Source organism: Pelmatolapia mariae, linkage group LG14 (genome assembly GCF_036321145.2).
Source record: "Pelmatolapia mariae isolate MD_Pm_ZW linkage group LG14, Pm_UMD_F_2, whole genome shotgun sequence".
Classification (NCBI taxonomy): domain Eukaryota; kingdom Metazoa; phylum Chordata; class Actinopteri; order Cichliformes; family Cichlidae; genus Pelmatolapia; species Pelmatolapia mariae.
Genome location: NC_086239.1, coordinates 26,061,975 through 26,133,440, shown reverse-complemented (window position 1 = coordinate 26,133,440; position 71,466 = coordinate 26,061,975). Strand labels below are relative to the sequence as shown.

The 71,466-nt window shown below is 40.2% G+C and overlaps 5 protein-coding genes across 5 annotated transcripts; 1 reads left to right on the top strand and 4 right to left on the bottom strand.

Annotated features, from left to right (window-relative positions):
- Positions 1-966: 966 nt before the first annotated feature.
- Positions 967-4,922, bottom strand: LOC134641330 (extracellular calcium-sensing receptor-like). The gene is made up of 9 exons (XM_063493712.1): positions 4,717-4,922; positions 4,106-4,400; positions 3,914-4,000; positions 3,563-3,832; positions 3,151-3,360; positions 2,777-3,052; positions 2,191-2,418; positions 1,981-2,104; positions 967-1,877 (listed from the first exon to the last, which is right to left on the bottom strand). Exons 1-9 carry the CDS (start codon positions 4,884-4,886, stop codon positions 967-969), a joined length of 2,571 nt encoding a protein of 856 aa, XP_063349782.1. The 5' UTR covers positions 4,887-4,922.
- An 8,101-nt stretch (positions 4,923-13,023) lies between these two features.
- LOC134641335 (extracellular calcium-sensing receptor-like) lies at positions 13,024-17,032 on the bottom strand. The gene is made up of 9 exons (XM_063493718.1): positions 16,809-17,032; positions 16,270-16,564; positions 16,097-16,183; positions 15,645-15,914; positions 15,246-15,452; positions 14,889-15,164; positions 14,226-14,453; positions 14,017-14,140; positions 13,024-13,934 (listed from the first exon to the last, which is right to left on the bottom strand). The coding sequence occupies exons 2-9, from the start codon at positions 16,528-16,530 to the stop codon at positions 13,024-13,026; spliced, it is 2,364 nt and encodes a 787-aa protein (XP_063349788.1). The 5' UTR covers positions 16,531-16,564; positions 16,809-17,032.
- Positions 17,033-30,295: 13,263 nt separating this feature from the next.
- LOC134641398 (extracellular calcium-sensing receptor-like) lies at positions 30,296-37,874 on the bottom strand. Its single transcript, XM_063493806.1, has 9 exons — positions 37,642-37,874; positions 37,047-37,341; positions 36,797-36,883; positions 36,345-36,614; positions 35,923-36,141; positions 35,566-35,841; positions 31,500-31,727; positions 31,290-31,413; positions 30,296-31,206 (listed from the first exon to the last, which is right to left on the bottom strand). Exons 1-9 carry the CDS (start codon positions 37,872-37,874, stop codon positions 30,296-30,298), a joined length of 2,643 nt encoding a protein of 880 aa, XP_063349876.1.
- A 3,785-nt stretch (positions 37,875-41,659) lies between these two features.
- Positions 41,660-45,340, top strand: LOC134640625 (extracellular calcium-sensing receptor-like). Its single transcript, XM_063492532.2, has 9 exons — positions 41,660-41,769; positions 41,904-42,198; positions 42,304-42,390; positions 42,571-42,840; positions 43,045-43,251; positions 43,339-43,614; positions 43,895-44,122; positions 44,210-44,333; positions 44,421-45,340. Exons 1-9 carry the CDS (start codon positions 41,660-41,662, stop codon positions 45,338-45,340), a joined length of 2,517 nt encoding a protein of 838 aa, XP_063348602.1.
- An 11,950-nt stretch (positions 45,341-57,290) lies between these two features.
- LOC134640624 (extracellular calcium-sensing receptor-like) lies at positions 57,291-67,441 on the bottom strand. Its single transcript, XM_063492531.2, has 10 exons — positions 67,206-67,441; positions 66,731-67,025; positions 66,539-66,625; positions 66,188-66,457; positions 65,790-65,999; positions 65,393-65,668; positions 64,804-65,031; positions 64,587-64,710; positions 63,592-64,482; positions 57,291-57,364 (listed from the first exon to the last, which is right to left on the bottom strand). Exons 1-10 carry the CDS (start codon positions 67,439-67,441, stop codon positions 57,291-57,293), a joined length of 2,691 nt encoding a protein of 896 aa, XP_063348601.2.
- Positions 67,442-71,466: the final 4,025 nt, after the last annotated feature.

The following is a 71,466-nucleotide window of genomic DNA, read 5'->3' as shown; positions in this document are numbered from 1 at the left end:
ATCGGATCCCTCTCTCACTGACTTGGAATCTTCGGACTAAACTCTAGCCTGAAGCCCTGGGGAAACCAACTTAAAACCTATTGTCTCACTGTGTGTTCTTTCAGCACTGTCTGTTTCCTTGTTTGTTTGGAGGGTTTTTGTATGTGTGTTTTTTTAATGATATAAGGCCGTATTTCCATGAGTGAGTGTATGTATCAGTATGTGTGTATACACAAGCTGGCTATACTTGGTAAGTGCACACTTATTATCTACTTAATTTTCTATTTATTTTTACATATTTTATTTATTGATTTTATTTTGTTCTCTGTCTACCATGTTTAAATCGTTTGCTTTAATCATGCTTTAACTTCAAACGCCACTAAATTCTGCACTGAGGCTCTTCCAAATAACTGTTGTTAGAAACCTCTAAACATCTTGTCACCTGGTGAAAAAACCCCTCCTCTATCTTCACAGTACCATCAATCAGAATGTGCAATTCAAATCAGGTGAGATTCAATCAGGTCAAGCAAGAAAGCAAGAAAGAAAATAGCTGCTAAGATGTGTATGAATGCGTAATAGTGAAAGCTAAATGTCTCAATTGCTTGTAATCCAAAATTTGCGCTCAAAAACAAAAAATCCTTGTATTTAAAAGTCACTAAAACCATATACTCACTGCAGATCACTGAAGGTGACCTGCAGTTTTTGTATCAGTTATACAGTTTAAAATTCTAACAACCTTGCATAAAATTCATTTATTTGAAAAATGTATTAAAGCTTCTTTGTTTCAACTATTTCTGTTGTTGATACTTTCAAATTCATATAAGAGTATTATAAACCATGGTAAATATACATCAGAATGAGAAAGGCAAGATATACAAGTATAAACAATATGAGTCTTGCATGAATCTAATTATTTATATATTCATGATTTATTAATTTATATGTATTTATTTTCATGCATGTATTTTAATTTATGTGGAAACATTTTTACGATTCAGCACCACGACCCATTACGGCCTTTTTTGTATTGATCTCCGGTCTCATCAGGATTATGTAACATTTGGGTCCAAACAGTGTGATCAAGAGTCCAAAACTTGAGGCCAGGATGGCAAATACCTCCACTGCATCTGCATAATTTCCCGGTGAGCTGATATAGACAGGAACAAAGGCCACCCACACAGCACAGAAGATCAGCATGCTGAATGTGATGAGCTTGGCCTCATTAAAACTATCAGGGAGATTCCTCACTAGGAATGCAATTAGAAAACTGAGGAGAGCCAACATGCCAATATAACCCAATAACACTGCAAATCCAACAGTGGACCCAACTGTACACTCATAAACAATCTTATCATTGTGGTATTGGGTGTTTTTATGTGGAGTTGGAGAAGCAGAAACAAGCCAAGCAGTGCAAATGGCTGCTTGAACAGATGTAAGACACAGAACTGTTCCTCTCTGCTGCGTAACACCAAACCACTTCAGACTGGCTCCCCCTCCTGGCTTGGAGGCTTTGAACACAGCCAGAACAACCATGGTTTTTACCAGGATGCATGAGACACACAGCACAAAGCTGATCCCAAATGCTGCATGCCTGAGTTGGCATGTCCACATCCTGGGTCGTCCAATAAACAGTAGTGAACACAGGAAACATAACTTGAGTGACAGTAATACCTGGAAACTTAGTTCTGAATTGTTGGCACGTACTATGGGTGTTCTGCGATGGTAGATAAATATCCCTAGAGCAACAGCACATATAAATGTGCCCAGTAATGAGGCTGCTGTCAAACAAATACCCAGAGGCTCAAGGTAAGAGAGGAACTCTGTCTTCTTTGGCACACACTGGTCACTTTGGGGGTTTGACCAAAAATCCTCTGGACATCTGGTGCACTCCAAGGAGTCTGATAAATAGGAAAAAGATGAAGAAAGGGGAGGATGGTAAAATGCATATTATAGTTAATATGAATTAAGTTAAATATGGCATGTTGAAAGATAAACACTTACTGCTCTTATTAGTGACTTTTCCCTCAGAACAAGGGATGCAGTCAAAACAACATTTGGGTTCCCCCTTCTTTCTCACCATGTGGGTACCAGGTGGACAGCTCTCACTGCATACTGATCGAACTGGCTGTTGGACAAACTTAAATATTACCTACTAGAATGAAATTCACTGTACATGTGACAAAAGGTAAAGTCTGAAAAAACATATATAACCTTTTTGGATTCAAAGTTCCAGAAGATTTTGTCTTCATCAAGTATGATTTCTTCACCTTTGAAAGCTGAACTCTTAACCTCACCCACATTCTGAACTTTGGTGCTTCCATCTGGGAGCCACAACCAGTTCATCACATCATATATTGGCACCACATCACCATTCTCATCAAATGACACTTGATCACCAAATGGAGTGGAGAAATTTACCCTTTCCAAGTAATAAAGAAGCTGTTAAAAATTATAAATTAATAAATTATAAAAGTAATATATAAGAAATAGATTTCAAAGTACAGGCAAATTAAATCTAGCACTTGTTATAACTGTACATATAAATGCATTAAAATCCAATTCTAAATTAAACACGGGACATCTCTAATCGCCATATATATGCATATAAGTTAATGTGCTCTAATATAAATAACATAAATACTACTTTCACTCAATATGAAACATCCATTTAGTTCACTTCAGCTTTTTTATACTTGATCTCATTGCATTTTTTTAATCCTGCAGGGTGCATCTTGTTCTTAAAGTAGTTATAGAACAAATGATTTACTCATAGATGAAGTATAAACTAATATCACACCTGCCATGGCTCCAGTGATTGGAAAGTGCCACAGCTATGCCCACTAAAAGGCCCTCTTCCTGGCTTGCACTGCAGCATGTCATCAAGGGCATATGCCAGAGCATAAACAGCTTTGTACACATTGTACTCAGGCCGGAGGTTGGAAACGTCCAAGAACTTAGTATTCACATTTTCTAGATCTTCCTGTCCAGTGCATAATGCACCTCCACCTTCCATCCAGCCTACTGGAGCTGGTGCAAATCTGCACTGAAATGTGAATTCCCAGAACTGATTCACCTGAAATATGTTATTGGCGAATTTTTATTTTGTGCTATGTTTTAATATTGACAATAAAAAATTCTTACAACTACCACAGTAAATTTTTAAACTCTCACCATGCTATTTCCATAGTTATTATTGTGATGTAGGTCAGGACGTATTTTTAATAGGAATTCCCTAAGCCCTGGTATTTCTCCTCGTCGAATAGCAATGCCCAGCGTACCACCCAGGTATGGCATGAACTTAGGTGTTTGGAGCACAGCACCTGTTGCTGTCCAGCCTTCACTGGCCAACCACTGTAGGCCTGTTACATTCTGCTTTGCTACCTGTGTATTATATTTTACCAAATGTAAAAAGTGATCATTTTGGTGACATTAACATGTGACTGAAGTATTTCCTGATGTTAAAACTTATTTTATATTGTTTGTGTTCTGTATTCATTCAAATAAAAATGTAATACATCTTTTACACAGAGTAGAGATGCAGATTTTTATACCAAGAAACAATCAGATTCTTTTAAAACTGCACCTCTTCCATAAGGTTTATCATGTGACTCAAATGTACAAAGGCAATGACCACATGAGCTGTTGATTTTTTCATCACATTCACAATCCTCCTGAGTTCATCAGTGTCTTTGTCCCAGGGTAAAACTTCAACGTAGGAAAGGCAACCTTCTCCAGACAAACTGAGCTCGGATTGTAAGGATCTGGCTGCATGAAGTCCATAATCATCGTCAGTGATGAGCAGACCTACCCAAGTCCAGCCAAAATGTTTTAGGATCTGAATGATAGCACGTACCTAAGTGAATACAGATTAAAACATGAGTGCTGCTGATCAGCTGCTGTTGACTTTTTGTATTTGTCCTGATTGATTTTTAACCTGGAAAGCATCACTTGGGATCGTTCTAAAGAAGGATGGATACTTTTGACGGTCACTCAAACAGGAACATGTGGCAAAATAACTTACCTGTGAAAACCACAGACAATATATTGTACATTATTTTTGACATTAAATTTACAGTTAAATCAATATAACCATAAATAATATTCTATGGTTAAACTGAAAACTTACCATGGGTACTCTGTACAAACCTAAGACGCTAGAGATAGCAATAGAACGTGTAGAGGAAGTTTCACCCACGATCGCTAGGACTGGAGGCTTTCCAACACATGTATTATGTAATATAATTTGTTCCTCTTGACCACTGGCTAATGACAATGCTCCACGGAATCCAATTCCAAGTTCAGCACAGTTGTCATAAAGAGTGTATCCTACAGTCACATTTGGCAGCAAGTTGGAGTTGTTGTTGATCTCATCAATAGCAAAAGCCATGGTTTGTGCTTGCCTAAACCCCTGAACATAGAAACTAATAAAAAAAAACATTTTGATTTGAAAAATACATCAGGATAATTAGAAAACATGTTACAAAGATACTCATACAAACAATTAAGGAAACTGAATAACAACAATTAAAGGGATATTTTAATGAAAAAATAATCAAGAACAAGCTTCATTCAATATGCGTTATTCTGAGCTTCATCAAAGAAAACAAAGTATAGTTACTTTAGACATAACATTTATATTTAAATTAGCATTATCTTTGTCCCTGTTCTCTCTCTTTTTGTTGTTTCCCTGACATATTTACCTTGTTTTACTTCCCTGTTTCACCCTGTCATACTTACCCATGGCAAGAAGACTGTTGTGGCTCTGAGGCAAAAGACAGGTCAGGAACACTTGAGAAAAGGTGGACTGGAAACAATCCTCCCAGGATGACATCTCCACTCTTGTGCATTATGTTTAGATGAAATTGGCCCTGTAGCTGACATGAGGAGGTAAACACAGAAGAGGACATAGCATAAGAAAAGTAGGAATACAGCAAAATGAACAAGAGCAAATTGCTTCGTAAAAATGAGCTCATGACAGCTTTCAGATTTTCTGACCTTAGTCATTCCATTTTATTGCATTGCTATTGCCTTTTATTGACATGAATCTTGCACACCGCCCTTGAGTGAAAACCAAGAAGAAAGGGCAGGGCCTAAACACTGATCAGATATTACTTTTGTATCCAGGCAGATTTAGGTAAGATTAGGCAGATTTGAGTGTATTACTTATCAAGATGACCTCAAGCTCACAAAAAGTAAAATTTTGTGTCTGTTTTTTAATTTTTGTTAAATATTATTCTGTTTTTCAATGGTTATAACAGAATAATGAATGTTGTGTTGGTTCAACCAACACACCAGGTGCACATGGAGCAATATGTATTGTGGTGAGCTGGGAATCTTACAACAAAAGACCCACACAGAGGTTCAGCCTGCAGTCCTACCCCAAGTCACGAGATTACACTAGCCGCTCCCAATATGCCATAATATCAAACTGTAATTCATGTTTAGCAAAGTTCATGGTGAATATCTCAACAGGCAATGTTTTTTTAAAAAACCCAGTCCAAAATTCAATAATTTTTGACTGTAAAATTGTCATCATCAGAATATTTTTTTTGTTTTTTTTACTACTACTATTACTACTACTACTACTAATAAAAATAATAATAATAATACATTTTATTTATAGGCCCCATTATAGACCTTCAAGATCACCTAACAATAGTACAAAAATAAATAAATACAGAAAAACATAAGGTAAATGAAAAAAACAAGCATGTGTAAAGGCAAGTATAAAAGCTAAACGAGGTAAATATAGGTTAAGACAGAATCATAATGAAGGGTATGTAATTTTGAATAGATGGGTTGTAAGACACGATTTAAAAGTGGTGAGAGAGTTTGTAGTCCGAAGATCTGGTGGAAGTGCATTCCAAAGTCTTGGGGAAGAACAACCAAAGGCTTTGCATCCCATGGAAGTCAAGCGAGCAGGTGGAACAGACAGAAGGGAAGTTGAAGAAGAGCGGAGTGTACGAGGGGTTAAGTATGTATGGAGAAGATCAGATATATGTGGGGGAGCAAGGTCACGAAGAGCTTTGAAGGTAAGAAGCAGGATCATGAAATTGAAACGGAGGTGAACTGGAAGCCAATGGAGCTGTTTCAGAACAGGTGTTGTATGTTCAATTTATGGAGAGATTTATGAAGTAGACCACAGAGAATAGAATTACAGTAATCGAAACAACATATGACAAGAGCATTGACAAGAATGGTGGTACTGTTTGGAGAGAGCAAAGGACAAAGGCAGTTAATATTACAAAAATGAAAATGATATTATTTATATGTGCTGTGAAGGAAAGAGTGCTGTCGAGGATGACACCAAGACTCTTAACTTGAGGGGAAGGTGTGACAACAGAGTGGTCAATGGATAATGATTTTATCCATGATTTTTTGCCATTAAGTTTAAGAAAGTTGTGGGTAAACCAGACCTTGGTTTCACTTAAACAATCAGAAATAGATGTGGGTGGGATAGTAGCTATAGGTTTGGAAGATAAGTAGAGCTGGGTGTCATCTGCATAGCAGGGAAATTGGATGTTATATTTCTTGAATATATTACCTAAGGGTAGGAGATAGATAATAAAAAGTAAAGGACCCAGGACAGAGCCTTGGGGTGCACCGGAATTATCTGTAGCAGATAGTGATCTGTGAGTGCATAATTGAACAAACTGAATGGACAGAGAGCTACGAGGTAAACCAGGCGAGTGCTGTACCATCAATGCCAATAGATGTGTCACAGCCGTGCAGCCAACTCAAGGATTAGGATGCACACACTACACAGAGGCTCGGAGGAACAGTGTAAAACAAGATTTTTGGCATGCGAAGATAACACACAAGGAAAAAAAAATGTAAAATGCAAATTCACAAAACATGAACTAAAGGAGTTGCTCAAACTCATACACTAAGGCAATGCTACAAATTCAGGGGCTGAGAATTAACCTACACACTGTGGCAAGAAAGAAACTCAGAGTAACTAGATTCAATACTAGAACTTGCTGTTGGACACTATGAACAAGAGCTAAACTATGAAGCACTAAACATCTTAGGGCAATCTCAGTAACTCACTCGATAGTCACAAAACATGAAATCATGAGACAAGAGTCACACTATGTGTGTCGTATTGGAGTCCAAAAACAGAGAGTCACTTCAGAAGGCTCGGGAATTTTACAGTGTAGTACTTATCCTGTACTGTTCAGCCAGTACAGGATAAGTACTACACTGGGAATTTTCCAGAGCTTGCTCCATAAGCTGAGGGGTAGGAGGAGGGTTACAGAGCTTCGCTCACAGAGTCACTGAAACAAGGGAGAGCAGAGTCAGAGCGAGCCCCAAGCAGCAGTCCTGGGAGAAAAAACTATTTGCATTAATCTTACTTTTGCAGGTGGAGGCGAGGCTATCAGCCTCGTGTGGGCCAAGGGCGGGAGCCCAATCTGAGCTCCGCCCAGGCAGAGAGACAGGAGAGAGAGAGAGCAAAGCGAGAGAAAAGACAGAACAAAAATAAAAACATTTGTAGCCACACTGGGCTGGCCGGTCAGACACTTGGACCATGACAGTACCCCCCCTCAATGGGAGCCTCCCGGCGACCCACCAGGCTTACCTGGGTGCTGGCGGTGGAACTCCGGGAGCATTCCCTCATTCATGATAGCCGACCGGGGCACCCAGGAACGTTGCCCTAGCCCGTAGCCCTCTCAATCAACCAGGTACTGAAATCCCCTACCCCGGCATCGGGAGTCCATGATGCGGGTGATGTTGTAAACCAGCTGACCATCCACGAGCCGGGAGGGGGTGGTGGGGGCCTGGAAAGAGGGCACAATGGGCTGGAGAGCACTGGCTTGACCTGAGAGACATGGAACACATCATGAATACACATATTGTGTGGCAGTTTCAGTCGGATGGATGGAGGGTTGATTATAGCACTGATTTCAAACGGGCCAATAAAGTTGGGGGAGAGTTTCTTAGATTTGGCCCGTAAGGGCACCAATCGAGTGGAGAGCAATACCTTCTGCCCCACCACATACTCAGGGGCAGCTGTCTGATGGCAATCCGTGAGTGCTTTATTACGTTCCTTGGTCCAGAGTAACGTCACCCGAGTAGCTCGCCAGGCTCGACGACACCTGTGGAGATGATGTTGGACAGTATGCTCACCTTCAACCATGGGAAACAGAGGTGGTTGGTATCCTAAAGATGCTTCAAAGGGCAATACACCAGTAGCGGAGGACGTTTGACTGTTGTGAGCATACTCGATCCTTGGCAGGTGTTTGCTCCAGATGGCCTGATTATGAGAGGCAACGCAGCAGAGGGCAGCCTCCAACTCTTGGTTAATGTGCTCCGTTTGGCGGTTGCTTTGTGGGTGGAAGCCGGAGAAGAGGCTGACCTTGGCACCTCTGGCAGAGCAAAACTCCTTCCACACCCGCGACGTGAACTGAGGACCCCGGTCCAAGACAATGTCCACAGGAATGCCCTGAAGCCGAAAAACATGTGGTGAGTAGTTGAGCCATCTCCAGGGCCGTAGGGAGCTTCAGGAGCGCTACGAAATGGGCAGCTTTGGAGAAGCAGTCAACAATGGTTAATATTGTGGTATTACCTGCAGATGGCGGCAGTCCAGTGATGAAATCCAGAGAAATGTGAGACCCAGGTCGGCCAGGCGTGGGAAGCAGCTGTAGACAACCAGACGGGGGGTTATGTGAGTACTTATTTTGGGCACAAGTAGTGCAGGCGGTTACATACTCCCTTGAGTCCTTGATGAAGGTGGGCCACCAGAATTACGCTTGCAGGAATGATATGGTGCGGTTAACTCCAGAATGACAGGAAAAACAGACAGTGTGGACCCACTGGTCCCAGCCGCCGGGACAAAGAGGTGATCAGGGGGGCCTGTTTCTGGATCGGGATCGGTCTCTTGAGCCTCCCGGATAAGCTCTTCGATCTCCCACATAAGGGATCCAATCACGCAGGAAGCAGGTATTTTCTTCTGCCTATCCGGGGCTGCAGCTTGTCGTGGGGGCGGCAGCCCAAGCAGAGAAGCCCAGAACTCCCTCTCCCCAGCCACCTCCTCCAGCTTGTCTGGGGGAACACCCAGGCATTCCCAGGCCAGCCGAGAGATATAATCTCTCCAGCGTGTCCTGGTTCTGTCCCGGGGCCTCCTCCCGGTGGGACATGCCCGGAGCACTTCACCCAAGAGGCGCCCAGGAGGCATCCTTGTCAGATGCCCGAACCACCTCAAATGGCTCCTTTCGATGTGGAGGAGCAGCGGCTCTACTTTGAGCCCCTCCCGAATGGTCGAACTTCTCACATCATCTCTAAGGGAGAGGCCAGCCACCCTTCGGAGGAAGCCCATTTCTGCCGCGTGTATTTGCGATCTCGTTCTTTCAGTCACTACCCACAGCTCGTGACCATAGGTGAGGGTAGGGACATAGATTGACTGGTAAATTGAGAGCTTCGCTTTTACACTCAGCTCTCTCTTCACCGCAACAGACCGGTACAGCGTCCGCATCACTGTGGCCGTTGCACCAATCCGTCTGTTGATCTCCCACTCCCTTCTCCCATCACTCTAGTTCCTCCCCCAAGATACTTGAACTCTTCCACTTGGGGGAGGAACTAGACCCCTATGACTAGACCATCAAGGGAACAGTTCACCCTGCCTGGGATAGGGTTACCGGAGCCCTGCCCTGGAGCTAGGCCCGGGCAGGGTGCCCGAAGGCGAACGTCCGGTGGTCGGGCCTTAGTCCATGGGGCCTGGCCAGGCACAGCCCGAAAAACGGACATGGGCACATCTTCCTGCAGGCCTACTACCTGCAGGAGGCACTGTAGGGGTCGGGTGCATTGTGAGCCGGGTGGCGGCCAGGAGCAGAGGTCCTGGCGGACCAATCCCTGGCTATCAAGACTGGCAATTAGGACATGGAATGTCACGCCGGGACAGAGCGACTGGTTTAACATTACGGGAGCATTGCCTGTAGGTGATAGAGAAATTGAACCGAGTAAAAAACAGAGCCCACCTGGCCTGTTGTGAGTTGAGTCGTTGCGCCGAACAGATGTACTCCAGGTTTTTATGATCAGTCTATACGATAAACTGCTGCGCGGCCCCCTCCAGCCAGTGCCTCCACTCCTCTAGAGCAAGTTTAATCGCCAGCAGTTCACGATCTCCGATGCCATAATTCTTCTCAGCTGGGGAGAGATGACGAAAGAAAAAGGCACAGGGATGGAGCTTACCCTCGAACCATTGAGAAAGTACTGCTCCGACTCCTGATTCTGACGCATCCACCTCCACCACGAACTATTGAGTGAGGTCTGACTGGCGAAGGATGGGTGCAGTGGCAAACCGCTCCTTGAGATGGGTGAAGGCTTCCTGAGCCAACTGGTCCCACTGAAACGACACCTTGGGTGATGTTAAGCTGGTGAGAGGCAAAGTGATTTTACTGAAATCTCTGATGAACCATCTGTAAAAGTTAGCAAACCCAAGAAAGCGCTGAAGCTGCCGATGGTCGGGTGGTTTGGGCCAGTCCAGCACTGCTTGAACCTTTGCTGGGTCAGGCGTAACCGGGTGTCATTACTGCCGACGTGAATTATAATTTTACTGAATTTACATTTACCCTTAGCCAGCAGTTTTGAATTTCCCTCAATGTCGCCTGCTCGGGCCCCTGGAAGACAACTGACTATGGTTGGTGGTGTCTCTAGCTCCACATGTCTCAGAACAGAATCGCCAGTTACCAGAGTTTGATCCCTGGTGGGTGTGTCACTGAGTAGGGAAAAACAGTTAGACACATGAACAGGTTGGTGGTGTACCTGAGGCTTCTGTTTAAGACTATGCTTCCTCCTTACCGTCACCCAGCCGTCCTCTTTCCCCTGCTGCTCGGGGCCTGCCCGGGGGCAACTAGCGGGGTCTACGCTACCTTCAGCTGTACCGCCTATAGGGGCCTGGCTAGCTACAGGTGTATCAAGGGTGTGAAGCCGAGTCTCCAATTCAGTAATCCTAGCCTCCAGAGCTGCAAATAGGCTACATTTATTACAAGTATCATTACTGCTAAAGGAGGCCAAGGAGTAACTAAACATCTTACACAATGAGCAGGAAAGTGCAGGAGGGACAGGTGAAGAGGTCATGCTGCTAGCGAGTCGGCTACAAGTTAAGCTAAGCTAGCCAAACAGTAAAGACACAGTGAGTAAATACTTTGGCAATAAATTAAGGAGTGTGCATGTGAAGATTATACTATGAAAAAAGAAGTCATCTAAAAGTTTTTAATTAAATTGCTATGCAGATAAGCTACTCAAACATACCACTGTGTGTTGGAACAGGAACAGGAAGTGATACTTTACCGCAGAGAGAGCGAACACCAAGTGACAGCGCCACCCAAAGGAGTGCCAAAGACAGACAGGGGAAACGCAGACAACCTGATGAGGAACAAAGGAAAACACACTATATATATACACAGAGGGTAATGTACCATGTACCATGTACCAGTACCGTGACATCTATACCATTTCTTGTGATTATTAAGTCAAAGCATCATCATCATCGTATGACTCCTTAATGTAGGGAATAAACCACACAAAATATATGGGAAACTGGAGGAACTAGCAGGAACTGTGTGAAACCTCACGATGTATAAATAAATAAAATATTTAATAACACAATTTAACTGTTGGATCATTTTTGAAATCCCGAAGCAATGCAATTTAGCCATGCGGCTCAATGTAAGGAGCTCTCTGATTGGTTGGACAGACACAGGCTGGCTGTCTGGATCTACACTGCTGTTTGTGCTCATACTTTTGCCCTGCTAAGAAGTGTGTGTGCTTGTACAAAGGCCATTCAGCTTCAGGATTTACTCTAAGCAACGCGGATATGTGAAGAATGAAGGGACCCTGCAGTGAAACAAAACTGAACCTCTGAGTGTGCGCCTGTGGACTCAGTCTGACTACCTGTTGAAGGTGGCTAACATGACTAACACTAGCATCACTGCATGTAGCCCCGTTATTCCTTCCTCATTCCTTATATGAATGAGAGAACTGACAGAGGGATGTATTTGAATATCTTCTGTTCCACCTTTCCTAACCTGGAAGCTGAGGATGGCTTAATCCTGACAAGGACACAAACCTCAGCACATATCATAGACGTTACATTCTTTGTGCAGAAATTTCAGAGATGGAGTGCAACAACCACTCATTAAGATCGGCCAGAAATCTGTCCCTTTCTGGCAACTGTAGAAAGTTCAAATAAGAAGAATAAGAATCCATATGTAAATGTTTGTTTATTTAGAGAAAGTAATACTGTATTATGTATAAGGCTAAATTTAATCATGGTGAGCCACACACTTGCATTGGAAAAGTATAAATGTTTTACATTTTAACACAATCATGAAAAAAATGTAGTAGAGTTTAAATAGAGTACCTAACTGTTTTTAATATGTTCTCCTAACTGTTTTACTATGTTCTCACTTTCATGGTGTGAATGGAAAGAATTTTTTAAAGGTTCAATATATTTGGTTAAATGTATAATATGTATTAATTTGTTTTTCTGCATTAACTTTTCTGCTAAATATGGAAAAATATTATGATTCAGTACCACGACACATTATTGCTTTTTTGGTGTTGAGTTCTGGTCTCATCAGGATTATGCAACATTTGGGTCCAAAAAGTGTGATTAAGAGCCTCTTTTAAGCATTATTTATTTTTGTTTATGGATTTTTTTTGTACAAATTTATATTTTATCTATGAATGTGGTTTGACAATGTGGTTGTTCCTGAACAGTTTGTTTAGTATCATTTTGACATATGCTTTCATTATCTTTGCATGAACATTGTGCTATTTCCAACAAATATTCCAAGTAGAAAGCAAGACTGAAAAAAAGAGAGAGTAAAAGGCTGCCACAATTTATCTAAGTGCCTAATGCTGAATGCCCATTGTTTCAATTGCAATGATAAAAAATTCAAATATTATTGCTAACACCCACCCCCAAAGAAAAAAGAGAAAACATGTTTCTACTGCACCCTATTCAACCTATCCCAACTACTGGAGTCTCTCTCCTTTCTAATTTACTTTAAAGCTGCTTTTCTAGTCTATGTGGAAAAATACTTAAGATTCACTGCCACGACCCATTATGGCCTTTTTTGTGTTCAATTCGGGTCTCATTATTATTATGTAACATTTGGGTCCAAACAGTGTGATCAAGAGTCCAAAACTTGAGGCCAGGATAGCAAATACCTCCACTGCATCTGCATAATTTCCTGGTGAGCTGATATAAACGGGAACAAAGGCCACCCACACAGCACAGAAGATCAGCATGCTGAATGTGATGAGCTTGGCCTCATTAAAACTGTCAGGGAGATTCCTTGCCAGGAATGCAATTAGAAAACTGAGGAAAGCTAGCACCCCAATATAGCCCAATAACACTGCAAAACCCACAGTTGACCCAAATGCACACTCATAAACAATCTTATCATTTTGGTATTGGGTGTTTTTATGTGGAGTTGGAGAGGAAGAAACAAGCCAGGTAATGCAGATGGCTGCTTGAATAGATGTAAGGCACAGAACTGTTCCTCTCTGCTGCGTAAAACCAAACCACTTCAGACTGGCTCCTCCTCCTGGCTTGGAGGCTTTGAACACAGCCAGAACAACCATGGTTTTGACCAGGATGCATGAGACACAAAGCACAAAGCTGATCCCAAATGCTGCATGCCTGAGTTGACATGTCCACAGCCTGGGTCGTCCGATGAACAGCAGTGAACACAGGAAACATAATTTGAGTGACAGCAATAGCTGGAAACTAAGTTCTGAATTGCTGGCACGTATTATAGGTGTTCTGCGATGGTAGAAAAAGATCCCTAGAACAACAGCACAAATGAATGTGCCCAGCAGTGAGGTTGCTGCCAAACAAATACCCAAAGGCTCATGGTAGGAGAGGAACTCTGTCTTCTTAGGAACGCAGTGGTCACGTTCGGGGTTTGAGCAAAAATCCTCTGGACAACTGGTGCACTCAAATGAGTCTTAAAAAGAAGAAGATGGTGAAATGCATATTATAATTCAAAGAAAAAATTAAATATGCAATGTTGAAAGATAAACACCTACTGCTTTTATTAGTAATTTTTCCCTCAGAACAAGGGATGCAGTCAAAACAGCATTTGGGTTCCCCCTTCCTTCTCACCATGTGGGTACCAGGAGGACAACTCTCACTACATATTGATCGAGGTGGCTATTGGACAAAGTTAAACATTACTTGCCAGAATTACATATGCTATACGTGTGACAAAATGTAAAAGTCTGAAGAAACGTATAACCTTTTTGGAATCAAAGTTCCAGAAGATTTTGTCTTCATCAATTATTAGTTCTTCACCTTTGAAAGCTGACCCCTTAACCTCACCCACATTCTGAACTTCAGTGCTTCCATCAGGGAGCCACAACCAGTTCATCACATCGTAAATTGGTACCACATCACCATTCTCATCAAATGACACTTGATCACCAAATGGTGTGGTAAAGTTCACCCTTTCCAAGTAATAAACAAGCTGTTAAAAAATAAAATAAAATATTGGACTTATTATATTTAAATATAGAAATCAAGGTATGCCACTAATAACCTGTATATATGTAGATATAATAAACAAGCTGTTAAAAAGGGGATTCATAAGAAATAAATTGTTTTTCACATTGAAATAGTGGCATAGTATTCAGAGGTCAAAGAAAATATTATGCCTATTATATTTAAATATAGAAATTCCTTAAATGAACAAGTGACTTCACAAAAGGTCAATGATCTCTCCGATCTAAATATACAAAGCACTACACTATCAGGAGTACAGAAAATCCTTTTAGCTTCTTCCAGCTGTTAAACCAGTAAAACATATGGCATTTTGTTTAATCCCACAGGATGAATGTCACCCTGAAAGTAATTACAAGCAAACAATTTGTTTAGTTAGGTGGACTGTAAACTGATGTCACACCTGCCATGGCTCCAGTGACTGCAAAGCAGCACAGCTGTTCCCACTGAAAGGCCCTCTTCCTGGCTTGCATCGCAGCATGTCATCAAGGGTATATGCCAGAGCATAAACAGCTTTGTACACATTGTACTCGGGCCGCAGGTTGGAAATGTCCAAGAACTCATTGTCCACATTTTGCAGCTCTTCCTGTCCAGTGCATAATGCACCTCCACTTTCCAGCCAGCCTGGTGGAGCTGGTGCAAATCTGCACTGAAATGTGAATTCCCAAAACTGATTCACCTGAAATATTTAGATTTTATAAATATAAATTATGATAATATCTAGTTCTTGCACATACCATAGTAAAAGTAAAAACCTCACCATGCTATTTCCATAGCTATTGTTGTAATGTAGAGTGGGACGTATTTTTAATAGGAATTTCCTGAGCCCTGGTATTTCCCCATGACGAATGGCAATACCCAGTGTACCACCCAGGTATGGCATGAGATGAGGTGTTTGGAGCACAGCAGCTGCTGTCCAGGCTTCACTGGCCATCCACTGTAGGCCTGTTACATTTTGCCTCACTACCTGTGCATTGTAATATACCAAATATTGAAACTAGCAAATACTTTAGGGACATTATCATGCCATTGAATTGCTGCTCTTGCAAAATAATTCCACATTTCTTTACCCATTCACACAAACATACAAAATGTTTTACACAATATAGTTATTCAAATCTTTTTAATTATTAATAATAAAATTGTTTTAAAGCCAGACCTCATCCATAAGGTTTAGTATGCGACTCTCATATGCAAAGACAATGACAACTCGAGCTGTGGATTTTTTCATGACATTCACAATCCTCCTGACTTCATCTGTGTTTTTGTCCCGAGGCAAAACCTCAAAGTACGCCAGGCAACCTTCACCAGACCGACTGAGCTCAGATTGTAAGGATCTTGCTGCATTATGTCCATAATCATCATCACTGATGAGCAAACCTGCCCAGGTCCACCCAAAATGTTTTAGAATTTGAATCATAGCACGTACCTAAGTGAATACAGAATAAAACAGAGGTGCATAGGCTAGAAAAATCTTTCATTAGAGTTACTTTTCATCAGCTTTACAGCACATCATTATGTATTCTGTTGGAAAACAGGTATTCATCAGGTATATCCTTAAAAATACTTTAGTTCTTTATTTTTTATTTCTTTAATTTTGGTGATGTTTACCTGGAAAGCATCACTTGGTATTGTCCTAAAGAAGGATGGATACTTTTGACGGTCAGTCAGACAGGAACATGTGGCAAAATAACTCACCTGTGAAAAATGCAAGCTTTATATTGTATTAAATATACAGTTAATTCAACCAACAATAATATGGTATGGTTAAACTGAGAACTTACCATAGGTACTCTGTATAAACCTAAGACGCTGGAGATGGCAATAGAACGTGTAGAGGAAGAATCACCAACAATCCCTAGGACTAGAGGATTTCCAGCACATGCATCATCCAATATAATTTGTTCCTCTTGACCATTGACTAATGACAATGCTCCTCGGAATCCAATTCCAAGGTCAGCACAGTTGTCATAAAGAGTGTATCCTAAAGTCACATTAGGTAAAAGTTCAGAGTTTCTGTTGATTTCATCAATAGCAAAAGCCATGATTTGTGCCAGCCTAAATCCTTGTACATAGAATCTAAAAAAAGAAAAAGTTAATTATTGCAAAATAAAAAACAAGATACTTGGAAAACGGAGTGCAAGATTAATAAACAAAAAAATACAGACACTAAATGAAAACAATTAAAAGGACATTTTAATGAAAAAATAACAGCAGACGGTCAAGAAACTTGCATGATGATATTAATACTTTAGTTATAAAATACAATGGAACTCATTTCTCACAATTTTTTCTATGCTTCATCCCCCCCCGTCATACTTACCCATGACACGTAGGCTGTTGTGGTTCTGAGATAAAAGACAGGTCAGGAACACTTTTTAAAAAATGGACTGGAAACAGTCCACCCAGAATTACATCTCCAGTCTTGTGCACCCCATTTAGATGAAATTCTCCTTGTAACTGACAAGAGCAGGGAAATACAGAAGATAATAAAGCATAAGAAAAGTAGAAATATAGCAAAATGAGCAAGAGCAAATTGGTTTGAAATAATAACCACATGGCAGCTTTCTGATTTTCTGAGCCAAGTAATCAGGTTTTATTGTTTTGTCATTCCTTTTTATTGGCATACAGTGTTAGATAATCTTCCACACCACCCATCTGGGAAAAAGGGGCAGGACAGACTTAGAAAACAGTAAAAGTGAATTAGTATATAACAAGAACTTTGTTTTTGTGTGTTCGTCTTGTTAATTTCATTTATTTTTAACAGATGTAAAAGATTAATGAATATTTTTATGGTTCAACAAATGTATGAAATACACATCAAAAAATATGATTCATGTACAGCAAGGTTTATGATGAAAATACCTTGTTAAAATAAAATATTCAGTCAAATCTAGCTGTCTTGGACTATAAAATTTCCATATTGTTAGAATTTTTTTTAAATTTGTTCTCGTCACACAAAAGGAACCTATGCACACAGTGTTCCAAGACAAGTAAGTGATTATTGTCAGAGTTTTTCATGATTTCTGCTTGGGCATCTCTCCAGTTGTCTCCACTCTGGCTCAGTCCAGCACAGCTCTCTCGTCAGGTGCTGGCATCCTACTCAAATTGGGGAAGCATGATTAGATGATGGTTATCAGCTGCTAACCTTTAGCCTTCCTGCCACCACACCCTGGCCGTTTATCAATGCCCAAGTACGCGAGTACGTACTCGCGTTCTCGGCGAGTACGTACCCGCCGAGAACGCACGGGAGTACGTACCCGCCGAGAACGCGAGCACGGACTCGTGGGCCGTTTCTCAATTCTCAAGTACGCGAGCACGGACTCGTGATTTGTACAGTCGGAACACCAGCATACGTGATGATGTCACAGGTCCGGAGTTTTTACTGCCGTCCCCTCTTAATTTAACTGTAAGTAACATGTTATGAAGCTTAACTTTAATCACAGCCAAACCAGTTTACTCAGGAACAAATAAAACACTGAAATGAACCAAACATTAACATTTAGAAGTGATCTAAGTGACTTATATATCATTGTTAACCTCAGTAGTGAAACCTCTATTAATAAAAATAGTGTACATGTACATACGTGTACATACCTTAATAAAAACAAGCAGGTGAGATGTTAGAACGCTTTTATTTCTATTCTAGTGGACACTCAATACTATAGACAGCTGCTGGGGTTTCTTTAACCTGAGTAGTGAGAAGTCCGCGAGCGGTTTGGGGGGGGGTTTGGAAACGATGTGCCGGGAGTCTGCTGTTGAGTTTTGGACGAAATGCATTCTGGGATATTTAGCTGTCCCAAGTCTACACCGATGCATGCTCGATAAAACGGGCGGATCGAGAACACATCCGGGACTTTTTCGCGTTGGAACAGTACTTGGTCTCCGACTGATGACGTATCACGAGTACACGAGAACGCAAGTACGCACAAGTACGCATATTGATAAACGCCCACTGATTCCACTGCTCCACCCCTCCCCTGCAGTCAAGGCTGAAGCCAGAACGTGGAGTGGATCCAACTTAAACTAGCATGTCCAGGGTCATGGACCGTGGGTGGCAAAGCTCGACAAAGGGAACAGTGGTGCAAGAGTTGGTGGAGGAGAGGCACAGGAGAGGGGAAGAGGAGGCCTGGGTGAGTCCAGAAAAATAGTGACCCGAGGTTCCCAATAGCAAGGCAGGGAGGCAGGGAGACAGGCAAGCCAGACTGAGAGGACTGACCCTGGGACTGAGCTCCTGTCTTTGTAACTGGGTCCTGGACTTCCTGACCAACAGACCGCAGTCTGTGAGGATCCACAATGTCTCCTCACCTTCCAGAGTCCTCAGCACTGACTCCCTGCAGGGCTGTGTGCTAAAGCCCCTCCTGTTCACGCTGCTTACATATGACTGCTCACCCAACCATCCAGGCTGTCATATTGTAAAGTTTGCAGACGACACAGCTGTGGTTGGTTGCATCACAAACAATGATGAGACCGGCTACAGGAAGGAGGTGGAACACTTGGAGGACTGGTGCAGGCAAAGCAATCTCTGCTTAAATGAGAAGAAGACGATGGAGATGATTGTGGACTTCAGGAGTGGAAGACACACACACACACCCCGTTGGAGGATCTGCAGTCGAAGTAGTACCCAGCTACAAGTACCTGGGTACGTACCTGGATAGCAACCTCACCTGGAAAAACAGCACTTCCAGCCTGATCACAGACATATACACCTCCAGATGCAGGAAGAGGGCCACCTGTGTCGTAAAGGACCCCACTCACCCAGCACACACACTCTTTGTCCCACTCCCCTCAGGCAGGAAGCTGAGGAGCACTAAATGCAAAACCACCAGACTGAGAAACAGCTTCATTCCAGAAGCTGTGAGACTTCTCAGTGCATAATGGTCAAGAACTGTTATTGTAGCACCTTAACCACTACTTGACACTTTAACTTTATCAATGCTGGTCATCATGCCCTTTGCTGCTAAAGTATTTATTTACACCTATATTTATACCCACACTCTATATCCATACTCCATACTGGTACTCAGGTTGCATTCTACATATAGTATTATATATTGTATTGTCTTATTAGTTGTCATTTCTGGTTGTTAAAAAAACAAATAACAAAAAAAAACCCCAACTATTTATTTATTACTTAAAAAAAAAAAAGAAAAGAAAAAAAGAAAATTCTGTTTCTTCATTATTTTTGTTTCTTTTCACTCCGGGACCGTGTGTACATAATTTCGTTCCACCTCATGTTAACATGTGATGCGAATGACAAATAAAGCTCCTTGAATCCTTGAATGGCTACCAGCTGGTGGAGAACAAGGGAGATCAGCGTCCAGGTGAGTGTGGCTATTGCAAGGTTGAATGATTGTCCAGGAAGCTAATGGGTAAGCAGATGTTTTGGCAAAGGCTGAGATTGCTGGTCTTAAATACTGCTGGCTCAATCATTCTCAAAATGGGAGTGAACATGATAGACTTACACTGGTCCTAATGAGAAAACTCTTTAACAGTTGAATTCACTGAGGTTCATTTATCACAGCACAAAATATATAAAATGAGGCAGCAGAGAAAGTTACAAATCTGTTACAAATAAGTCCTGACTTACAACACAACAACAGCTGTAGAAACAACATGGTACTACTACTACTATAGTAGTTGCAAGAATTTCTTAATATTATTGTTTTTAATTTAATTGTTTGTAAAGTTTTCAATAAATTTCAGGTGAATCAGTTTTGGGAATTCACATTTCAGTACAGATTTGCACCAGCTTCATAAGGCTGTGTGGAAGATGGAGGAGCACTATACACTGGAAAGGGGGATCAAGAAAATATGAATACTGAGTTCTTGGACATTTCCAACCTCGGATCAGAGTACAATGTGTTCAACGCTGTGTAGGTGCTGGCATATTCCCTTGATGACATGCTGAGGTACAAGACAGGAAGAGGGCCGTTCAGTGAACACAGCTGTGCCACATTGCAAACACTGGAGCCACGGGAGGTGTGATATCAGATTACACTCCATCTGTCATGGTCTAGCAGTTCTCACCGGCCGACCTGCCCATTGTGTCCGTGTTGGTGTTTATGTTTATGTTTCTACTCCCCTCCCATCTCTGTCTCCCTGTTATGTGTGAGTAGTAATATACCGGCAGCTTCCCCCCCCACCACCCTGCGCATCCATGTGAGTGCATGTACGCGTGCGTGTCCCCCTGTAACAGGTGGCTTCGCTCGTGCATGTGAGTTCAGGGGGTCATGCGAGTTCACATGTGTTTAACAGTGTTTTATTTAATGAAACCATTATGTGTTTTAATTAAACTGTTTTTAAGGATTGTATAGGTCTCAGCGCTCTGTTATTTAGATATAGATGATTTAACTAGTTTAGGAGCATTTCACTTTTCTTTAGCGCTCTGAAAGACACAGAGGCTAATAGTTTTTGAAACAGAGTACCACAAACAACATGTATCCCTTTAGAAATAAACTTTTCTTGTGTTACTTCTAAAAACCACATATTCACACCTAGCCACACTAGCACTGTATCAACCCCCAATGTTCCTTTAATGCAACTAGCCCTATAATTATCTACTAGTCACAAACACACTGCAACAGTAAGACTCAATGATTACACATAGCTGATTTAACTGCTTTAGGAGCATTTCACATTCTTTTGCGCTCTGAAAGAGACAGAGGCTACTAGTTTTTAAATAGAGCACCACAAACAACATGTATTCCTTTAGAAATAAACTTTTCTTGTGATACTTCTAAAAACACATTGTCCCACACAGCATTTAATTTAACTAATTTAGGAGCATTTCACTTTTCTTTCGTGCTCTGAAACACACAGAGGCTAATAGTTTTAAACAGAGTGCCACAAATATCAGGTATCCCTTTAGAAATAAACTTTTCTTGTGATACTTCTAAAAACCACATATTCTTAACTAGCCACACTAGCACTGTATCAACCCCTATAATTATCTAGTAGCCACACAAACGCACTGCACTGTTATTTAGACATAGATGATTTAATTTAGCTAGTTTAGGAGCATTTCACTTTTCTCTTGCGCTCTGAAAGACACAGGGCCTAGTAGTTTTTTAAACAGAGTACCACAAACAACATGTATCCCTTTAGAAATAAACTTTTCTTGTGATATTTCTAAAAACCACATATTCTTAACTAGTCACAATAACACTGACCCTCCAATGCTCCTTTAATGCAACAATCCCTATAATTATCTAGTAGCCACACACTGCAACAGTAAGACTTGATGATTAGACAGAGGGGGTTACAGGTAGGGCCCCAACAGTCAGCAAAACAAGTCATAAACCAATAAAAGCAGCTTCCTTATCAAGAGCATCCCAGCACACACATCCCAACTGTAGTTCCATAGTTTCCACCTTTTTTCTTTACAAACTGCTCCTTTATCTGGCAATTACACCTCCTACTGACTAACCGAACCTCCATAGTTTTTCCACCTTTTTCTTTACAACCTGCTCTTTATATCTGCATCTCAGAGCCCAACTGAAAACAAATCCACCTATATAAAAACACCCCATCAGACACACAGTATTTTCCTCAGCACTTCACAACTGCCGCAAGGTATATCGTTTTAACTTTTTATTTTTTTTGGACCCCAGACACAGCGGTGTGAGGTAGTTAGCACACAGTTTGGACATGTAGAAAACATCGTTTGTTTGGAACACATCAGCAGAGAGGTAGAATTCATAGCTGTTCAAAAGAGTTTAATTTAATCAAACCTCATTTTACGGATCTAAGTGGCTCCTCATTACTAGCCAATTCACCATTTTATTTAAATATCTGAATTTTCGGAATGATGATTCAAGCGGGACACAGAGGCTGCTAGTTTTAAAGCACCAGAATGCAAATATAAATAAAAGCCTGACTATCCTGAGAGCCTAGCCGCAGCGACACCTTTCTTTCACACGGATGCCTGGATGTGCGTTGGAGCCGACTTTGCTACCCGCACAGAGCGTTTCTGACAGTTGGGCGTTGCTTATACAATAGAGAAAAGCAACAATACAGCGTGTTTCTCTGCTCCAAGACATCCGCGGTCCTTTCACACGGTAAGCATGTCTGTTATACCCAGCGCATAAATGTCTGTATGTCAGTGCTGATTATTCAAACCCTGTTTAAAATGTGACACATATGTTGTCCGAAAACATTTCCTCTAAATTTGCAAAGTTACTGATTTAAAAATATATTTTCGAATTTTTTAGTTGCATGTCAAATATATGATAGACTCTTGAGCATATTTATATAGCTAAATTCACAATGGTATAACCATGCTAAATAAAAGATGCCCAAGCACCAAAGCACTCTAATGCAAGCCTCTGAACTGTATGTTGATAAGTACATGAAGCGTACCTCTACCTCTATAGCTGAAAACAGTTTGTATCCGCACTCTGAGGGTCTGCTGAATTGTTTTTAATATGGCACTTTTTGACGAACTGCAGATGATGAAATCCTCTTTATTGGAGAAAGTGTCCTTAAGCTATTGTTGCTCATACTTACTGAGTTCCCTAGCTACGTCCTTACTATGTCAGTAAACGTTTTGAAAAGGAAGGTGTTGTAGATTTAAAGAAACATCCTAATTGAAGCAAAGGCAAAAAATTGGAATAAATTTTATGTGACTGTTCATATTAAAGCCAACAACAAGTGAAAATCCAAAACCGGCTCCAATCCTTTGTATTAATGATCTCTCTCTCTCTCTCTCTCTCTCTCTCTCTCTCTCTCTGTGTGTGTGTGTGTGTGTGTGTGTGTGCGTGCCCTCACAGAAGGAAGGTCATGGCAGGAGCTTTTCTCAAACGCATTTCCAATCAGTTTTTTTTATAAGAAGTGTAGCTCATACAATGGTATAAATGTATTCTTTGCGATACTTTATAAATATGAAACTCTAAAGATTTTGAGTTCATGCACATTGTGAAACAAGAATCTAAATATTTGTGTCACAATGACTTCTATAAAAACATGTTGTTTATGGGCATAATGTGACAAATCTATTGTGGGCCCTAATAATGATCAATGGTAATTGAAGAGGAAGCTTGAACCCTAACTCTGGACATTTTCATGACAAGTGACAGCGCAGACATGTGCTAACGAGAGAATATGTTTTTCATCATAAAGACTGTGATATAAAGCATCGTTAAAGTGTCACTTCAGTAATGTTGACTCATGTTTTCAATAGATGACTTAAAAACACTAAACTCTAATTTCAGGGGTTTATTTTAAGTTTACAGAATATAACATCTGGTAAGACGATGAGTTTTACTTCTCACTGTCCGTGTTATGTGTATCTATTTATCATATATGTTGCTTTGCTCTGTGGACTGTAAAATGTTTCATTGTATTCATGAAATAAACCAGACTTTCACTGTCTGCATCTTTTAGTGTTTTTCTGCTTTTGTTCACTCCAAGTTAACAAAACCCACAGACATCCAGAGTTAACTCACTAACAGCGTGGAGCAATCTCAGTGTATTTAGCTGCTTTTTCCCTAAACACAATCAACTGAGAGAAATGCCTGTAGTCATACACTTGGGTCATTGAAGGAGATTTGTTCCATAGACTCTGTATACTAGTGTTTCCTACACTTAATCCAACACTACTATGTTCTATTTAAACCCAGATTCCTTTTATAGATTGCAGTGAAATTTGTTAAACCATTGCTTAGTAGGACAGCAGTACACGTCACTCTTTACTAACACATTGTAGATAACTTTATTGCTGGACAACACAGCTAGCAGTCTCACACACTCTTTAGATTTTTGAAGTTTTGTGTGTAACGGTTTTAGTCTATCAAACCTTACTCTTTTCTCCCCAGTATCACAACAGTATGACTCCCAAAGTACGGCGCAGTAAACGAACAAGGACTCTAAATTCAGAACACAAAGATACAGTTGGAAGATGAATGATTGCGTTTTTTCTTAGATACATGAGCTTTAATTTTCTGCTTCTAAGTTCAGATAAAACTGAGGTTATTGTAACGGGGCGTAAAAATCTTAGAAACACTGTGGCTAACAAATCCTTACTCTGGACGGCATTGCCTTGAGTCGTCTGTTGTAGTGATCTGGCACATTATAAGTAAAATTGAAGCACTTCAATTTTAGACATCCCGGCAGTTTAACCAATAAAAGTGGGTATCATCTGCATAGCAGTGAAAATGTATGCTATGTCTTCTAAAGCATGTATAATGTAAACAGAACTGGTCTTAGCACAGAAGCCCGTGGAGCTTCATAATTAACCTCAGTGTGAGTGAAGAGGACTCGCCATTTAATAATAGCTGTAATAAAATGTTATGGCCAATGGTATCAAATGCTGCACTTAGCAGGAAAGATTTCAACTTTTCAATATGAATGAAGGCTGAAAACTGATTAGATTAATGTCTGATGATCTTTTCTCTGCTTCTTCAAGTTTGTAACACTGAACATATTAAAGGATGATTTAAGGTTCACAGGAACAGTTTAATTAGACACACGTTTACTATTTGTCTTTATACTCTTTCTTTCTTCCATCACTGACATGTTCAATATGATAACTATATCAGAGGAGAAAATAAACCCTGTGTAGTTTAAAAACTTTAATTTAATCAAACTGAAATGTTGCTGAACTCCGATTGACGTGTCTTTTAATCTTGTCAACAAAATCTGCCATTTATCATCTTGTAAAATGTTCCCTCTGCTTCTGTTGTACATCTCCCCTGACACTCTCTGCTTCACCTGTCCTGTGCAGCTGGTCCAACCCCTGCCTGCCTCCTTAAACTGGTGTGTTTAAATCTCTTTACCTCTGTTGTGAACTTCACACAAAGTTTGTGGTAACAAAATCAAACTGATGAAGATCTCCTTCGAAAGATCCACACTCACAAGACAAAATAAAAACAGACTGCTCAAAGTAAAAGCAGAGCCCTCACAGTTGGTAGTACAAAACACAGTGACAACGTGCGTATTAGATACGCTTACTCCAAAAGCATAAATATGAAAAAAAAAAATGGGATCACCAAGAATATCCTAAAAATGACATTGAGGGGGGTGTTACAGTGAAAAAACAAAAAGCAGCCAAATTTTCATCTGAAAATGTTGAATTTTAGTAAAAACAATGCTCTGTAGTTTGATACTTTCATTACAGACAAATCGTATGTTTAAAGCCATTGGACGCGCATTTGAAATGCAGTCATTCTCCTTATCAGCTGGAAACATTAAAGCCATAAAATGACTTTTTCGAGCAGCCAAAAACTATTGAACAAACAGCAATGTTAAGCCTGTTCCAAAATTTGAATGTACGTGTGTTGAAGGTGTTGGTCTTGTTGAATTATTAAACATATTTTTCTTTCGAGCCACAAAAACAACAACTTTTAATTTTCTTCTGCTTGAGTATCGGCCTAGGGTATCTCTACTTATCATTGCTGAGTCAGTTGTCTGTTTGTGCTACTTTTTTCAAGGAGCAGTCGATTATTGGTAAAGGTAACTTTATGTGTTTAGTTTCTTACTTAAGTGGAAGTACTGTGGAAAGTTTTACCTTACATACATAGATCTGACAGTACAGGTTCTGAGGTAACTGTTTACAAGATGTTGTATCCTATCCAAAAGTTCTTTGCAATTTTACATTGATAAACATTATCCTTAACATATTTGACCCGCACTAAGTACTATGGCCATCACCCTGTCATTTATAATTGTTTAAATAACTTGTGTCTTAACTCATTCCATCACACAGAAGATAAAAAAAGCCACATGGTTCACTTTTACATCACAAAATGTTAGAAATATAAGCCGTTCATAACAACCTGAAAGGTTGGGAGTTTAAAATGCAAACCAATGGAAGCAGAAGTAGAAGACTATAATGTCACAGAGCACACAGTGTCTATTATTGTGTAGACATTTATAAATAAGAGCTTAATAAAGACGCTTAATTTCTTAAGAAATATGCAGGTGGAGTGATCTTTATCAAAAGTAGAAGTTACATCTGTGGCTAAACCCTTGTACCCCAAAACTTTAAAAATCTATAGTTTGTGAGGCTGTGTAAGTAAAGCTTGCTCTTCTCGCCCGTGTGTAACAAACCATCTGTTGGGGGTTGTGGATTTGACACCTTAGCATTGTGAAAGTGGGGAAAACATGCTTCTGGCTGTGCATAAGATTTATGCTTGCAACTTAGAATCTGAGTTCTAAATGAAATTCAGATGTTTTTTTAAGTATGGCTAATGTATTATTTGACTTCTAAGGCATACACACACGCACACACACACACGCACACACACACACACAAAGAACAACAACAAAGAGAAGAAGAAGAGGGTGTAGTTTACTACGCATCATAAAAAACGCAATAATTCATCTTCCAACTGTATCTTTGTGTTCTGAATTTAGAGTCCTTGTTCGTTTACTGCGCCGTACTTTGGGAGTCATACTGTTGTGATACTGGGGAGAAAAGGGTAAGGTTTGATAGACTAAAACCGTTACACACAAAACTTCAAAAATCTAAAGAGTGTGTGAGACTGCTAGCTGTGTTGTCCAGCAATAAAGTTATCTACAATGTGTTAGTAAAGAGTGACGTGTACTGCTGTCCTACTAAGCAATGGTTTAACAAATTTCACTGCAATCTATAAAAGGAATCTGGGTTTAAATAGAACATAGTAGTGTTGGATTAAGTGTAGGAAACACTAGTATACAGAGTCTATGGAACAAATCTCCTTCAATGACCCAAGTGTATGACTACAGGCATTTCTCTCAGTTGATTGTGTTTAGGGAAAAAGCAGCTAAATACACTGAGATTGCTCCACGCTGTTAGTGAGTTAACTCTGGATGTCTGTGGGTTTTGTTAACTTGGAGTGAACAAAAGCAGAAAAACACTAAAAGATGCAGACAGTGAAAGTCTGGTTTGTTTCATGAATACAATGAAACATTTTACAGTCCACAGAGCAAAGCAACATATATGATAAATAGATACACATAACACGGACAGTGAGAAGTAAAACTCATCATCTTACCAGATGTTATATTCTGTAAACTTAAAATAAACCCCTGAAATTAGAGTTTAGTGTTTTTAAGTCATCTATTGAAAACATGAGTCAACATTACTGAAGTGACACTTTAACGATGCTTTATATCACAGTCTTTATGATGAAAAACATATTCTCTCGTTAGCACATGTCTGCGCTGTCACTTGTCATGAAAATGTCCAGAGTTAGGGTTCAAGCTTCCTCTTCAATTACCATTGATCATTATTAGGGCCCACAATAGATTTGTCACATTATCCCCATAAACAACATGTTTTTATAGAAGTCATTGTGACACAAATATTTAGATTCTTGTTTCACAATGTGCATGAACTCAAAATCTTTAGAGTTTCATATTTATAAAGTATTGCAAAGAATACATTTATACCATTGTATGAGCTACACTTCTTATAAAAAAAACTGATTGGAAATGCGTTTGAGAAAAGCTCCTGCCATGACCTTCCTTCTGTGAGTGCACGCACACACACACACACACACACACATACACACACACACACACAGAGAGAGAGAGAGAGAGAGAGAGAGAGAGAGAGATCATTAATACAAAGGATTGGAGCCGGTTTTGGATTTTCACTTCTTGTTGGCTTTAATATGAACAGTCACATAAAATTCATTCCAATTTTTTGCCTTTGCTCCAATCAAGATGTTTCTTTTTTCTAAAAAAAAAAAGCTGCCAGTATATTACTACTTGTGTGTTTTGTGTGGGACTTACATGTCCCTGGAAGTTTGGGTTCCGAGCACCATCCGACCCGGAAGTGTTTCTGCGCTGGAGTCAGCCACACCATCAGCGGTGTCCCTACTTTTTTTTCTTTTCTTTCCCTACTTAACCATGTGACTGAGCTTCAGTTAACTCTCCTGTACAGCCATGGATTGCTTTGAGAAAACTTTGTGTGCCTGTGGATTGCCTAGTCATCACTAGTGTTTTTCCTTCACCAGCAATCCAGAGCGGAGCCACTGTACCTCTGGTTTATTGTTCCTATATTATAATCGGTCCTTTTCTTTTTGGCTAGTTAAAATATCTTAATAGATTATAGATTGTACCTTTTGATAGGAATTAAAAATGATGTGATATCATTCAGGACAGATATGTTTGAGGAGGAATGTCCTTTCTGGGATGCAACAGGGAGGTAGAGTCTACAGCCCAATCCGGTGTGGAGGTGTGGACAGCCAGATCTGGCGCCCCTCTTCCCGCTCTCCTCTCTATCTTGTCTGTTTTCTCTCTTACTTCTCACTATCACCTTTTCTATCCCTTTAAAGCAGTTTTGCCAACTCCTCAGTAAGGAAAATCGTTGTCCCAAAAGTCGCTAAATGACGTCATCGCATAATTTGCATAATTGGTTATGCTTATGTAATTGTAACCGACGCTGTAAAAGAGAGAAATAACATTGTAGAAGAGACATTAAGTGAGCAAAAAACACCTTAAGTACATTTAGAATATATTTAGAACTACAAATTAAATTTCTTTTAGCAATTATTGTTTTTTTAATGTCACAATTCCAACACTCCTCCTTTATCCCGGCTTGGGACCGGCAAAAGTGACCTGAAGTAGGAACTGTGGCCTGAGTTACTGTGTGTGTGTGTGTGTGTGTGTGTGTGTGTGTGTGTGTGTGTGTGTTTTTTTTTAAGTAGTTTTAAACCTAGTTATCCACCAAAAGTAACAGTAAAAAAGAACATTTTTAACCATAACATTGTTAACAAACTAAATTAACAATTAAAATGGCCAAAAAAAAAGAGGCAATAGAAAAAACAGTGGCAATGTGAAAAAAATCATGGGAACTAGTCTGGTCCTTTTTCAGGCCAATTGCTTTTTGAGACATCCCCCCACACACATAGGCTGTGCTGGCTCACAGAAAGAGTGGGCCATCCTCATTTTGGTCAAGATTCTCTATGGTAGGTTCAGCAACTGTAGCACTTGACTATAATGATCAAGCAGCTGATGTGCCAAAAAGCTGCAAAACATTATCAGGCAGCAGGTGTTCATAGCAAGCCTCAACAGACAGCTTCAGTCCATATTGGATGTACAAATGGAATTAAGGTTCTGCAAGGACATCCATTTTCTAAGTTTGCAATGATTGGAATGATTTTAGTGCATAGATTTATTTTAGACAAAGAAAAATATACATTTACCGCTGCTCCCGCCCTGTGTTACAGTCAGGACGGGAGCAGTGGCTTTGCTCATGCGCAATTCACTTGCAGTTTGGACGCGTAGGGGTGAACATCTCCTGTTCTGACAGCAGCTGGGGGCAACTGCTGCGTGAGGACTAGCCGCTCCCTGTGAGCGCTTTGGCACGGGTGTGGTGCCTACGGCAGCACCTGCTGCTTGTTGAGAGTAAGAGCGATATGTGCTTTCACGTCAAAAAGCTTTGACACTTTGAATCTCATGAGCTCAGTTATGGAATGTGGAACTGTTGTAAAAACTGGCTAACGTGTTTCGCAGTACACATCAGTTTGTGATATACAATAATTCCATAATTACAGATATGCAAATTAAACACAGGTATACTATGAGTTCTGGGTGGATCCATATTGAAATGTTTTATTGAGAGAAAGTAATTTATAGTTTAATGATGTATAAGGTTAAATTTAACCGTGAAGAGTTAATAGCATTTGAGAAGTGTGAGTGCTTTATATTTCAACTCCATCATGAAAAAAATAGTAGAGTAAAAATAACTGTTTTTGCATCTTCTCACTTTCATGACGGAAGTGTAAAAAAGTTTTTTTCAAGATTCAGTATGTTTGGTTGAATGTATTATTTATATCTATTTATCTTTCTGCATGTAATTTTCTGTTATGTATGGAAAAAATATTATGATTCAGTCCCACGACACATTATTGCTTTTTTAGTGTTGAGTTCTGGTTTCATTATTATTATGTAACATTTGGGTCCAAACAGTGTAAATAAGAGTCCAAAGCTTGAGGCCAGGATGGCAAATACCTCTACTGCATCTGCACGATTTCCAGGTGAGCTGATATAAACAGGAACAAAGGCCACCCACACAGCACAGAAGATCAGGATGCTGAATGTGATGAGCTTGGCCTCATTAAAAATATCAGGGAGATTCCTTGCCAGGAATGCAATAAGAAAACTGAGGACCGCGAGAACGCCAATATAGCCCAATAACACTGCAAAACCAACAGTGGACCCAACTGCACACTCATAAACAATCTTATCATTTTGGTATTGGGTGTTTTTATGTGGAGTTGGAGAGGAAGAGACAAGCCATGTAGTACAGATGGCTGCCTGTATAGATGTAAGAAAGAGAACTGTTCCTCTCTGCTGCGTAACACCAAACCACTTCAGAATGGCTCCCCCTCCTGGCTTGGAGGCTTTGAACACAGCCAGAACAACCATGGTTTTGACCAGGATGCATGAGACACAAAGCACAAAGCTGATCCCAAATGCTGCATGTCTGAGTTGGCATGTCCACAGCCTGGGTCGTCCAATGAACAGCAGTGAACACAGGAAACACAACTTGAGTGACAACAATAGCTGGAAGCTAAGTTCTGAATTGCTGGCACGTATTATAGGTGTTCTGCGATGGTAGAAAAAGATCCCTAGAACAACAGCACATATGAATGTGCCCAGCAGTGAAGTTGCTGTTAAACAAATACCCAAAGGCTCATAGTAGGAGAGGAACTCTGTCTTCTTAGGAATGCAGTGGTCACGTTCGGGGTTTGACCAAAAATCCTCTGGACAACTGGTACACTCAAATGAGTCTAAAAAGAAGAAGATGGTGAAATGCATACTTTATTTCACTGAAAGAAAATTAAATATGGCATGTTGAAAGATAAACACCTACTGCTTTTATTAGTGACTTTTCCCTCAGAACAAGGGATGCAGTCAAAGCAGCATTTGGGCTCCCCCTTCCTTCTCACCATGTGGGTACCAGAAGGACAGCTCTCACTGCATACTGATCGAGGTGGCTATTGGACAAAATTAAATATTGACTGCCAAAATAATATTCACTGTACATGTGACAAAATATAAAGTCTGAAGAAACATATATAACCTTTCTGGATTTAAAGTTCCAGAAGATTTTGTCTTCATCAAGTATGAGTTCTTCATCTTTGAAAGCTGACCTCTTAACCTCGCCCACATTTTGAACTTCAGTGCTTCCATCAGGGAGCCACAACCAGTTCATCACATCATAAATTGGCACCACATCGCCATTCTCATCAAATGACACTTGATCACCAAATGATGTGGTAAAGTTCACCCTTTCCAAGTAATAAAGAAGCTGTTAAAAAAAATATTAAAGTATTAGACCTATTATAATTAAATATAGAAATTAATTAATTAATTATACAAGGTATGTCACTAATAACCTGTATACATGTACAGTGGCTTGCAAAAGTATTCGGCCCCCTTGAACTTTTCCACATTTTGTCACATTACAGCCACAAACATGAATCAATTTTATTGGAATTCCACATGAAAGACCAATACAAAGTGGTGTACACGTGAGAAGTGGAACAAAAATCATGCATGATTCCAAACATCTTTTACAAATAAATAACTGTGAAGTGGGGTGTGCGTAATTATTCAGCCCCCTTTGGTCTGAGTGCAGTCAGTTGCCCATAGACATTGCCTGATGAGTGCTAACGACTAAATAGAGTGCACCTGTGTGTAATCTAATGTCAGTACAAATACAGCTGCTCTGTGACGGCCTCAGAGGTTGTCTAAGAGAATACTGGGAGCAACAACACCATGAAGTCCAAAGAACACACCAGACAGGTCAGGGATAAAGTTATTGAGAAATTTAAAGCAGGCTTAGGCTACAAAAAGATTTCCCAAGCCTTGAACATCCCACGGAGCACTGTTCAAGCAATCATTCAGAAATGGAAGGAGTATGGCACAACTGTAAACCCTACCAAGACAAGGCCATCCACCTAAACTCACAGGCCGAACAAGGAGAGCGCTGATCAGAAATGCAGCCAAGAGGCCCATGGTGACTCTGGACGAGCTGCAGAGATCTACAGCTCAGGTGGGGGAATCTGTCCATAGGACAACTGTTAGTCGTGCACTATACAAAGTTGGCCTTTATGGAAGAGTGGCAAGAAGAAAGCCATTGTTAAAAGAAAACCATAAGAAGTCCCGTTTGCAGTTTGCCACAAGCCATGTGGGGGACACAGCAAACATGTGGAAGAAGGTGCTCTGGTCAGATGAGACCAAAATGGAACTTTTTGGCCAAAATGCAAAACGCTATGTGTGGCAGAAAACTAACACTGCACAACACTCTGAACACACCATTCCCACTGTCAAATATGGTGGTGGCAGCATCATGCTCTGGGGGTGCTTCTCTTCAGCAGGGACAGGGAAGCTGGTCAGAGTTGATGGGAAGATGGATGGAGCCAAATACAGGGCAATCTTGGAAGAAAACCTCTTGGAGTCTGCAAAAGACTTCAGACTGGGGTGGAGGTTCACCTTCCAGCAGGACAACGACCCTAAACATAAAGCCAGGGCAACAATGGAATGGTTTAAAACAAAACATATCCATGTGTTAGAATGGCCCAGTCAAAGTCCAGATCTAAATCCAATCGAGAATCTGTGGCAAGATCTGAAAACTGCTGTTCACAAATGCTGTCCATCTAATCTGACTGAGCTGGAGCTGTTTTGCAAAGAAGAGTGGGCGAGGATTTCAGTCTCTAGATGTGCAAAGCTGGTAGAGACATACCCTAAAAGACTGGCAGCTGTAATTGCAGCAAAAGGTGGTTCTACAAAGTATTGACTCAGGGGGCTGAATAATTACGCACACCCCACTTTTCAGTTATTTATTTGTAAAACATGTTTGGAATCATGTATGATTTTCGTTCCACTTCTCACGTGTACACCACTTTGTCTTTCACGTGGCATTCCAATAACATTGATTCATGTTTGTGGCTGTAATGTGACAAAATTCAAGGGGGCCGAATACTTTTGCAAGGCACTGTATACAGGTCAATGAACTCTCTGGTAAGTGACCTTATATACAACACGTTTTACACAGTATAATAAATCAAATCTTTTTCAGTTTGCTGTGGCCAGTGTCATCCTCTATGCATGCTGGGACAGCAGGTTGAGGGTCGCCGATGCCAACTCAATAAATGAACCAACTCCAGGCCTCAAGGGCCGGTGTCCTGCAGGTTTTAGATGTGTCCTTGTGTGTCCACAGATTATTTAAATGTCTAAATTATCTCCTCAACATGGCAACAGTGGTTCCCAAAGCGGGGGGTGCAGAGCCATTGCAGAGGGGCGCGGAATGAATTAAAAAGAGAATGATTGGACATTGATAGCATAATGGACAGGTTTTTTGACGGAGCTCTCACAGAAACGCAAGGCAGAAGATGAAGCATCGCCAAATATGCTTCCAAACCAAGTTCCTTCAAAGCCAAAGAAAAATATGGTGAAGCATATCTCTCCTTTGGCTTTACCTGTACAACGGTGGTGCCAAGTAAGGGTGGGTTTCAATAATCAATTTTGCGATCAATCTATTAAATCCTGAATGAATTTTTAAATATAAATATATATTACCAGAAATGCCAGGATCTCAGGTTAAAGCTCACAAAACTATATCAACAACCACCAAACAGCTCAAACAGCAAATGAGAGCAGGTAAAGGGATTCCACACAAAGATGTAAACATAAAGTGCGGACCCGACGCATCAGAATCTGTGAGATGCCAGCTTTCTCCCCCGACAGCACGTACACAGACACGTCATTGGTACTGAAAGCCTGCCTCGCAGCTTCTGATGCTGCAGGTTGTGTCACTCTCTGACCAAAATTCACTGAACCAGCAGCAAAAAAGATCCAAACTATGCTTCACAGTTGATAAACATTGTCATTAATTCCCTCTTACTTTGGCTGTTTTGCTTCCACCAAAGTAAAATCACACTTCCTACACAGCCCTCTCTCTCTCAGTGTATTTCAAGGACAGTTTCCCATCTAAAAATCTTGGGTTTTTTGCATTATTTCCTTATAACGCACAAGTCTACTGTTGTGTTCACTTCAGCAGCATGTGGTAATGTTCATATGTTGATTCATGGTTTTCTTCAGTTTTTGATCTACTGCAGAATGTTTTTAAGGGGGTTATCTGCTATATAAAAAGCCAGGCCAGGAAAATCTCCTTCCTCCTTGTTTTTCTGTGTTTTATCCTCAGTTACTTTGACATGAAGGCATCTGGTGTACATCTCTGATGAAGTCTCAAAAGTGTCAGTACTGATAAATGATCAAAATTATACTATTTCTGACGGTCTCAGTCAAAATTGAATTGAATCGAATCGGAATCCAATCAATTATAGAAATCAGTGACGATACCCAGCCCTAGTACCAAGGTAGGTATCCCCGACAGAATTTGTTTCCCCTGTGTCGGGAGCACTCACTGGGCTGTCCAAATCACAGACAAACAGTATTCCACATTCTTGATTTTTAGTTCACAAACACATATACTGACTAACTACTCCTGACATTTTGGAGATGTTAGCTCTTTATACAGTAAAGTTACAGTGGGATACAAATAATATCAGGCTGATCCTGCTGCAATTTGTTCCCCATGTCCAATTCATGGACAAACAGCATCCCACAGTTGTTTATGTTTTTGAACCCATTTCGCACAGAGAGGCATTTTTTTGAAAAATGTATTGATAGCAATGCTGAATGTTTTTTTTTAAACTGTGTAATAACAAAAAAAAAAAACAACTACACGTACAATAATTACAACATAAGGATGGTTTGTTTTTCTGTTATTTAAAAGAGGTAGTAGTTTATTTATTTAGAGCCATTTCATATATTCTAAACCATTTAATATATTTATTTAATTTAGTTCAGTCTGCTACTGTCATTATCTTGGAGCAACTGTAACCACATAATTTCCTTAGGGATTAATAGAGTATTCTGATTCTGATCTAAATACATTAAAAACTACTTTATATCAGGTGTACAGAAATAGAGGAGCACAGAAAATCCTCTTAGCTCCTTCCAGTTTTTTTTAACCATTAAACTATATGGCATTGTATTTAATCCTACATGGTGAATTTTGCTCTGAAAGTAATTACAAGCAAACAATTTATTCATAGGTAGAGGGTAATTTGATATCACACCTGCCATGGCTCCAGTGACTGCAACGTGGCACAGCTGTGTTCACTGAAAGGCCCTCTTCCTGGCATGCACCGGAGCATGTCATCAAGCGAATGTGCAAAAGCATACACAGCTTTGTACACATTGTACTCAGGCCGAAGGTTAGAAATGTCCAAAAACTCAGTGTCTACTTTTTCTAGATCTTCCTGTCCAGTGCATAATGCACCTCCACCTTCCAGCCAGCCTGGTGGAGCTGGTGAAAATCTGCACTGAAATGTGAATTCCCAAAACTGATTCACCTGAAATATTTAGATTTTATAATTATGAATTATGATAATATAGGGTTCTCGCACATACCATAGTAAAGTTTAAATACTCACCATACTATTCCCATAGCTATTGTTGTGATGTAGGTTGTGATGTAGATTGGGACGTGTTTTTAACAGGAATTCCCTGAGCCCTGGTATTTCCCCATGACGAATGGCAATACCCAGTGTACCACCCAGGTATGGCATAAGCTGAGGTGTTTGGAGCACAGCAGCTGATGTCCAGGCTTCACTGGCCATCCACTGTAGGCCAGTTACATTTTGCCTCACTACCTGTGCATTGTATTATACCAAATGTATAAAGTGATACTGAAAAAGGGACATTATCATGCCATTCAAGTAGTTGCTGATCTTGGAAAATACCTCCAGGTGACTAGCTTTCTTTACCCATTCACACAAACACACGACATGTTTTACACAATATAATAAATGAAATCTTAGTAATTAGTAAAAATTAAATTGTTTTAAATCCGAACCTCTTCCATGAGGTTTATCATGCCACTCTCATGTGCAAAAACAATGACAACTCGAGCCGTAGAGGTTTTCATCACATTCACAATCCTCCTCAGTTCATCTGTGTCTTTGTCCCAGGGTAAAACCTCGAAGTAAGCAAGGCAACCTTCACCAGACAGACTGAGCTCAGATTGTAAGGATCTTGCTGCATGAAGTCCATAATCATCATCACTGATGAGCAGACCTGCCCAAGTCCAGCCAAAATGTTTTAGAATGTGAATCATAGCACGAACCTAAGTGAATACAGATTAAAACATTATTGCAAAGACAAGGAAAATCTTTCAGTGCGGTATATGTTTATCAGGTTTTGAGGCACACCACACCATTATCTTCACTGAAGTCACACAATAATAAAATAGAGTGTAATAGCACAGTCATGACGCACAATAATGAAAGATTACTGAAAGATTTTCACCTGGAAGACATCACTTGGGATCGTCCTAAAGAAGGATGGATATTTTTGATGGTTACTCAGGCAGGAACATGTGGAAAAGTAACTCACCTGTGAAAATTACAGAATGTATATTGTAGAAATATGTAAAAACCTAAATACTGCAATTTTTCAATTTTGTTGTGTAAACTAAGTCAGTTTTGACAAGTGGCTTTAAAATTGCAGTTACATTAAAATCCAACAACACTGTTTCATTGCTAAGCAGATGACTTACCATAGGTACTCCGTACAAACCTAAAATGCTTGAGATAGCAATAGAGTGTGCAGAGGGAGAATCACCTACAATCCCTAAGACTGGAGGATTTCCAATACATGTATTATCCAATATAATTTTTTCCTCTTGACCACTGGCTAATGACAATGCTGCACGGAATCCAATTCCAAGGTTGATGCAGTTATCATAAAGAGTGTATCCCAGAGTCACATTAGGTAGCAGATTGGAGTTGCTGTTGATTTCATCAATAGCAAAAGCCATGGTTTGTGCCAGCCTAAATCCTAGTTCATAAAAACTAAAAAAAAAAGAAAAAGAGAGAGAGATAATTATTGAATAATACAGTAATACAGCAGAATACTTGGAAAACTTATTGCAAAACTAACAAAAAAATTACAGAAAATTAATGACAACAATTAAAGATATATTTTAATTAAAAAAATAACAACAGATGCTTCAGCCAAGAAACATATTTTTTTCACAAATGTATTAATTACACAAAGTATACTTTGGTAATAAAGTACATATTGACATTGGCACTGATTTTCCCCATTTTCTTCTTTCTTCTTGTTTATTTCCCCCACCCTGTCATACTTACCCATGGCATGTAGGCTGTTGAGGGTCTGAGATAAAAGACAGGTCAGGAACACTTGTAAAAAAGTGGACTGGAAACAGTCCACCCAGAATGACATCTCCAGTTTTTTGATTCCCATTTAGATTAAATTGTCCCAGTAATTGACAGGAGGGAAAGATGATATCAGAAGATGATACAGCATAAGAAAAGGAGAAATAAAGCAAAATGAGCAAAATGGTTTGTAATAATAACCACATGACAGATTTCTAATGTTCTGAGTCTAGTAATTAGGTTTTATTGTCTTGTCACTCCCTTTTGTTGGAAAGTGTTGACTAATCTTGCACACCACCCATCTGGGAAAAAGATGTAGCAGGGGGAGGGTCTAAAATATACTACACCTCCTGTCCAGTGCATACACTACAAGGGAATTAGATGGATGCCAAGAACTTTGTTTTTTGTGTGTTTAGTTAATTTCATTTTGATTGATTTTTATTTTCAGTTTTAAAAGATTAATGAATATTCTTAATGAACCCAAAAGGTTTATGGTGAAAAAAACTTTTTAAAAAACAATTAGGCCAAATTTAGCTGTCTTTAACAGTAAATTTTTTATATTATAAGAATTTTTTTAAATTTTTTTCTTGTGACACAAAAGGACCCAATTCACACAGTGTTGCCAGGCAAGTAAATGTTTATTGACATAGTTTTTCATGATTTCTGCTTTTGCAGCTCTCTAGTTGCCTCCACTCTACCTCAGCCCAACACCGCTCTCTCATCGGGCCACCACACTCTATTCAAATAGGGAGGCATGATTAGATGATGGAAATCAGCTGTGTAGCTCAGTCTCCCCTGCCACCACATCCTGAACCCACTGCTCCACCCCTCCCCTGCACCCAAACACAAACCACACCAAAAAAAAACCAGGCAACATTTACTTATATTCATTTTTTTTATTCCACAAAAGAGAATCCATATCCACAAATTACTGTTTTATTATATAGAACTTTACAGCATTAAAAAGGATATTTAGAGCCTGGTATCCATGCTCAGTCATCCAGCTAAAGAAATTCCAGAAATTTGATTCTGTTCATCTGGAGGTAGCATTTTCATTTCATTACTTGCACTGCCCTCACAGGTTGGGGAAACCTGCAGTCAGTGGAGACTGAGGAAGTCACTTAGATCAGTGATGAAACATTTTTCTCACTGAAAACACTACTTCTAGATGAAAAGGTAAATTCTTTCTTTGGCTAGGACTACATCAAGCTGGTACATGAGAAAACAGCACATGAGATGGAAGACTACAGGAACCACCTGAGATGCAGCCTCAGATGCAGAAAGAGCAACTTCACTTTCAGAGTTATGGAGACAAAATTGTGGATGTGGAAGCACAGCAGATGAAAATTTCGGGCCATTTCAACAATGCAAAATCCCCTGTGTCTAACACCAGCATTGAGGAGACACCAAGATCATCATCCATACATGTGTAGGTGCACATGTCTTGAAGCATGCTCAATCATCCAGGTAAGTAAATCTTATTTCTGTTTCTTTTATGTGGAAATAGCATTTTCAGTAGAAGAAACGTTTCGTCACTCATCCCAGTGACTTCTTCAGTTAACTGCAGGTTTCCCAAACCTTATAAACAATACCTTTGCACAATGACTGAAACTAGCCCACTGAATGAACAATGGGCTGTGAGATCAGTTTCATTCATATGCAAATTGTCATGACGACTGAGGAACAACCACTGATCAAAGACCAATGATCAGTGGCCATGAGGACCATTCACAGAGAGTTGGGGAATGGCTGCAATCACAGCATTGTAACATGGTGAAAGAGGTACCCTTAGGCCCCTCCTTGATTCAGAGATGGTCTTTCCCTGGCCTCCCCGAGTCCCCATTCAAACCAGCATTCCTCCCTGTCCAGGATGTGCGTATCCTCATCATTGAAAGAGTGTCCACTGGCCTGTGGGTGTAAATACACTTCAGAGTCCTGGCCTGACGAGGTAGCTCTTCTGTGTTGTGCCATCCATTTAGCCAAAGGTTGTTTGGTTTCCCCAATGTATAAATCGTGACAATCCTCCTGGCACTTGGGGTGGATGAATTTTTGGCACAGCGTGCTTTGGGGTTTAAAAACCACAGAGACGCAGTGTTCAGAGAAAATTTGTCTCAACTGTTCTGATACTCCTGATACATAGGGGATCACTACAGGTTTTCACTTAGGCAGAAGCTGTCCTTCTCTCCTGGATCAGCTGGAGCTTTCTTTAGGCACCTTTTCTAGCTTTGACAAATGTCCAGCTGGGAAAACCTTTACTCAGGGCCTTCTTATATGATGCTCTTCTGCTTCCCTGGCCACTGTGTCTGTGGGGATGGTGTTGGCTCTATGTTGTAGCATCCTGATGACACCCAATATGCTCCAATGGATAATGAGAGTCAAACATTAAATACTGATCTGTATGCACAGGTTTACAGTACACATACGCTTTTAAATGTCCCTCATCACAGATGGAAATCTCACAATCTAACAAGGCTAACCTGCAATTTTTGGGGTGTAGGTGTACATCTCCAAAAGTTGATTCTGTTCATCTGGATGTAGCGTTTTGTGGGAGAAACGTTTCGTTACTCATCCAAGTGACTTCTTCAGTCTCAGCTGACTGCAGGTTTCATAGGAAACGTCATAGGAAACGTCCAGATGAACAGAATCGACTTTTGGAGATTTACTTTCCTGGATGATTGAGAATGCATCAAGACGTGTAGGTGTACAGTTTTGCTGAAACAAACAGATGGCCATGAGAAACATTTCTCACTACTTTATAACAGCAGTACTTATGTGCCCCTGAAATGAGACCCTGTAGTATTCACAGAAAGAGGGTGAAAGATTGTTTGAGCAGGACAGACTTGAAATCTCCTTCCTTTATCTACTTCACATGAACATGAACTTGAGTGATATTCATGTCCACCAAACTTTACACTTAGAAGGATGCATCCATTGGACAATGAATGTTAAATAGAAAGCATGGAAAAAAAATCCTGTATAAATGGGTGTGAATGTTTGAATCAGGCAAGTTGCATAAAGCAAATCAGGTAGAATGGAAAAGCACTATATAAGAACTAGATAATAGCTGTGTAATTTACGCCACTTCATCCGATGCATTGCATTGCAGTTGGTAATGTAAGGGTTGGTTGTAACTGCTTGGCCATGGAAACCTATTCCATGAAGGTCTCTACCCAATGTTCTTCAGCTAATCTGAAGGCCACATGAAATTTGGAGTTCTGTAGTGATTGACTCTGCAAAAAAGTTGGCAACTTCTGTCCACTATGCTCCTGTCCACTTGCTGACCCCCCTCTGTGATTTTACATGACCTACCATTTCATGGCTGAGTTGCTGTCATTCCCAATCACAGTAATTTTGTTTTAATACAACTCAGCTTGTTGGATAGGATGCATCCTATCACGGTGCTACACTGCAATTCCCTGAGCTCTAGAAAGTGATTCATTCTTGAGTTTACACGTCTGTGGCCATGGAAATGATTAAACACCTGAATTAGGTGTTTTGATTTTGATTCGTGAGAAGTATAGCAAACCAGTATAGCAATTTTGCAGTCAAAGACAAGTCAGACAGGGAATAGAATTTTTAAACATGACCTTTCTGAGACATTCATGATGAAACTTGCTGTACATGAATTTAAATTTTGATATGTATTTTTCCTTTTATACATCTTGTATGATGGTTAAACAACAAGAATAATCATTCTTCTGTTATATTGATATACCAGTGTATATGAAATGCATTATAGGCCCTGCCCCCTTCTTATTCTTTTTCCCTAATGGGTGGAGTGCAAGATTAAGTGACACAACATTTCAATAAAAGGGATTAGTAAAGCAATGAAACATAATGACTAGGCTCAGAAAATCAGGAAGCTGTCATGTGCTCATTATTACAAACCAATTTGCTCTTGCTCATTTTGCTGTATGTCTACTTTTCTTATGCTGTATCATCTTATGTATTTCCCTTCTGTCAGTTACAGGGACAATTTCATCTAAATGGCATGCACAAGACTGGGGATGTCGTTCTGGGTGGACTGTTTCCAATTCACTTTTTTAGAAGCGTTCCTGACCTGTCTTTTACCTCAAAGCCACAACAGCCTACATGCCATGGGTACGTATAACAGATTATTAAAGCATCAGTTTAATTGTTGCTATTCATTTAGTAACTACTAGCTTTGCCATACATTTCCAGGGATCATGTTTTATTTTTAAGCAATATAATCTTTTTTTTTTTTTTTTTTTTAGGTTTTATGAATTAGGATTTAGGCTGGCACAAACCATGCTTTTTGCTATTGATGAAATCAACAGAAATTCCAACATGTTACCAAATGTGACTCTGGGATACACTTTTTATGATAACTGCGTTGAACTAGGAATTGCATTTCGTGCAGCATTGTCATTAGTCAGCGGTCAAGAGGAGAAAATTATATTGGATGATACATGTGTTGGAAATCCTCCAGTCCTAGGGATTGTTGGTGATTCTTCCTCTACACCTTCTATTGCCATCTCCAGCGTCTTAGGTTTGTACAGAATACCTATGGTAAGTTTTCAGTTTAACCATAGCATGTTATTTTTGTTTATATTAACTTAATTGTAAAATTAATGTCAAAAACAATATACAATATACAGTCTGTATTTTTCACAGGTGAGTTATTTTGCCACATGTTCCTGCCTGAGTGACCGTCAAAAGTATCCATCCTTCTTTAGGACGATCCCAAGTGATGCTTTCCAGGTAAACGTCACCTAAATTAAAGAAATGAAAAATAAAGAACTAAAGAGTTTAAGGATATACCTGATGAATACCTGTTTTCCAACAGAATACATAATGATGTGCTGTAAAGCTGATGAAAAGTAATGCTAAAGAAAGATTTTTCTAGCCTATGCACCTCTGTTTTAATCTGTATTCACTTAGGTACGTGCTATGATTAACATTCTCAAACATTTCGGCTGGACTTGGGCAGGCCTGCTGGTCAGTGATGATGATTATGGATTTCATGCAGCAAGATCCTTACAATCTCAGCTGAGTCTGTCTGGTGAAATTTGCCTTGCTTACGTTGAAGTTTTACCTTGGGACAAAAGCACAGATGAAGTCAGGAGGATTGTGAACATGATGAAAAAATCCACAGCTCGAGTTGTCATTGTCTTTGCACATGAGAGTCGCATGATAAAGCTTATGGAAGAGGTCTGGCTTTAAAACAATTTAATTATTACTAATTTAAAAGATCACTAAGTGTAATACGTATCTTTCAAATTTATGTGAATGTGTATAGAAAACTAATTACATTGAATTATTTTGGCAGACCAGAAACTAGTTGAATTTCATGATGATATTATTTTTTTTAAATTTCGGTATCACTTTAAACTTTTGATTTAATACAATGCACAGGTAGTAAGGCAAAATGTGACAGGCCTACAGTGGATGGCAAGTGAAGCCTGGACATCAGCTACTGTGCTTCAAACACCTCAGCTCATGCCATACCTGGGTGGTACACTGGGCATTGCTATTCGCCGAGGAGAAATACCAGGGCTCAGGGAGTTCCTGTTACAAATACGTCCTGACCTATATCACAACAATAGCTATGGGAATAGCATGGTAAGAGTTGAACCATTTACTGTAGTATATGCAAGAATTGCATATTTTCTTTATGTCTAACAAACATATTTCAATCATATATTTCAGGTGAATCAGTTTTGGGAATTCACATTTCAGTGTAGATTTGCTCCAGCTCCACCAGGCTGGGTGGAAGGTGGAGGTCCACTATGCACTGGACAGGAAGAGCTTGAAAATAAAGACACTGAATTTTTGGACATTTCCAACCTCCGGTCTGAGTACAATGTATACAAAGCTGTTTATGCTTTTGCACATTCTCTTGATGATATGCTGCGTTGCAAGCCAGGAAAAGGGCCTTTCAGTGAACACAGCTGTGCCACGTTGCAGTCACTGAAGCCATGGCAGGTGTGATATCAGGTTACACTCAATCTACGTCAATTGCTCTGTAATTATTTGCAATTATTTGAAGTTAGATAAAAATATTTTTTTTGTACCCCTGAGCGAAAGTATGCATTTTGCTGTGATTGTGGGTTGGAATAGATATAGGTATACAGCATTACTGGTAATATAGTTTTTTGTAAATTTGATGAATTTCTATTTTCAGGTACAAAAGATTATTGAATAGTGGGTGCCACTTTTTGCACTGTGAAAAGTAATTTATTTCTTACACATTCCTTTTAAACAGCTTGTTTATTACTTGGAAAGGATGAACTTCACCACACCATTTGGTGATCAAGTGTCATTTGATGAGAATGGTGATGCATTGCCAATTTATGATGTGATGAATTGGTTGTGGCTCCCAGATGGAAGCACTAAAGTTCAGAATGTGGGTGAGGTTAAGAGGTCAGCTTTCAAAGGTGAAGAACTCATACTTGATGAAGACAAAATCTTCTGGAACTTTGACTCCAAAAAGGTTAGATATGTTTTTTCAGGCATTTATATTTTATCACATGTATGTTATATGTCATTCAGGCAGATCATTTTTAATTTATTCTTATAGCCACCTCGATCAGTATGTAGTGATAGCTGTCCTCCTGGTACCCACATGGTGAGAAGGAAGGGGGAACCTGAATGCTGCTTTGACTGCATCCCTTGTTCTGAGGGAACAGTCACTAATAAGAGCAGTAAGTATTTATCTTTCAGCACAGCATATTTAATTGATTTATATTAAATATACAAAGTGTTTCACTATCTGCCCTCTTTTGTATCAGACTCCTTGGAGTGCACCAGTTGTCCAGAGGATTTTTGGTCAAACTCCCAACGTGACCACTGTGTTCCTAAGAAGACAGAGTTCCTCTCCTACCACGACCCTCTGGGTATTTGTTTGACAGCAACCTCCTTACTGGGCACATTCATATGTGCTGTTGTTCTAGGGATCTTTATCTATCATCGCAGAACACCTATAATACGTGCCAATAATTCAGAACTTAGCTTCCAGCTATTGTTGTCACTCAAGTTGTGTTTCCTGTGTTCACTGCTGTTTATCGGACGACCCAGGCTGTGGACATGCCAACTCAGACATGCAGCATTTGGGATCAGCTTTGTGCTGTGTGTCTCATGCATCCTGGTCAAAACCATGGTTGTTCTGGCTGTGTTCAAAGCCTCCAAGCCAGGAGCGGGAGCAAGTCTGAAGTGGTTTGGTCCTGTGCAGCAGAGAGGAACAGTTCTGGTTTTCACATCTATTCAGGCAGCCATCTGCAGTACCTGGCTTGTCTCTTCCTCTCCAACTCCACATAAAAACACTCAATATCACAATAACAAGATTGTTTATGAGTGTGCAGTTGGGTCAACTGTTGGTTTTGCAGTGTTATTGGGCTATATTGGTGTGCTAGCTTTCCTCAGTTTTCTAATTGCATTCCTGGTGAGGAATCTCCCTGATAGTTTTAATGAGGCCAAGCTCATCACATTCAGCATGCTGATCTTCTGTGCTGTGTGGGTGGCCTTTGTTCCTGCTTATATCAGCTCACCAGGAAACCATGCAGATGCGGTGGAGGTATTTGCCATCCTGGCCTCAAGTTTTGGCCTGTTAGTTGCACTATTTGGACCCAAATGTTACATAATCCTGATAAAACCAGAACTGAACACAAGAAAAGCTATAATGGGTCGTGACATTGTATGGAAAACATTATGATTCAGAGTTAAAAACTACATGTGGAAAAAAACATATACATAATGAATTGAATTCACAGAAATATGTAGAAAGATCCCAAGATAATTTGAAGTTTGTGTTAATAACCTATAAATGCAAACTTCAAGAAGTATGATTATACCAGAAAAAACTTGTAGTAGTTTGTGTAGTAAGCAGGAATTGGAGCTGCAAAATGCAGTACTTCTTGTTTCTTTTTAATACCAAGAATACTTCAAAAGTGTAATGATTACCTAGAAGTACCTGTGGTAATTTTTATGTAATAAACTGTATGTATTGTTGCAAAATGAAAGACTCCTAAGAAGTCTGATGATTAGGTGAAATATCCATAGAAAATGCAAAAAACACCCGATTCAAAAACAAACAATAAAAAAAGTGATAAACACGTATTTATACTGATCAAAAACTAGCTGGATAATATTCTATTTTATCATGTATCACAATATGAAACATATCAAAGAGTTCTGTTGAAAAAAAAATTATATATCTCTATCTATATATCTCTCTCTATCTCTATCTATCTATATGTCTAATACACAAAAATAAAATGCCATCCATATTTCACAGCTCTGTGTGTGTGTGTGTGTGTTTAAATGTTGAGTAGGCGCAGCAATAGAATTGTAGAATTATACTCGCAGGTGTGATGTATCACTGAAATAGTCATTTACAAATAGTAATTTCAACAGAGGTTGCCTTGGCCATTAATTGAACTCTAACCATCCAAAGATCCAGCCTCTCCTGCATGAAGTCGCACCAAACAGCAGAGGTATTACCATAAGGTAAATTAAATGCAAGATTATTACATATATGGCTTTCAGATTTCATATACTTATAGAAAACAGAAAGAACGTCAGCTTTCAATGTTTCATGGTCCTTAACCCTTTAAGACCAGTTGGGGCGGGCATGCTCCATTTTGCGTAACTATTTTTAAATCCCTGTAGAACTGCAACCACATAAGCTAGCGCAATAATGCTTTTTGCATATGAAACCTGAAGAATTGTACTTACATTTTATGCCATCAGTTTGTCCTAAGTCAAGCTTTCCTTCCACATATGACCTTGCAAAAATTTCGGAAAAAGCATTTGCAGCAAAAAAAATCAACAACATAATATTCCAGAAACAGGCTTTGCCGATCCGATCAGCTGTTCATAACACTTCCTACGTTGGAATAGACGTCAGCGCGAACTATCGCATGTCTGCCATTACCTGCCCGACACTGGAAGTGACGTCATCTTCGCGGAAAATGTAGGGTTTTTTTGTTTTTTTAACCTTCAGGACCTTATAAGCCTATACTGGTGTTTTTAAAAGTCATGTTTGACTTTATGCTTTTCTGTATAGCTTCTGGGATGCTTAGAACTCAAATTGCACTGCTGGAAATTGTTTATTTTGATGCACATGCTGTTTTTTTTTTTTGCAAATTTGCATTATAATATTTATTTTCGGTTTTCCTGCAGTATATATTATTATTATATAAAGTTACATATAAAAACTGGTGTATCTCAAAAATAAAACTATGAAGACACTCAAAATAAATTTCTCGTGGTTGGAAACTATTTTGTGCAACTTCTTTGTATTTACATTTTTCAGGGATAAACTTCTTAAATTTCTCTAACTAGAAATATATGTTAAAAACAACTAAAATGATTTTCATTTTTTGGGAGTTTATTGCACTTTTTTGCAATTTCTTAGTTACTTTAGTTTCTTTCTTTAGTTACTATGGAATTAATGCATACATATTATTAAAATTTGGGATATAATGGTTGTATTGATGTATAGCAACTTGAAATGCTCCCAAAAAAAGCACTACAGTATGCAAAAACTATAAAGATAAGCTCGGGTGGACTTGGCTCTATGGTAGGTCTTAAAGGGTTAACAAATTTAAAAATCATTCAAATTCAAGTGCAGATAAGCTGGATCTAGGACTCTAAGCAAAGAAGTATGGATTGTTTGGTAGTGTTCCCAGGCTAAAGTGTCTTCTCTCTAAAACAGGGGTAGGCAACCTTTCTGATGATGAGTGCCATCTAAAATTTCCTCAGCAGTCAATGTGCCATATGATTGCATTAACAATAACTTTAATAACGCTCTATATTAACAGTTACACACTATATAGAACAACTTTACAGAATTATATTTGTTCGCAGATGTTGGCAGCTATCAGTGAATAGTTATCAGCTATTTTGAAAAAAGAAAAAAAGAAAAGAAAAAAGACACTTTTTATCCATAACAAGAACAGCAAATGAACTGTACAACAGAAAATGCAAATGCTATTTATGGTCTCCTCACAACAATGATAAGAAAAATAAACTGGGCCAATATAGCATGTTTGTTAATACAGAGACACACATGTTAATGTGGATCTCTGGTCTCCTACTCAGAGACACAGGTCTCTGAGTGTCCAGCATTCAGACAGCTACCTGAGGACACTCTTCGTGTGAGAGAAAATCTGCTCATACAGATATGTAGAGCCAAATACTGGCAATAAGGCCTCTGCAATGTTCTGAAGACAGTTAAACTTGTCAGGTAGTGATGTCCAGCAGGTGAAAATGCAAGCTCCATGAACACGCACAGCTATGGATTCCAGCTGCATTCATAGTTCTGCAAACTTTGACCCCCACAGAGTCGAGGTTTTTACTTCAATCAGCTGCATTTCGATTTCGCATTAACTGGCATTAACTCAGCCAGTTAATGCGAGACAAATCCAGCTGCTCATTAAAGCTTTCTGGTTTGATCAATCTCGAGTCTACAGATGTATCCGTGTATTTCCGTGGTGCTGATGCTGCGCTGAGCGGACAGCTCCTGAAGCATTTCAAGTGTTGGAATGTGGAAATTTCAACATTGCTTGAAAAAACTGCCAGCTAGCAACGTCCCTCTCACCGGTAGGCCAAGTTATTTTTAGCCAATTACAAGTTGAATCTGGTAGTTGGGGTTGTTAGCTAAAATACTGTCATTAAGAAGCAGCACAACTAATGTGTCTATGTGAGCTAATTTGCGATGTGCACCGCTGGCCCGGCCATTTATTTTTAATGCACCTTCTCAGATTAATTCACTGCGCGTAGTGCCCAGGGCTGGACTGGGAAAAAAAAATAAAAAATAAAAATAAAAAAATTCGGCCCAGGCATTTTGACTACAGACCAGCACAACAGGTATTATAGGAAAAGCCATAAAGCCTTTGAATGAAAACAAACGCCGTTGTGACAGTGATGTGCACTGTCTTCTTGGTATATGTATAATTTCTATACATTTTACATCAGACAAAAACTTTGATTGTAAGATTCAGATAATTATTTATTAAAAGCGCGACATTTTAAATGAGAGTAAGAAAGAAAAGCATTTCTTTGTGCCCCCTTTCCCTGTTAATGCTTAACCTGGCCCCCTTGGCAAAACTTTGCTAGACCCGCCCCTGCACAGTTACCAGCTGTCACCTACTTAGAAAAGGATCCTGGTGTCATTTGTCTCTCGGAAACAGTTCATAACTTCCCCTCAATTCATTCATGTCACCTGTTTCTCCTTTACCTGTTCAGCTCTGATGATTCAGTAAGGACATCTCCTGGTTTCACCTTCATGTTTCCCTCTCACCACATATCCAAACCGATATCATGACCAGCAGCTTTTACAGCTGTGGCTCCAGCAAACATCAGCTGATACTAGAAATTAAGATTAAATAAATTCTAACAACAGCTGATCAAGCTTAAACGTGCTGCTGTTGTTTAGCGCGACATCCGCTGGTTTCCTCTTTCTGGTGCAAAGTGGGCGATAAACAAACAAGAGAGACGGGACTTGCGACAGAAAAGCCGATCAGCTGATCATTGATCAGTTTCATGATTAAAGTAGCAACAGGAGAGGGAGGGGAAAGAATGAGAGAAGAAGAAACAGCTGCAGCGTAAAGACACAGAATAACTCCAGCTTTATGTCTTTTTTTCCCCCCATTCTAGCTGAAGTACGGGACAAACTGCGTTCCTTTTCAGCTCAATACGAAACGTGTAATATTTTCTCTGAATACGGGACGATTTCATTTTTTTAACGGGACGGTTGGCAACTCTACTAACTAACCTTATGAATAAAATAAAGTTCACTATCAGTAACATCATAGCACCCACCCAGCTGTATAGCAACTAAGTCGTGCTAGCTAGAACACAGCACGAGTTATTGTAACTGACTGTAAAAAGTCAGCACAGCGAAAATAAACTACACCTAAACTTGGTTTATATCTGACCCAGATAGACTGCAGGTCATAACTTCTTACCTGAAGTTCAGTTCACCTGACACTCGGACCAGCGGCTGCCTCTGGTCTCTCCTCCTCCTGCCTCCCCATTCCCTCATCCACCTGCTGGCCTTTGTGGAAGCTCCGCCAAAGCCACCACCAAACAACTGATTTATTTTTACACATCGGCCATCATCTGGCCAATCCACCACCTTTCATTGTTTACACCGTTAGAGAAAAGAAAAAAAAAATCATCAGCCCATAAAAATGAAAAATCACCACCGGCATACAGTGGACTGGCCACCGGTATGCCCGATGGCCAGTCCAGCTATGGTTGTACCATCAGTTAACCCTTCGTGCCCAGGGTTGCTGACCCCTGCTCTAAAACATAGGTGTCGAACTCCAGGCCTCGAGGGCCAGTGTCCTGCAGGTTTTAGATGTGTCCTTGATCCAGCATAGCTGATTTAGATGGCTAAATGACCTCCTCAACATGTCTTGAAGTTCTCCAGAGGCCAGGTAATGAACTAATCATGTGATTCAGGTGTGTTGACCTACTCTCAGAAAAATTCTGGTTCTTAAATGGTTCTTCAGATGTCTTCATGGTTCTTTAAAGAACCATCATACGTCAAAGAACCTTTTTATTTTGTGGATGGTTCTTCAGCTATTACAAATGGTTCTTTAAAGAACAAAAGGTTCTTCATCCTTAGCTATCTAAGTTTGATGGTGTAAAATGGCATAAATATTTATTCACTATAATGAGGCTGTGAATTATACTGTGTGTTTTGTTTGTGTGCGTGTGTGTGCGAAGGGGGAGGGCGGGTTACCTGGCAATTACCTTTTAAGAGCAGATGGTAGGAAACTGAATATTCAAATAAAAGTTAGAAATACTTGCTTAAAAATATATTGGTGGCAGGGGTGGGGGCCAAAGCCTAAAGACCCTACACCCAACACTCCCAACCCCGCAAACCCACAAATAATGTGGTAATAGAATATGGAATTTATTATTAAGACGTTTATGAATATGGTGAGTTAACAAACAGTAGACACAATGCACACATCCAAATACTGTACTTCAGTTTTAAATTTTAATAAAGTATTACTATTTTCTGCTTCAAGGTATTACTTTTGAGATTATATATATTAGAAAATATAGCATAATGAAAATACTAGTTATTGTAAACTTTACAAACCACCCAGCAGTATGTAAAGTCAAATTATAAAATACTAATAAATAACAATTGCACAACAGAATCTCAGTGTAATGAACACACTTATGTGTTCATTATCGACACACTTAGTTTTGACAAAGCACACTGCTTAGGTAAATGATCTCAATACTTGTTTGTCACTGAGCAATTTATGTGTTTCGAGCCAAATAAATGACAGAGAGAGAGAGAGAGAGAAAGAGAGAGAGAGGGTCAATCGTTGGGTTGCGCATGCGCAGACAGATTGCGCGACCGGCGGGCCTTGAACTTTTTAAGGGAAAAACACTTTCTCACGGACGGTGACAGCGGAGCGGATAACAGTCTTCAGTACCTGCTGGTCTTTGAAGCTCTGGATTCTGGGACTGTTGGAAAAGGTAAAAGTTTTCATTAAAAACTTTTTACTGTTTTGTTTTTGTTACTCGTCATTGTAGCTTGCTGTTAATGTTGTGCTAACAATAACAGTTAGCTATGTTAGATACGTTAGCCGTTGACGGTAACACAATTTAGTATCGGTATACAGAACTATTTTCCTAACAAAACCACTGTTATAATTAAGTGAAGGTGCTCCCAACTAATTGGCTTCTAAAATATGCGGTTCTATTGCGTGCTGCGTACATAACGTAATGTCAGCTAGACCGATATTAAAATTTATAATATTGTTAAAGTCACTAAAATGGCGCCTGAAGCCTGTTTTGACATGAGCTCTGTGTCTGCTCTAGGAACTCAGAAATTGAGTAGAGCTGAGCCGTACTTTAAATACTCACATCAGGCTGTACTTTGAATTCTATAAGAGCTGTATAAAACACAGCAATGCAAAAGTGTTTTGAATGAATAGAAATGTGACACATTAGAAGGTGTGTCTGTGATTGTTCCTGTGTAACTAATTTTCGGATTAGCTGACAAGTTATGCTCCGGCCATTTGATGTTACCAAGATCGATATCCATTTGTAATATAGTTAAATGTTCTTTGTACGTTTCATTTATCCACCATCATACATTAAGCCAAGAAGAGGTCATTATACTAACAAGAAGTATCAACGCTGGGCCGATGTTCAGCACCTGGTTAAAGTTTGTAATCCAGCCGGTGTGTAAATATCACTCAGCAGCCAGTCGTAGAGCTGAAGCAGGTAGCATCAACATATAAATCTACTCTACCCAGTTTAAATCACAACACCACCTCTGACCGAAAAGCTGTACATTTTTCTTGTTTGCACAAATTAATTCAGATTCACTCTAATTCTTTTCACAGCTCCAACAAAATGAGGAAGAGGAGGGGGAGAAAAACAATTGAATTACAGTTGGATGGATGTCGAGGACAAGGAGAAGGAAGCTTAGGATGAGGAGGAAAAAAAAGCAGCAGGAGCATCTTTTGGGATCTCTATGATGTCATTGAGGTTTGTTTCATTAATATTGTCCTCTCACTACCTACTTCCTGTATTAAATAGTGATGTGCAAAATGTTGTGGAAAACCACAGAGCAGGCACGTATAGTGCATCTGCAGGTAAATGAACATCAAATCTCTGAGACTAAAATCTGTATTATACTTTTAGTCTTAAGAACATATGTTGTATATTTATCACCCTTATGATAAAACCCATGTCAGCCATTGGTTTATGGACTTTGTATTTAGAAGCCTCAACATTTGCTTTATTGCTATTGCTATGTTTTTTTGTGAGCCTTTTGGGACCATATTAGGATGAGGGATCAGAATCTGGAGTCGTGCACATTACTGTTTCATTTAGCGTGTATCTATAAGATTTGTACAGCAGATCAAAGTTGTGCCTTGAAAACAGGAAAGTCATCTGCATAGAGGAGAACTTTAATAGCAGGCTTGTACAAAGTGAAGCTTTGTGCTCACATTTGTTATGGCAAATGCAGATGGACCCAGGGAGCAGAACGCACGGAGGCAGAGTTGCGGTGAAGACAGTTTATTTACAGTGAGGGGGGGAGGTATTTACAAGGACAAAATATATACAATGGTGTATGAATGGGGACGCGGAGCCAGGACGTGCAGGTGACGAAAACACACACAGGTAGTGCACTCGATTTGGTACTGTTTAATGCCAAAACCTCCAGACGGAAAACAAACCAGTCGAGGCAAAAATCCTAGGGAGGAAACAAAACTCCTTACAGTCACCAGAAATAATCCAAGGGCTCCAACAGGCAGGGGCAGAATTTCAAACTCTCCAAAAACGCCAATACTCCGACACTAGTCTTCTGTCAGGTAGCTCCTAAAGAACACTTCTGAAGAAAGCATCTGATGAGTAACAGGTGTGCCAGGTTCAGTGACTCACTGCCCCGCCTACCTATACAAAAAGGAAGGCACCAAAAAACACATACAGACAAAAACACCACATAACCAGAACCCAACTCCTAACAACATTTGCTGCAAACTCTCGTTTTAATTCTGTTACCTTGTTTTGATGCAGAATTCACTTGAAATCAGGGAAGAACTGGACTTGTTTTTTATAATGTGTTCTCGTGAATTAATTGTGTATCGCATACATTTGATTTGACTTTCTGCGAGACAACAGTCGTCCGCTGGCCAAAAAAGTTTTCCAAATACCTCCACGTGATCAAGTCTGGATTTAGAAAATAATAGCAAAAAGATCTGCACCTCCTGCTTCAGATGCAATTTCTGTTTGTGTGTTCAGAGGACGGAGGCGAGAGGGGAGACCTCGGCTCATCCAGCTGGACAGCCTGACCAGGAGGAGTCTACATTAACTCGGCTCTTCCAGGGCACCTTGCAGACTCGGCTGCTGGCAACACTGGGATGACGTGAACGCCAAACAGGAGTTCATCCCAGGTCGACTGCAGGTATGCAAGTCACACCTTCTTAGGAGGGTTTCACTTTTTTCTCTTCTTTATAATTGACCATTTTTTTCCCTCTCTCTCAGCTCCTTGTCTCAGAGTGGGAGGGATATGAAGCACAAAGGGAGGAGCTTGTCGTTTGGTTGGCTGATATGGATGTCCACCTGAGTGAGGCTGACCAGCTGACAGGAAACATCTGTGAAAAACTGAAACAACTGCAGGTGTGGGGTTGTTTTGATATAACATACATTTGATACGATACATACGTCAGAGACATTATCCTAAACTGGACTAACAAAGGACCATGAGTCCAACATTAAACTTGCCTTACATAACGTAAGGCTGAAGTTCATTGATAATTTTAATCAAAAACTTATTGAAATATTTTTACTGAACATGCAAACATCTGCTGATGAAAATGTCTTGATTTATTGGTCTGTTATGAAGCTATTGCTATTTCTAATGCGTTTATCACTTTTTGATGTTTTATTAATTAAACAATACATGTATTAATTGTTGTGTTATCTTTAGATATAGTACTTATATATATTTATTTATAGCATAGTAAAAATGTTATTACTGTTTAAATGACTAATATGTGACATGTATTAGTAGTGATGTGGTGCTGATGGTTAAAATGCCTTTTTGTCTTTTGGTATATTACGAAATGGCAATAAACCATTAATATATGTCTATGCTGTGCTCGTATTTATTTTACCCTACTCAAATTCAATTTGATACATTTTATTTTGAAAGATTTAAAATTGTTCTTTAAAGAACCGCTCAAAAAAGGTTCTTTAAAATGTTTTTTTAAAGAAGCATTTGAAGGACCTTTTTAAAAATGGTTCTTTAAAGAACCATTTTTAAAAAGGTTCTTTGAAAAACCATTAAAGGTGCCCCAAAGAACCATTTCTTGATGGTTCTTTGGGGCACCTTTAAAGGTTCTTCAATGAACCACTGAAAGAAATGGTTCTTCAAAGAACCATTGTTTGAAAGGTTCTTTGTGGCACCAAAAAAGGTTCCTCTATGGCATCAGTCTAAAGAACCACTTTTGGTTCCAGTTGGCACCTTTATTTTTCTGAGTGTAGGGTGAGAGCAAAAACTGACAGGTAGTGGTGTGTGGATTGATATTGAAATATCGATTCTTATACCAGTAATTTATGTATCGCACATACTAAAATATAGATATTTTAGTACTTTGGGGTAAATTTGTAGTTTATTATTAACAGGAACACAGTGGAAAGAAACTATATCATTCGGATCGTCTAAATTGGAAGGAACTACTTCCTCTTACGCCTTTCATAGCCATATGCGAAATACGGCTGTATAAATGTGTCACAGCTCCTGGCGTGCGCACTCACAACAATGGCTGAGCGTTAACGGCGTTGTGTGTGGACATATTTTACCTCCACAAACAGCCAAAACAACAGGCAAGACAGTGAGGTGTTGTGGCAACACCACTAACCTCGTCATACACCTCAGAGTAAATCATATCACAGAATATGACGAGTGTATGTTGAGGCAAACTGAAGAGGAGGAGAGGGACAGGTGCTGCTAGGGCGAGACAGACGTCTCTCGCGGAGTCCTTTAATGCTGCAGGCAGGCAACATGCTTAAATAAAAAAACCTGAAGTTGTGCGCTTTTTTTTTTTTAAATTTCTATATGATAATTCTGCATTATTAAGCAATAAGAACAAGTAGTCTGATGTCCTGTAAACATTATGAACCTCTATTATTATATTATTTTTACAATTACATAATACAATTATATATTGTATTATGAAATACAACGAAACATTACGTTTTTGTACAGAGTATCTGTATCGGATCAGTATCATCGATACCACCCTGAATTTTACTTGGTATCGGATCGGAAAGGAAATCAGTGGTATCGCACATCACTACTGGCAGGACACTGGCCCTCAAAGCCTGGAGTTCGACACCCCTGCTCAAAAAGAACATATCATCACTGCCTAGGTTTGCAAGGTGCGCCAAGCACTTTGTTTTTACACTCACCTCTGTCATCACCATGACGAACCAGTGCACAGAATCCACATCCCTCCATGCGGAGGGAATGGAAGCTGAGGTCAGCCAATGAGAAAGCTGCAGACCAAGAGGTGTCCTTCCCCACTGTCCTGTGTGCTTGATTCACAACCACAGAGCACAGGGAGCCACAGTGTCATGATCCTAGTCTGGGGACTGTTGGGTTTTTTCATGAGAGAAGACAAATAGGCTCAAATTATGAGTGCTCACAATTTGTTATCAAATGGTTAGAATTTCAAATTAGTTTTACATGGCACCATGGACCTCTGTCTCTCTGGCTCAGAGACAGAAGGTGCCTTGTCTCTCTGCTCGCTCAGGGGACCCAAACGAACAAAGAGCACCACATCCAGGCAATATACAGTTTTACTGTGAGTCACAGAAACAGAATGTTAACATGATGGGTTGAAATAATTTAGGGTTGAGGGTGGCCTTAGGTCTAATATCAGCTCATGTTTCTGCACCTGGGTATCTCCTTATATAGAGATGACCCTTTTTCAGGCAACACTCCCATTATCATGATAACTGTTGTCCTCCGGTCAGGTCTGTTGAGTTAGAGAAGGGGGGAAGAGTGCATTTCATAACACCTGATTTATGGCCCAGGCCACATTCCTCAGAGGGGGACTTAGTGTTGTGTCTGTTAGTATCAGTGTAGTATCAGAGTGTTACAGACTGCTTCCAAAACTACTCTACAATGCATAACTGTGTGCAATAAAGGATAAAACAAATGTGGGATCCACAAGATGGCTCCGAGCATGGCAGCCTCCTTGCGAGCTCCCCAAAAGCAACAGCTGATTTTTGTGTTTAATTTGACTTTTCCTTTATTTCTTCACGAGTAGCACATGTCTCCTTGTGTACGGCCGACAAACCTTACTGGACATAAGAGATGGACTTTCTCATCGTTTTCTGGAGTTCAAGATTTGCAACATGGATCTTCTGTTTGCAGACCCCCCACTAATCTCACCCAAGATGGCTTTGTTCTGGGCCCCTGGAGGCTGCAAACGCCGATGCAGAGGGAGAAGATCTGGCGTTCTGGTTCGACTGAGACAGCACACTAACAGACCACCCCTCCCCAGTTTATTACTGGCTAATGTGCAGTCTCTGGAGAACAATGGCTGCTGACGACATCGACGAGTACACAGACTCAGGCCGTTTATCAATGCCCAAGTACGCGAGTACGTACTCGCGTTCTCGGTGAGCACGTACTCGCCGAGAACGCACAGGAGTACGTACCCGCCGAGAACGCGAGCATGGACTCGCGATATGTACAATTGGAACACCTGCGTACGTGATGATGTCACAGGTCCTGAGTTTTTACTGCCGTCCCCTCTTAATTTAACAATGAATAATATGTTATGAAGCTTAACTTTAATCACAGCCAAACCGGTTTACTCAGGAACAAACAAAACACTGAAATAAACCAAACATTAACATTTAGAAGTGATCTAAGTGACTTATATATCATTTTTAACCTCAGTAGTGAAACCTCTATTAATAAAAATAGTGTACATGTACATGACCCGATTTTTGGGGTGGACCAATTTTTGGCGCAGCGTATTTTGGGGTTTAAAAGCCACAGAGACGCGGTGTTTAGAAAAATAAAAAAAATAAATAAATAATGCGTCTCAACTGTTCCGATACTCCTGATACGTACGGGATCACTACAGGTTTTCGCTTGGTCAGTGGTTGTCCTTCTCTCCTGGATCGGCTGGAGCCTTCTTTAGGCACCTTTCCAGCTTTGACAAAAGTCTAGCTGGGATAACCACATGGTGAAGATGTGGAGTGGTGGAGATCAGGCGTCGGGAGGATGCAGCCGGCTTCACAATTTTAATAGACTATTCTTGGGACTTTTAGTGTTTCAGCGGACTATATCAATATTTTATTTGACTCTTTTATTTTAATAATTGTTGTCCCTGGCCAGTGTATTTTACTGTTTTGGTGTGTGCAATAAATCATATTCTTAAGAACTTTTTTTTAGGGGGGGCTCCGCCACTGCTCCTCCCGTTTGGAAGGGTCCCCCTTCTTAAAGCAAAAACCTGATAACCCTTTTTTCTTTTTTTCCTTTAACATTGGCTTGGTTTTATCTGTTTAAAGATTTTTTTTTTCATATATTAATATGACCAAGTGGTCAGAGGGATTAAACAGATCTAATAAAATGACCCCATCTAGGGGAATTTCACCCCCAGGAAATATAAAATCTTTTAAGAGCAAATAAAACAGGTCGCACAGGTTCAAAGATGCACACCGAGGCAGGTTGGCTCAAATATTAATACAGTTTTGTTTATAATTATAGAAATAAAATAAAGAATAAAACAGTAAGAAAACTGAATATAGCGTCGTTGTTGACAGTGTCCTAAATTACAATAAAACAATCATTGACTAGGACTTACCAGCAGCCGTGGACCCAAAAGAAAAATTACACAGAGAAATCACTACAGCCTGCACCCAGTGCAGCACAAAAAAAAGGAAAGTGTGAAAACGACCCACCACCTACGGTCCCAGGGCCACTGGTGAGTCCTCCGTTCACTATTAAAAAAAAAATAAAAGCACAGGACAACACGTTAAAAGGGTAAAAGGACACTGAGCCTCAGACTCACTACATATCATAAAAAAATAAAAGAAACTTCAATCTTTAATAAAGCAAATCACACATGCACAAACACATTCACACAGCGCAGACTGGAGGATTTGAACTCCGCGGGTCAAACAGCAGCTCGTGCTGGTTATAATTGTCCAGCTTCAATCGCAGTCCGGTCAGCTCCCCACAAACTGCAACCAGCACAACACCGGGGCAGAGAATCGCTCTAGCCCGACCACAGAGGCGTGAGTGCAAGTAACAGGGCAGAATTAGCTGAGTAAAACCAGGTGAACCAAGAAAAGGTAGGCCCAATTAAAAACAGCAGCTCTAACCAGGAGGAGCCCTGAAACAGCGGCTGGGCAGGCGCTTTGATCCTCCAATTGATGCTAAACAGATCGCCATGGAGAGGTTACGGCAGCAATCAAATCCTAAGAAAAAGATAAATGTAGCCTTAGCCTTGTTTAATTGGGAGTAATAGTAAATATAATTTACCCCATGACCGGAGATGCTATGCTGTGCTGCTGATAATAATCGGAGCACCTCTCTCCGCGGTGGCTGGAGTAGAAACGAATAGAAACGGCCAGGCTACAAACGGGGCCGCAAAAGTATTACTATTAACTCAAATGCCGCGAGGGAATCGGAGGACAAGTGAGAGCCTACCTGTAGCTGATCAACTCGCTGGTTTAATCCGTAGCGGTGTGCCAGCATCTACTGTTGCATTTTACCAGAAACACGGGAGGAATGAACCGGAAGGAGACTGGCTTACCCTTATACTGAAAGGTGCCACTCTGCAATCAATGTACAGGTGGGTTCCCGATTAATCCAGTCACCTAAAGACGAGAGCGAACATGAGAGATAGCGGGGCGTTAGAGCAAGCGAGGGTGAGTGAGAGAGAGAGAGAGAGAGACGAGTAGCCCATCCGGCTACATTAAGGACTAGGAAGCTCTTCTACATGTTTTCTCCCAAAGTTTAATCTGGCCTTTCTGGTTTTGCTGGGCTTCCTTTGGCCAAGCTAAACACACCTCACTTCAACAAATTTTTCTTTGGATCTCATTTTGGGAGTTTGAGTACAGTGTTTTTAAATGAAAATTCATTGCTTGGAATTATCTGTAGATCTTTTACAGCGTTTAACATAAGTATTTAACATGTCAGCAATTTTCTAAGTAAATGTGTGTCTAAAGCCATCACTTGACAAAGCTGTATTAGCCAATTATAGGCCAATCTCCAAACTTCCTTTCATCTGAAAATTTCTTAAAAGAGTAGCTGTAAAACAGCTAACTGATCATCTGCAGAGGAATGGCTTATTTGAAGAGTTTCAGTCAGCTTTCAGAGCTCATCACAGTATAGACGTAGCTTTAATAACGGTCACAAACTATCTTCTTATGACCTCTGACCGTGGACATATCTCTGTGGGTGTCCTGCCAGACCTCAGTGCTGTGTTTTGATACTGTTGACCATAACATTATATTACAATGATTAGAGTATGCTGTAGGCGTTGTACAGCGCTGCAGGGGTTTGAATCATATCTATCTAATAGACTCCAATTTGTTCATGTAAATGGAGAGTCATCTTCACACACTAGGGTTAATTATGGAGTTACCAAGGTTTCCTTGCTAGGACTTTATATAATTGAAGGAAAGATCAATGGAAAGATGTATAGAAACATGATCCATCTGCCAGGGTGCTGAAGATGAAAGGAGGGTGGACGTTTCAGCAAGACAATGATCCCAAACATCCAGCAAAGAAAACTTTCAGAAAACGAAAATGGTCCATGAATGGCCCAGTCAATTACCTTACCTGAATCCAACTTAAAATTTATGGAAAGACCTACAGCGCAGAGTTTATATAAGTTTTTGTACGAAGTATTAAATACGTTTCAGTACGCTCGTTCAGTTATTTTTCCCTATCATTTCTCATTATTACACATAATTTGATCCATTGACATCTATGCATCTTTGCATGTGTGGATTGGATGGGTTAGAATTTCATGTCAATACCACTTTTAGAAATCAATTTACTTACAAAATTGGTGACTTTTTAGCTGCTATATCTGCTTAATTTGTTATGGAATAGTCAATGAACAGACCTCACATAGATACACAATGTTTTATCATTTAATTTTTCAATTACATATTAGTGTCTTAAAACAGGGGGCTGTGTGTATAAATGGGTGTAACAGTTAATACAATATTATTTCATTTCTTTTTTGATTAAACCTGTGAAATAAAGATGAAAGTGTGCACTTCAGTCAGGAGGACTAAAGACTGCCAGAAGCCTTCAAAGTAGCCTGCTGTGAGCAACGCTGGGATGTTTTTAACTAACCTGTCACAAAAAAACCATCGATCAATCAATCCATGAGTCCAACCAGCATTCGTGGTGGTAACTAACCAACACAGCCCGCCATTGTGCTGCTAAGTTAGTGTTTGCCAGAGAACAGCACAACTGCCATGCCTATGAGTGGACCACCATTTTCTCAAAGACGTCAATAGGTTCAGATTGAGCATATGTGACAGGTGTGAATGAAACTGGATACTTGCCCTGGTGCAAGTATACTGCCTGTAACATTATCCATCATGACTGATTTGGCTATGGGTCAGTGATAAGATGATTTGTAGAGGAATATTGTTGCAAAGTTTTACATATGTTCCAAGGATATGTCTTGGAAGATTTTGAAAGAATCAAAATAAAATCCTCCGACCCACTGTCAGATGGACTGACTGGTCCATCCCCGACATGTCATCAGGACCATTCCCAGGTACTGGTTGTTATGGTCCCCGTGTCTCGCCGGCTGACTCCGTGTCAGGCAATATGTTTTTTGTTTTTGCTCTCTCTCTCTCTCTCTCTCCCTCTCCGCTCTCTCTCTCTCCCTTTTCGCTGCGGTGGCACTCATTGCACGCTCTCGCCGCTGGCCCACGCACGTGTTCTCATCACCACACCTGTTGCTGATTCCAGTGGATTGCGGCACTACTTTAGATGGCAGACCTGCGCTAGTCTTTGCTGGATCGTTGAGCTATCAGCGTAAATCAACCTGCGAATCTGCAAATCTGTTTAATCTGAATCTGTGAGTTTTGTGTGACTTTTGCTAATTGGACTTCTCTGTGTGCTTAGATCATCCCCGAACCTGTTTTGGCTTTATTTGGATGGACGAACGAGAGGAGTGGCTGTGGAGAGGAATTGGACTTTGTAAAGAGAGAGTGGAGCTTTCCTTCCAACCCCTGTTTCCCCACGAGCCCTGGATTCCCGGACCCCTTTTCCCCAGCACTTTGTATATATTCACTTGGTGTTTTTTCTGCACTGTAAATAAACGCACTGCTTTCTGCCCAAGGAATACCTGGCCTGCGCCTGAGCCCATTTAAAGAACCTTGTCACTGGTGGGATTACATATAGACACGTTGGAGCAATACACACTGCTGAGCAATTTTATGACAAATTAATTTATCAGGATCCAATGTTCCCTTAAATTTTTGAGCAGCTTATATGAATTTAAGATAAACATGAAGAATTCATATGCAAAAGTCTCTTAACCTCACCTCTCTGAGATAAGAGATTGCTACATTAAGGAATGTTTACTGTTCCTGCACTACCTACCTACCAAGTTTTTTTTCCTTAGATAGTTAGATAGTTAGTTTTTGTTAATTTATGTTGTAATTTATGTTAGGTCAGTCTGTCTTGTCTCTGCTAGCCAGCTAACTAGGCCTCTTAGTTAGCTAGTTTAGTGTTTTTCTGTTAATTTATGTTGTAAATTTATGTTGCATGTAGCACCTTGGTCCTGGAGGAACGTTGTTTCGTTTCACTGTGTACTAACTGTATATGGTTGAAGTGACAATAAAACCAACTTGACTTGACTTGAATCATTACTTGTTATTAATCTCTGGCTCTCTTCCACAGCATATCTTTTGTCCTGTCTTCCTCCCTTCACCCCCAGACGACTGCCCCTCCCTGAGCCTGTTTCTGCTGGAGGTAGATTTCTTCCAGTTAAAAGGCAGCTTTTCCTTCCCACTGTTTCCAAAGTGCTTGCTCATAGGAGGTCATATGATTGTTGGGTTTTTCTCTGTATGTATTCGTGTAGGGCCTACCTTACAATATAAAGCACCTTGAGGCGACTGTTGTTGTGATTTGGTGCTGTATAAATAAAACTGAATTGAATTGAATTATGCAAAATGTGGGAATCACGTTAGGTAAAAGCTCCCAGTACACAACAAAAATGCTTTAGCTTCAATCTCAACTAAATTCTGAACTGAGGTTCTTCTAAATAACTGTTGAGAGAAACCTCTACACATCCTGTCACCTAGTGAAAAAAAACCCTCCACTATCTTCACAGTACCATCAAACAGAATATGCAACACAAATCAGGCGAGGTTCAAAAAGCAAGAAAGAAAATTCCTGCTATGACATGTATGAATGCGTAATAGTGAAAGTCTTATGTCTTGATTGCTTATAATCAGGGGTGCACATAAGTGGTCTGCAGGTGTGCATGCGCTTTCAAAATAAAAGATGCGCACCAGATAAGAAGTTGCAACGCGTGTTTGCGTACATAAGATTTTCTGGAGGAGGACAGACATTTGTTTAGAACTTTTCAAGATGTCGAAGAAGCAAGCTCCTTTAAGCAATTACTTTAGTGTTCGTCCACCTCCAAAGAAATGTCAGGAGTCCGAACCGCAAAAGAAGCGTGTATTCTCGGAAAAGTGGTTCGGAAAAAAACAGTGCCTTTTAATATAAAAGGCACTGTTTTTGTCCGCTAGACCCTTTTATATAATATAAAAGGCACTGTTTTTGTCCGTTAGAGCCTTTTATATAATATAAAAGGCACTGTTTTTGTCCGCTAGAGTGGGATTTCCACGGCATATTCTGCACCACATCTCTGTGCGTTCATCATTTGTTTGAAGCCAGGTAACCTCCTGCAACTACTTTTCCGAGAATATGCGCTTCTTTTGCGGAAGGAGTCCGAACGCACGTTGCAACTTCTTATCTGGTGTGCGTCTTTTATTTTAAAAAGCGCATGCGCACCTGTAGACCACTTATGTGCACCCCTGCTTATAATCCAAAATTATTGCTCAAAAATAAAACATTCTTGTCTTTAAAACTTGTTAAAACGCTAACAATCCTGCATAAAATTCATTTATGTGAAAAATGGATTAAAACTTCTTTGTATCAACTATTTCTGTTGTTGATACTTTCAAATTCACATGCTTGGTTATGGAGTATAAGAGTATTATAAACCCTGGTCAATATATTTTGAATACAAATCAGATTCAGAAAGGCAAGAAATAAAAGACTGAGCAATATGAGTCTTACATGAAACTAATTGTTTATATATTCATGATCTAATAATTTAAATGTATTTATTTTCATGCATGTATTTTAATTTATGTGGAAAAATGTTTACAATTCAGCACCATGACCCATTACAGCCTTTTTTGTGTTCAATTCCGGTTTCAGCAGGATGATGTAACATTTGGGTCCAAATAGTGTGATCAAGAGACCAAAGCTTGAGGCCAGGATGGCAAATACCTCCACTGCATCTGCATAATTTCCCGGTGAGCTTATATAAACAGGAACAAAAGCAACCCACACAGCACAGAAGATCAGCATGCTGAATGTGATTAGTTTGGCCTCATTAAAACTATCAGGGAGATTCCTTACTAGGAATGCAATTAGAAAACTGAGGAAAGCCAACATGCCAATATAGCCTAATAACACTGCAAAACCAACAGTGGACCCAACTGCACACTCATAAACAATCTTATCATTCTGGTATTGGGTGTTTTTATGTGGAGATGGGGAAGCAGAAACAAGCCAGGCAGTGCAAATGGCTGCTTGAACAGATGTAAGGAACAGAACTGTTCCTCTCTGCTGCACAGGACCAAACCACTTCAGACTGGCTCCCGCTCCTGGCTTGGAGGCTTTGAACACAGCCAGAACAACCATGGTTTTTACCAGGATGCATGAGACACACAGCACAAAGCTGATGCCAAATGCTGCATGTCTAAGTTGGCATGTCCACAGCCTGGGTCGTCCAATAAACAGCAGTGAACAAAGGAAACATAACTTGAGTGACAGTAATACCTGGAAACTAAGTCCTGAATTGTTGGCACGTACTATAGGTGTTTTGTGATGGTAGATAAAGATCCCCAGAACAACAGCACATATAAATGTGCCCAGTAATGAGGTTGCTGTCAAACAAATACCCAGAGGCTCAAGGTAAGAGAGGAACTCTGTCTTCTTCGGAACACAGTGGTCACGCTGGGGGTTTGACCAAAAATCCTCTGGACAACTGGTGCACTCCAGGGAGTCTGATAAAAGGTAGAAAGATGAAGAAAGGGGAGGACGGTAAAATGCATATTATATACGAATACGAATTAAATTTAATATGCAATGTTGAAAGATAAAGACTTACTGTTCATATTACTGACTTTTCCGTCAGAACAAGGGATGCAGTCAAAACAGCATTTGGGTTCCCCCTTCTTTCTCACCATGTGGGTACCAGGTGGACAGCTCTCACTGCATACCGATTGAACTGGCTGTTGGACAAAATATAAATAAATATTCCCTGCTACAATTTTATGTAATACAAATGTCATAAAAGGTAACTGTCAAATAAAAACATATCTAACCTTTTTGGAATTAAAGTTCCAGAAGATTTTGTCTTCATCAAGTAGGATTTCTTCACCTTTGAAAACTGACGCCTTAACCTCACCCACATTATGAACTTTAGTGCTTCCATCAGGGAGCCACAACCAGTTCATCACATCATAAATTGGCACAACATCACCATTTTCATCAAATGACACTTGATCACCAAATGGAGTGGTGAAGTTTACCCTTTCCAAGTAATAAACAAGCTGTTAAAAAGTAATATATAAGAAATACATTTCACAGTGCAGGCAGTGGCACCCACTATCCAATAACCAAATTAAATCTAACACTTATTATACCTGTACATATTAAAGGCATTAAAATCTACTTCTAAATTAAACAAGAACATCTCTAATTGTGCCATATATATGATTACTAGTTAATGTGCTCTAATATAAATATATTAAACACTACTTTTGCTCTATTTGAAACATCCATCTACCTCTCTTCAGCTCATTTCATCTTATTGAATTGTTTTTTTATCCAATAGGGTAAATTTTGTTATGAAAGTAATTATAGAACAAATGATTTACTCAGATGAAGATGAAGTATAAATTAATATCGCACCTGCCATGGCTCCAGTGATTGCAAAGTGCCACAGCTGTGCCCACTGAAAGGCCCTCTTCCTGGCTTGCATCGCATCATCTCATCAAGGGAATATGCCAGAGCATAAACAGCTTTGTACACATTGTACTCAGGCCGGAGGTTGGAAATGTCCAAGAACTCAGTGTTCACATTTTCTAGATCTTCCTGTCCAGTGCATAATGTTCCTCCACCTTCCACCCAGCCTGGTGGAGCTGGCGCAAATCTGCACTGAAATGTGAATTCCCAAAACTCATCCACCTGAAATATATGATTGAAATATATTATTAATAGCTGTGTGTGTGTGTGTGTGTGTGTGTGTGTGTGTTTTTAAAAAGGACAAAATAAAATTTTTGCAGCTAACACAGTTGTGGACTCTCACCATTGTCTTTCCATAGCTATTACTGTCAAGTAGATCAGGGCGTATTTGTAATAGGAATTCCCTGAGCCCTGGTATTTCTCCTCGACGAATAGCAATGCCCAGTGTACCACCCAGGTATGGCATGAGCTGAGGTGTTTGAAGCACAGCAGCTGTTGCTGTCCAGCCTTCACTGGCCAACCACTGTAGGCCTGTTACATTCTGCCTTTCTATCTGTGCATTTTATTTTATCAGATGTAAAAAGCACTATTGTAAATAGCAACGACTGACATCATCATGACATTGAAGTACTTTCTTGACTTAAAATTAATTCTATATGATTATTTTTCTGTACTCATTCAAACAAAGATGTAATACATGTATTAACCAGTTTAGAGAAACAAATTCTATTAAAACTTCACCTCTTCCATAAGGTTTATCATGTGAGTCTCAAACACAAAGGCAATGACTACATGAGCTGTTGATTTTTTCATCACATTCACAATCCTTCTGAGTTCATCTGTGTCATTGTCAGTGGGTAAAACCTCAACATAGGCAAGGCAACCTTCTCCAGACACACTCAGCTCAGATTGTAAGGATCTGGCTGCATGAAGTCCATAATCATCATCAGTGATAAGCAGACCTGCCCAAGTCCAGCCAAAATGTTTTAGAATGTGAATCATAGCACGCACCTAGGTGAATACAGATTAAAACATGAGTGCTGCTGATCAGCTGCTGTTGACATTTTATATTTGTCCTGATTGATTTTTAACCTGGAAAGCATCACTTGGGATTGTCCTAAAGAAGGATGGATACTTTTGACGGTCACTCAAACAGGAACATGTGGCAAAATAACTCACCTGTGAAAAGCACAGACTGTATATTGTACATTGTTTTTGACATTAAATTTTCAATTAAGTTAATATAAACAAAAATAATATTCTATAGTTAAACTGAGAACTTACCATGGGTACTCTGTACAAACCTAAGACGCTGGAGATAGCAATAGAACGTGTAGAGGAAGAATCTCCCACAATTCCTACAACTGGAGGATTTCCAACACATGTATTATGTAATATAATTTGCTCCTCTTGACCACTGACTAATGACAATGCTCCACGAAATCCAATTCCAAGTTCAGCACAGTTGTCATAAAGAGTGTATCCCACAGTCACATTTGGCAGCAAGTTGGAGTTGTTGTTGATCTCATCAATAGCAAAAGCCATGGTTTGTGCCAGCCTAAATCCTTGTACGTTGAAACTAACAAAAAAAAATTGATTTTAAAAATACATCGGGATACATAGAAAATAGCTGAGCTTTATTAATCAACAAAGTATAATTGCTTATACTAATATACTAATATAATTACTTAATATTTATATTACCATTAGGTTTGTCCTGTTTCTCTTTTTTTTTCTGTTGTTTCCTTGTCATACTTACCTGTGGCAAGTAGGTTGTTGTGGCTGTGAGGTAAATAACAGGTCAGAAATGCTTGAGAAAAAGTGGACTGGAAACAGTCCGCCCAGGATGACATCTCCACTCTTCTGCATTCTGTTTAGATGAAATTGCTCCTGTAGTTGGCACGAGGAGGGAAACAGAGAAGAGGGTATAGTATAAGAAAAATAAGAATACAGCACAATGAACAAGAGCAAATTGCTTTGTAAAAATGAGCTCATGACAGCTTTCAGATTTTCTGACCCTAGTCATTTTATTTTATTGCTTTGCCATTCCCTTTTATTGACATGCTGTGTTGATGAATTTTCCATACCACCCATGTGAGAAAAACAAGGTGAAAGGGCGGGGCCTAAAATACATTTGATTAGAGATTGGTTTTGTAACGAGGAAGACTTGGGTAACGCTGTGAGTGTATTACTTTTGTTTGTTTTATTCCTTTTTAATGTTATTTTATTTTTCAACAGTTATAAAGGAAGAATGATTTTCTTGTGGTTCAACCAAAATATGAGGTGCACACTGAGAGATATATCAAATTATTATCAAATTATAATTCATGTACAGCAAAATTCATGGTAAATGTCTCAAAAGGCAATGATAAAAAAAATCCAAGTTCAAAGTTTGGGTTTTCTTTGAAAAAATATCAGTATATTTTTTTGTGTTTTAGCAATATTATTATTTTGAATGCCAAACTAAGTGGACTGGTACCGGTCTCATTTCCTGAGCCTTTCTGGTGGATAACAGGGACAGGTGGGTAGTGGTGAGGGCTCCTTAGGTTGTAGAGCATGAGGCCAATAAGGAAAGTAGATGGTTGGCAGTGACACAATACAGATGGCTGATTGCAGAGCCTCGGGAGGCTGAAGTGAAGTAGAAGGTAAGTAATAAGGAAGGGGAGCTGGTAATTGAGTTTAGTTTCTGGCTTCCGGTTACACATTCCGGCTTCCGGTTGCGCCATAAGATGACCGCACCGATGAGAGCTCCCAGTCATCTCAGCAAAAATTTTATTATTCATTTTGTACTGCTTTCTATTTCTGTGTGCACAGCACGATCATATACTCGATATGAAAGACAAACGCTTTTGGAGCTACGTTCGTCAGCCAGTTCGGACGTTACAGCAGGTTTCGACACCGTGAACGCTCTGCTACCTGGGATCCTTTGTTTACAAAGAGGGGGAAATGTGCCGGAGTTTTAAGCCGATCCCGACAGAGAAACAGCAAGCCACCTCTGCCCAGCATCCTGCTCGCGAATCTCCAGTCTCTGGACAACAAACTTGACGAGCTGCGTGCACGGATTAAACACCAAAAAGACATCAGGAACTGCTGCGTTCTGGCCTTCACAGAGACATGGCTGGAGCCCAGCGTCCCCGACTGCGCCGTCACGCCGGATGGATTCACTGTTTACCGGGGAGACCGAATGAAGGACTCAGGCAAGAAAAGGGGAGGAGGGGTGTGCTTTATGGTTAACTCTTTGTGGGATAGAGATGTGTGTATCTTAAAAACGTACTGCTCTCAGAGCCTCGAGCTGCTGACCATTAAAGTCAGACCTTTTTACCTTCCGAGGGAGTTCAGTTCAGTTCTCCTTTCAGCTGTTTACATCCCCCCACATGCTGATAAAGCTACGGCTTTGGACGAACTGTATAACATCATTATTGGACTTGAGAACAAAAATCCCGAAGCTGCCTTTATTGTGCTGGGAGACTTCAACAGAGCCAACATGAAGAAGGTTCTCCCCAAATACTATCAACACATCTCCTTCCCCACAAGAGGTGATCAAGCACTGGACCATTGTTACACTCCATTCAAAGAGTGCTACAAACCCCTCCCCCGCCCAGCTTTTGACAAGGCTGACCATTGTTCCATACTACTGCTGCCTGCATACAGACAAAGGCTGAAACAGGAAAAAACAGTTTCCAGGGTCATCTACAAATGGGATAGTGAGGCTGAGGAGGTCCTACAGGACTGCTTTGAGACAACTGACTGGCAGATATTTGTGGATGCAGCTGATGGCAACATCAATGAACTCACAGACTGTGTCATTGGATATGTTGGAAAATGCATGGACGATAACATCACTAAAACCACTGTCCGCATATATCCAATCAGAAACCCTGGGTAAATAAAGACATTCGTGCCAAGCTAAAAGTGCGGACCTCTGCCTTTAACTCGGGGGATGCTAATGTATATAAAGCAGCCAGGTATGACCTCCGAAAGTCCATAAAAAAGACCAGAAAGGACTACAGGGACAAAATGTCCAGCTACCACAGCTTTGACACCAGGCGACTGTGGAATGGACTGCGCTGCATCACTGACTACAAGAAGGACAACACAGGCAGTGCTCAGCCCACCGCAACTCTCGCAGATGAGCTTAACAACTTCTATGCTCGTTTTGAAGCAGACAACAGAGAGCAGATCCTCTATCCTGAGGAGGACAGTGAGGCTGCAACTCTAACTCTCAAAACAGAAGCTGTGAGATGGACTTTCAAAAAGGTCAATCCTCACAAAGCTCCAGGACCGGACGGCATCCCAGGTCGGCTTCTCAGAGCGTGTGCTGACCAGCTGGCAGAGGTGTTCACCAACATCTTCAACCTCTCCCTGAGGCAGTCAGTGGTCCCCACATCCCTCAAAACATCCACCATCATTCCCGTTCCTAAGAAATCAGTGGTCTCCTGTCTGAATGACTACTGTCCTGTTGCACTGACATCCGTCATCATGAAGTGCCTCGAGCAGCTGGTCAAAGGTCACATCTGCTCATCCCTCCCTGACACACTGGACCCTCTTCAGTTCACCTATCGGACAAACAGAGCCACAGAGGATGCCATCGCCCTGGCAATGCACACCACCCTCACTCACCTGGAAAAAGGGAATACACATGCATGAATGCTCTTCATCGGCTACAGCTCGGCATTTAACACCATCATCCCCTCAAAACTTGCCTCGAAGCTCATCGACCTTGGGCTAGGAACACCAATCTGCAGATGGATTCTAAACTTCCTCACAAACAGGCCCCAGGTTGTGAGAGTTGATAAGCACACCTCCTCATCACTCATCCTAAACACAGAAACGCCACAGGGTTGTGTGCTTAGCCCCCTCCTTTATTCCCTGTTTACACACGACTGCGTTGCTAAACATAAGTCTAACACCATTATCAAGTTTGCGGATGACACAACCATCATAGGCCTCATCACAGACAACAATGAGACGGCATATAGAGAGGAGGTGATGGCACTGTACAAGTGGTGTCTGTAAAATAACCTGTCTCTCAACATCAGCAAAACTAGAGAAATGATAGTGGACTACCGGAAACAACCAGTCAGGGAACACCAGCCCATCCACATAAACAGTGTCAAGGTCGAAAGGGTCAGCAGCTTCAAATTCCTTGGAGTCAACATCACCGTGGACTTCTCCTGGACCCTTCACACAGACACTGCTATCAGGAAAGCTCGCCAGCTTCTCTACTTCCTGAGGAGGCTGAGGAAGTTTGGCATGAACTCTAACATCACCTCAAATTTCTACAGGTGTGCAATTGAGAGCTTGCTGACGAGCTGCATTACAGTTTGGTACGGAAGCTGCTGTGCTAGCAGCCGTAAATCACTATAGAGGGTGGTGAAGGCAGCAGAGCACATTACTGGCATGAGGCTTCCTGCCATTCAGGACATTTATCTTGAACGATGCCTCTGCAAAGCACATAGCATCATCAAGGACCACAGCCACCCAGCACATAAGCTCTTCTCCTTGTTACCATCTGGCAGACATTACAGGAGTCTGTCTGCTCGGACTACAAGACTTAAAAACAGTTTCTACCATCAAGCCATATGACACCTCAACCACAACACTTAAACACACACAACACACTCCACAGCATGCACTCAGAAGCTACCCTGCAGCTTCACAAGTACACTGTACAATCTGCACTGGTCACTTCACTTTATTGGTATTTATATTAGGAAAAAATGTGCAATACTGTACTAACTGCCACTAAAAATTTTTGTACTGTTCTGTCTGTACTGCTGCTCATTCCTGCCACTGTGCAATATCCCATTGAACTGTCCCTGGGTGACGGTGCTGTGGTTCAGAGTGGGGGCTCAGAAGTGAACTAACGTTCCACTTTTACTGCCAACAGTGGGACAAACTGAGTGAGAAGATACTGCTAGGATGTGGAATAAATGCCTGTCAAATATCCCAGCTAACGCTAATGTCAGGGCAGTAAACCGATTTTGTATTTATGCTGCGGCTCCCTGTGCTCTGTGGTT

Coding starts and splice junctions, on each gene's coding strand:
- LOC134640624 (XM_063492531.2), bottom strand. CDS start 67,441: ATGAGCTCATTTTTACAAAGCAATTTGCTCTTGTTCATTGTGCTGTAT. Junction 66,626..66,730: donor GTTTGTACAGAGTACCCATG/GTAAGTTCTCAG, acceptor TGCTTTTCACAG/GTGAGTTATTTTGCCACATG. Junction 66,000..66,187: donor TGATAAACCTTATGGAAGAG/GTGAAGTTTTAA, acceptor TAAAATGCACAG/ATAGAAAGGCAGAATGTAAC.
- LOC134640625 (XM_063492532.2), top strand. CDS start 41,660: ATGCACAAGACTGGGGATGTCGTTCTGGGTGGACTGTTTCCAATTCAC. Junction 42,391..42,570: donor TCCCAAGTGATGCTTTCCAG/GTAAACGTCACC, acceptor GTATTCACTTAG/GTACGTGCTATGATTAACAT. Junction 42,841..43,044: donor TGATAAAGCTTATGGAAGAG/GTCTGGCTTTAA, acceptor TACAATGCACAG/GTAGTAAGGCAAAATGTGAC.
- LOC134641335 (XM_063493718.1), bottom strand. CDS start 16,530: ATGGCTTTTGCTATTGATGAAATCAACAGAAACTCTGAACTTTTACCT. Junction 15,453..15,644: donor TACTAAACCTTATGGATGAG/GTCTGGCTTTAA, acceptor TACAATGCACAG/GTAGTGAGGCAAAATGTAAC. Junction 13,935..14,016: donor AAAAATTACTAATAAAAGCA/GTAGGTGTTTAT, acceptor CTTCTTTTTAAG/ACTCATTTGAGTGCACCAGT.
- LOC134641398 (XM_063493806.1), bottom strand. CDS start 37,874: ATGTGGTTATTATTACAAACCATTTTGCTCATTTTGCTTTATTTCTCC. Junction 31,728..35,565: donor AGTCACTGGAGCCATGGCAG/GTGTGATATCAA, acceptor TTTTTTTAACAG/CTTCTTTATTACTTGGAAAG. Junction 31,207..31,289: donor AAAAGTCACTAATAAAAGCA/GTAGGTGTTTAT, acceptor TCTTCTTTTTAG/ACTCATTTGAGTGTACCAGT.
- LOC134641330 (XM_063493712.1), bottom strand. CDS start 4,886: ATGTCCTCTTCTGTGTTTACCTCCTCATGTCAGCTACAGGGCCAATTT. Junction 3,833..3,913: donor TCCCAAGTGATGCTTTCCAG/GTTAAAAATCAA, acceptor GTATTCACTTAG/GTACGTGCTATCATTCAGAT. Junction 1,878..1,980: donor AAAAGTCACTAATAAGAGCA/GTAAGTGTTTAT, acceptor CCTATTTATCAG/ACTCCTTGGAGTGCACCAGA.